The sequence below is a fragment of the Sceloporus occidentalis genome, unplaced genomic scaffold, assembly GCF_023333645.1.
Source record: "Sceloporus occidentalis isolate IW3139 unplaced genomic scaffold, rSceOcc1.0.p SCAF_16, whole genome shotgun sequence".
Lineage (NCBI taxonomy): Eukaryota > Metazoa > Chordata > Lepidosauria > Squamata > Phrynosomatidae > Sceloporus > Sceloporus occidentalis.
In genome coordinates, this window is record NW_028316996.1 from 15785425 (window position 1) to 15857513 (window position 72089).

The window sequence follows — 72089 nt, forward strand, 5'->3', positions numbered from 1 at the left end:
TTGTTTATAAGTGCTAGTGAAATATTTTTTTTATGGTTTTCTTATGGTTTACTGTAATATTTTTTATTGGCTTCTGGAATTAGATACCAAAGTTCCTGGTGAAACAGTAAGACTGTCTGTCTGTGTATATACCAAAAGGTTACAACGTTCAAAGTAAATGTACAGTTCAAATTGAGAAACGGTTTTAAAATACCAGCGCTTCTTTACTGAATTACCTCTTGACCTTAAAAGCAAATTTCTTGTTTTTTTCAGGCATCAATTTCTCAGTCAGAGGCGGACAATGGAGGTAATTAAAATAACAAAGAAAAAAAAGTTTACAATTTCTGTAACGATTTTGGGGTTTTCTGCTTATGTTGATGTAATCCAGAGTAACTTTAATGTAACTTACTGACCACCCTCGATATCTTCCTATCTACATTTCATATTTGGTCATTTGTAGATCATAAACTTTTAAGCGTGCAGAAGTGTTTTGGAAAAAATATATCCTGATCACAATTTGAACTTGTATAGTGATCATTTTCTTATTTTTTGCGGTTTGTTTTTAGGCACCTGGTCTGACAGTTTTCTTATTAGTACTACACAATTATTGATAAACATAAAAAATGATCACTTTAATCAACAGGAATGTCCCCAGTTTCTGATCATGGTATGAAGGACCATCTAATTTCTGTCACCGAGAGTGACGTAAAATCAGGCTGTGAAATTCAGTCGGACCGTAGCCATCGAGTGTTTCCCACTGACGGAGAAGCAAATGGATCCACGATACTCAGGTGATTAGCATCACTTTACCTTCTGGAACATACTGTCTATATCAGGTGTGTCCACCCTACAATGCTGGTTTTCAGAAAAAAAATGGATTGGTGTCCAATTTTGTGTGGATGTGGAATTTTTACATATAAATTTGTTTAATTAACTCATCTGAGATTCACAAAAGCCACTACATACATGCATCTGCAAACAGTCTAACTTCCTTCGGTATAATATGTTAAATGGTTGAAAATACAATCCCCTATATCATTAAGTTATAATACATATCATAATATGAAATCATCAGTGGTTTTATTTTTTGCGATCATGTTTTTATCTTAAAAAAAAAAAACAAACAAAAAAAAAAAACCTTATCAGTACTCCTTAAGTTTAAGAAATATATAAATTATACTTGTTTTTGGTTCAGTGTAGTATCAGAAAAAACCCATTTAGATCCAAAACAGAAAATACACATGAGAAGACCACAATACATGTTGTGTAGGGATCCACAGGATTTTGTGTTGAGCCCCTGTAGTCATACTGTAGGGACCAGTATATTATTTGTAAGTATGCGTGTGTTGAATTGCCCTAATTTAGTTATCTTATTCATTTTTAAGTTCTATACCCTGCTCAGTGGATCCGTCAGAAGACAGTGTTTCTATACCCGAGGGTCTAAGTGTATTTGAAGCAACCCAGGAGGATTTTGGTCAGGTGTCCTCTGTTTCTAAACCAGGTGAGCATTGATTAACTTAAATGTGATGAAATGGTGACATTGTCATTTTTGTTGTGACCAAATTAATGTAGTTTATGTTTTACACTTTCATTATCTTGTTGACTTTGGAAGGGTTATTTAAAATCTTCTTTGTGGCCACATTTATAAGACATAAACTGTTCTAGTTGGGAAAATGTCATTCCTGGCTTAAAAATTGTCACCTGTCCCATTACAACTAGAAAAGTATAAAAATGAAAATGAGTCCCTTTGTGTGTCTAGCATTTCTTACAAGGGAAAAGGTTACCATAGACATCCTCAAGTTACATTATAGCCTGAAAGAAGGAGTCATGCAACGTTTTCCTTTTACATTGAAATATAAATTCTGGATTCCCGTGTGATACTTAAGATGCCACTAGGAGTTGTAATGTCTGTGTTTTGCTCTTGACAGACTTTAAAGTAGAAAATGTGTCTCCTGCTGAGGAAACCACCTTTATTTTGACACTGGTGGAAATACCGATAAACCCTGAATACCCATATTCATGCGAAACAAGTCCTACTGAGTCTCTTCCAGCTCCTGTGGTGATCAGCACAGGACCTTCACAATCCACCCCACCACTGAAAAGTGAAAGGTGAGAGGGATGCACTACACTTCAGCTTGATGTACACGGCCATTCTGCAATCTGGCAATATTCAATATTCAAAACGAATAATCAAAGCAAATGTTAAAGCACTTGGTTGTCCAAGTGAAGGAACAATCTGAGTATAATACACTGATCTCATTTTTGTAGGATGTACCATGCAGTTTAGTTATGCGATCCATTGCTTGTGAGAGCAACAATTGGGAAGTCCATAATATGTGTTCTGCTGAGGTGTGTGTGTGCATGTATAATATTCATTATACACCCATAACCTCGTCTGTTTTGTGTACAATTCACAGCATAGAGGTTCCTGTGTCTTCAGTTCCTGTGTCATGTGACCCATGTTTCACCCCAGATGTTGAGAATCCAGAGTTCCTCCAAGGTCAGACTTCAAGGAAAAGAACCACAAGTAACTCGATTGGAAATGAGGTGGCACCTCCTGCAAAGAAACCTCTGCTGAAGGAGAGTGTCCAGGTAAGAAGCAATTAAATGCTATTTTTGTTGATCTCTTGCCTCCTTTCACACCACATCCACTTACGTTACGTTGTACATTATAACTTTAGACCATGGGCTAGCCTTTGTTCATTTAGTAGTGAGACTACTTTCTAATGTTGTTTTTTTTTTTACTTGTAGAATGAAAAGAAACTGAAATTTAAAGAAACTGCAGGTAAGTTATGTTCTAGTATGTCCTGAATGTTGTCTGGCCAATTGTCCACATTTAGTGTTGTCATTAGCCATTGGAACCAGTTAAAGTAGATCTTTACTGATGAAGGGCAGCTTTTCCTCCAGTGTCTGTGTGCAAAAAAAATAAATAAAAAGCAACCATATCTATTTATTTATTACCAGAATCCTCTGGAGAAGGCAAAATAAAATCGCTCGTGGACTCTCCTCCGAGACGAGGAGGGGAAACACTGCCTGATGCACAGCAATCCGATGTGCCTGTTGCCTTCACAGCCCAACAACACAGTGGAACCCTGGCTCCTAGAACATCTTTAAAGAGGTAATTTAATAATCCACTCAGGAAACAATGATTTAAATCTAACTGCAGCACTGTGTCAGTATTTAGGAGCTCATCATAGCGATCATACCCCCCCTCCAAAAAACCCCCCCCCCACTATGTTATAAACCCACTTTGATTACTTCAAGGCTAAAGTTGTCATCTTGTTCTCAAAGACATGCTCTCCTAGCTTACATTTGCATATAAGATAATCAACAAAAGTGCATTTAGCCCTGAGCGCATAGAGTTATAAGAGTTACCATAAAAATCAGTGATGTTTCCTCCTTGTCTGCAGATTATCTGATCCTACATAATGTTTTGTTATGGTGTCACCAACGAAACTCTAGAGAGAACACAATTCGAAATATTTGCAACTCAAAAGGAAGACTAGTAATGGTTTAACATTTGAGGCTTCAGGTCTATGAGGCCAATAATAATATATTATGCATTCAGTAACCTTAAATGCTGGAATCGAGAAGCAGTATGTCCAATGTAACTGCCTACCAAGTGTAGTAACACATCGTTATCTGTTTGGTTAAATGGTGGAGTAGTTCTCTGTTTGTTATTGGCAGCTTTCAATTTTGTGCGACTTCTTTTGGTGACAACAGCTGCAGAACTATGTGTTAAATACATATGTTGACCCTTCTTTAGATGGTTTACTGGAAACAACAGTAATACCTTGATGTTATGTTTCTCTAGTGCTTGTGTGATAGGTGCTAACACCTTTCATCTTTGTTGGAAAAGTGTTGGAAAAGAAAGGTCATTAAAAATAAAATTGCATTTCTCTTGTATTGTTTTCTTCCTAACATTGGGACATCCTTGAAACAGCCCCTGAGTGTACTCCTTGGGGATTAAACAAATCCTGACTATTTTTTCAAGCCTGAGGGTCCATCATTTTAGCTTTTAAAACTTCCAACTCTTTTTGGATCTCCTCTTGGTGATCAGCCAATGAATTCCGTGCTGTATGAATGCCATTTGCACTCCGGATGTGATGTGCATGTACCTAGGTCATGCAGATCTCTAGTTATTGTAGATATTTCCTGAATATCAAGAAATCCACGTTGACCGCTGTGAAGTTAGTAGTGAGTCTTCTTGACTCTTATAGGGCTGTGTTATCTAAATTGGGGCTTCTTTTTCTGATTCATCATAATCTCAGTCTTCCTCCTCTACTTATTCTGGCGCCATGGCTTGGCGGACATGAACTTGGCTTCATTAAGCTGGAAGATCTATTTTTGCAGTCAGATAATGCAATTAACAGAGCTCTCCACAGAAGCAGCCATTTCGCTCTGCGTGCAGAACATACCCCACAAGGGTGATATTTGCAAGGGTATTTATATGTAGTTAATGGTAATTTTATTTTTCCAGACCTGGAAGAAGACCATTGGGGTTTTTAGGTTTGGTTTGTACAGAAAAGCAGAAAACTGCTGTTAAGAACAAGAAGAAAATCCTGCCCAAACCACCAAGTAAAAAGCCATCCACACGTGCAGAGAAATCTCAGACACCAGCACCTGTTCCAAGCCAGGACAGTGCCACAGATAACAAAGTGCCTTCAATTGCTACTAGCCCTGTGACTACTGTTAGTGTGGCTCCCAAGTGTGAAGAGGACAGCATGCAGATTTCTCAAGTAAGTGGTGAAAGCTCAGTTTAAAAATCAATCGAGTAAGTGTGTGAGCTTAAGCCTTTAGGAGCCTCTTGAGGGAGTATTAAAATATGGGGTTAGAATCCTCTAGCCATGCTTTGGAATGTGGTTACCCACCAGTCAAGACAAGACTTATTTACACTTTAAAGCTTTGTCATTTTATGTATAATCAGCATTTTATACCCTTCCATGTTTCTATCATTTAGGACGACGAGCAACAACCAGTATTGTCCACTTCCCATGACGTGGTTTTTGAAGAAGAGGCATCAACAGTGTCTGAATATTTCTTCGATGATATCTTTATGCCAGTTGACGATGAATGAAGTCCAGAAAGAATAGAACAAATCACAAGGAATGACTTTCCTTACTTTGCTATGAGATTAGAAAAAAAAAATCTTTAAAACAAAATGTTGCCTTGGTACCCTCTTCTAGAGTGCTTGCGGTTTCTGTGCCTTGTCCTAAAGTGTATATTTTTTCCATAATGAGGCATGCTTTGTATATGCTTTATAAATAGATTTATTTAGAGCCTACCTTATATCCGTTGTGTACAGTCAACTAATACAGATTGGTATATTTATTTATTTAAAGTTAATTTATTGGCTCCTGCAGAACAGGACAGGAAGGCAGCTGCGTTATTACTGTGCACTTTAAAGTAGAAACCTGACCGGTACTGTATTAAGATAGCATTTCATAACTCAATGATGGATCTGTATTTTTTTTTTTTCTTTCCAACACGTTCCTCTAAATCAGACTGTTGTTTCTTTAATGAATTTTATTTTCTTCAGAAATGTGACATTTGATCATATTCTAACATTACCAGTTGGGAAAATAAGATCGCAGAATGAAAATACGATGAACTGTTAAAAAAAAAAAATAAAAAAAATGTTTTTTTTCTTTTCTTCATGTGACTATAAGATTTAGCGCTGTAGGATGGCGTTCCATTTTTTTTTTTTTTTTTAATTATGAGGTAGAATATTTTTTATAGGCTGCCAAGCCTTTTCTAGATCTTAACCTGGATGGGTCTATAGATAAACCCTTAGTATGTCACATGTTGGTACAATATTTTGTACCCTAGCTAATATACTAGGGATGAATTTTAAAGAATCAGGAGAAAACGGTACGATAGAAAAATTGTGAAATTCAGTCTAATCCTCTTAAAACTATATATAGAATGCAATTTGAAAGACTTAAATAAGCGTTAAATATATATTTAAACAGATGGACAGGAACATACTTTTAACAGATAGAAAAATAGTAGAGGGAAGAAACCAGAATTCAGAAGTTACCAGATGACCAGTATGGAACCAATTCAAACAGATGCTCTACCAAATAGATATTTCAATACCTAGATCCGGATGTAACCACTCTCCTCCGCTTTCATGTCATCCCCTCCTTTTCCTTTATATACCACTTTCTTCTTCTGTGTGTGTTCATGTTTTCCCCTGTCTTTTTCCTAAATCCACAGGTATTTCAGTATTCATATTAGGACCTTAAGCTTATCTGCATCTTGTTATCTTTTGTGTATATATAAAAAATAGTTGAGGGAAGGTTAGAGGCAATTTCCTTTGAATTTGTAATTTATTTTGTGTGATTTATATATGTAAAAATAAAAGGTTTTTTTTTGTCATTTAACATACATATCCTTTATTACAACAATAAATGTAACAATAGGGTGGTTTTAAATATTACCGATGAGTGTCACGTGTCCTCCTTCCAGGTAAATCCTCCTTCTCTCTTGCAATTTCCAATTGTTTCTTAGTTTGTTCTTAGTATGACCTCCACCCATTTGGAGGCTGGCAGAGAGGTTAATTTGGCAATAAGTTGTTTCAATTTTACGTGCTCGTTTAACTTGGGGTCAGATTTGAGATGCCCGGGTGTTTTAAGGCCAATGGCGATAAAGAGATTCTTCCATGATTGTTTGGACCAGCTGGTCCTCACCAACGCTAGCCAGATACCACCTGAGGATTGAGTGTTTATCTTTCCTAATCTGTGGACTCCGTTTGCTATGTTGGTGGGGTTCCTGATGGAGAGGCAGTGGATGATGGACTTGTTGATCATGGATTTAGTTATGGGTATTGTCTTCTTTACATTGAATCCTGGGGTGAATAGAGATAAAGGAGCTTGGTGAATAAGCAACAGCAGTCACAGTAAAGATGATTCAGAGAAGCACCTGTTTCCCCAGCTTGTAACATGTTAGTGACAAAATAAAAAATATGTAATTTTACATGGCAATACCAACATTGCAGAATGAAATAACATTTCCTTACTTGCCCTAATATAAGCACGTGCTTTCTCCCCATTCTCATTAAAACTCTCCTTTTTTCTTAATCTATCCCTCTCTATCTTATGCCCCCTCTTTCTCCTCATCTCTCCACATTCTCACTATTATCTCTCTCCTTTTTCCTTTTTTAATCCTGTGGTGGTAGTGCAAGTTCTGTTTCTTCAGACTTCTGCTTCAGTGCTTCCTTCTGGTGAGCGTGGCTTCAGTGCTGAGTGCCCAGATATGATGCCGTGTCTCAGCACTCAGTGCGATGGAGCACTGCGTGCAGAGGCCTCTAGGGACAGACCTGGTGCTCCCTTAAGTTTTGGCCGGCTAGAGGGAGTTCCGTGATCTCCCCAACCAGGCCTGCACCTTGGCCAGTGGGCACCATCTTAGTTAAGGCACACTAGTTGTGCTCTGTTTGTTCCCGCAATAATTTGGTTAGTGCGTCAAAAGGTAAATTGTCCACTCAGTATGCCTATCCACATGTGTACAGGGTGTGACATTCATGTAGGATTGGTGGTGGAAGGGAGGTATGTTTCTCCTAGATTCCTTTCCTATGTGAAGTAACACCTGAGTCTTCCACCTGCTAGGTGATTAATGTAGGTGAATGAGAGGATGGATATAAAAGGGAAGCCAGGAGGGCAGGTAGCTCTCTGGCTGAGGACACAGAAAGCCTGTCTGTGGGAGAGACATGTGAGTAAAGTGAGTAAAGGTTGCTGGACGTATTGTGTAAGTTGGCAGAGAGAAGCTCTCCAGCTGGTAGTGAGGGACATCCCTTGTATAGTAAGTGCCGGACAGGCAAGGTATTTCTTTTGTTGCTGTGTTGTTATATTTCTTTTGTCTTTGCAACCTTTCCAATAAACCTGACCCTGTGTCAGATTGCACGAACTTACTGCTGTTTGCCTGGTGTGAATGAAGACGGGCACTTGTCCCTCGACCTCAGCGAGGGGCGATCCCAGACCTATCTCACAAGGGTTAGAATAAATGTGTGTGGGGACAACAGTGTACATTATCTGTTAGACTGTGTGTCAGCATATAGAGGGAAGAGCAATTATGTTATATTCTTCACTGTTCCATCTTGCTAGGCTTTAGAAATATTGCCACCTATGTAAAAGAAGGGCGGTTCTTGCCTGGGGTGCCACTTGTGTTTGGAATTGTTATTGCAAGTGTTTGAGTGTGTGCATGTTAGTGTGTTTGGGTATGTAGGTGTTGGTATGTGTGAGTGTGTTAGTGATTGGATATGGGTGTGTGTGGTAGTGTGAGTGCTCCTTCCCCAGTCAGGCTCTGGATCTGTCCATGTCTGCGTCACATAATGTCTTGTGACTGCAAGCTTGGCGTGTCAGGCGTCTTAGACGGTGCATTCGATACCTTGTAGTAGTATCTGTAGTTCCTCTGTGTCTGTAAGCTGATGTTGCTGATGGAATTATTTAAGTTACTTATTTTTTTCTTTAGGATAGAGCCATTTTTTTTTATTTAATGTATTACTTTAATTTGTGATGTGCTGGGATTTAATGTTCTGGTTATGCCCCAGGTAATTCTAGGTTATTGTTTGGAAATGCCCTTTATATGGTTCATTTATTGTCATTTATGTTTCTTTTCTAGCTTATCAGAAACCATTTTTAGTGTATTGTGTTAATATAGGTATTGGGTATATAAGGAAGAGAGCTAGCCGAGGAAAATGAATCTATTTAAACATTTCCTATGGAGTGCCTTGAAGCGACAGTCGGTCACAAAATATCCCCGGAATGCTGTATTCCTGGAGATGTTCAACAGCTTAAGGGAAGAAGCTGAGTTTCTGAATATGTTTACATCAAAGAAGGGCATGAGTAAAGGGAAATGGTTTGCTTCCCTCAGAGAACAGTTTGGATTACTCCCCCTTTAATATGATCTGAATCAATCTCCGTCATCAACCCATTTCAAACCATCCCAATACAAATAAATGATTTCTACCTTATTAATTTCTGGGGCAAATCACATGTTTCTCCAGTCCATGCCATCCTTATATGTGGTTATGTCTTACACAGATCTGGGGCCCCTCTACTCTCTCCTCTTTCTTTCCATTTCCATCCTCCATCTTTGATCTGTCCTTTTATCTTTAAGCATTGCAATCCCATAATGATAATGATATTTCTACAATCAGCAATGGGCACATCAGGGTGTGGGGCACAGTCTGTGTAACACTTTTGTGTCCCCTGTCACCATGATTTCATGTACAGGAGGACCAGGTGTGACTGCTCCTATCCTATCTGCCCACACGCCGCATACAATGTGACTGCTCCTATTCTATATGACCACACAGTATACAGTGTGACTGCTCCTATTCTATATGACCACACAGTATACAGTGTGACTGCTCCTATTCTATATGACCACATCCAGTATACAGTGTGACTGCTCCTATTCTATATGACCACATCCAGTATACAATGTGACTGCTCTCATTCTATATGACCACACACAGTATACAGTGTGACGGCTCATATTCTATCTGCCCACATCCAGTATACAATGTGACTGCTCCTATTCTATCTGCCCACATCCAGTATACAGTGTGACTGCTCCTATTCTATCTGCCCACATCCAGTATACAGTGTGACTGCTCCTATTCTATCTGCCCACATCCAGTATACAGTGTGACTGCTCCTATTCTATCTGCCCACATCCAGTATACAGTGTGACTGCTCCTATTCTATCTGCCCACATCCAGTATACAGTGTAACGGCGCCTATTCTATCTGCCCACATCCAGTATACAGTGTAACGGCGCCTATTCTATGTGCCCACAAAGAGTATACAGTGTGACTGCTCCTCATTCTAGTCGGGCTACTCTCACAGTGTATTTGTATCCAACTGGAGTGTAACTCTGTGTACTCAAACATTGATAGAATAACATGGCATGATGGGAGTTGTAGTTCACAGTAGCTGTCATTGGTATACAGCACTGCTGATGCCAGATCCTTTCTGGATGCTGTGGTTGGTGCCGGTGGCAGGTGTGTCTCTTCCAATCCAGCCAATTATAGGTCAACCATGTGACAGGGAAGGCGTGTCCTGTTGAGCCACCCTCCGTGCTGTTCGTCCTCCTGGTGACTTGCCCGGTCAGGGACAGGAGGGGTGCAGCTGTGTATTGTGTGACCCCTGTATAACACACATGCTGCACACAATGTGGCCTCGGTGGGCTCTTCTGAGAGGCGCTTCCGTGGGGTCTCTCCGGCGCCTCTACCACGGAGACAAAGTGGCCACTATCGGATCCACTCCTGATAACTCCCCTGTGTATCAGGTAGGCCTGGCTGCTGCTGGCAGGGTCAGCCTGTATCGTTACCGGTGTATGTGTATTCTGTATGAGTATGCAGGGGCATTTACATGTATGTAACACTACACAGTGCGCAGGGCCGAGGGCCTGGCTGCCTCCTCCTGCATTTAGTGGATCTATGGGAAAGCTTGGATGTTGTTTCCCAGATCACACACCTCCTAATCCTTGGCACAATAAAATGCACACACAGCATCATCTAAGCATGATGGGAATTATAGTCCCCAACACTCTGCATTCAGAATGTTACCCTATATAAGTGTAGTTTATCCGGTTGCCGGTTAGATACTTTATTATTTTGGGTCACTGACATATTAACGTGGCAATCATTTAATGCGTAGGCAAAAGCATTGATTGCAATTAATTTAGGGTATTTTGATGATAATGATGGCTGTGCACAGCTCCCTGTATGCGGACGATTGAGTGAGGCATCACCTTGCCTGTGGTCACCTTGTAATAGTTACCATCAGGCAGCAAGAACTAGTTTTCAGTATTAAAGCGTCTGTTCCATCTACTCTGCTGAACCCAACAATTTTATAGCTAAAGGCAGGTGTACAAATGTCTACAAAGTCATTTTTTTCAGGGACTGTCACCTGAAACAAAAGCAGGCAACTTGTTGCTAAAGAAATAGAAAGCACTTCTTAAACATTTTATGTGATTAGCTCTTGCTAAGGGTTCTAATGTTAAAGGGACAGTCCATCCATCATGTACACTTGAATGCAAATGATAGCTGAGTTGCCCTTCAAATGTCCATTTAGCCCCATTTTCAATTGCATGGAGGGATTCTATAGTCACCCCACGTGCATTATTCCCCCCTCCCCCCCAGCTCGTAAGCACGCAGAAGATGTGTTTGGCCCAAACTCATTGTTGTTGTGCAAGAGTTCCATCGGTTCCAAAATTAAATTAACCCCGTATCACATCTTACCGGAAATTTAAAATAGTTCCTTATAACTCAAATATCTATTAAAAGGACCGATCGCAAGTTCCCCTTCTCCCCCATTATACTTTAGTACTCCTGTTACTGTAGTGTGACCTCATTCTCCCTCTGTATTAACCTAATCTGTTTTTTCTCTCCTCTTCTTGCCCCTTTTGCCCTCCCTTATAAAGCTGATCTCCCATACTGCATGGATTTAAAAAGTGTCTTTTTATGAGCTGACTCTGTATTTAAACATTTTTTCAATAGGAGAGTTATGAGAAAATGAAAGAGCTAGTAACAGAGCTCAAGGAGAGAGCGGAGAGAATCCGTCTGGGTAAGTGCTACAGAGACCATATACATGTACTATTTGGATAGGAATGTAACGGGGTTCCTAAAGCAAATTTCACCGGAGAACGGCGAGAATCGGTCGGTTATATAGAATTTCTGATAGAATTCACAGTCGTGAGAACTGATCGATTATTAGATCTTCAAACATAAGAAGGAGCTGCTCATTATATGTACGAGTGACTGATAAATTAATTTATTAGTTTTCATGGAGATAATAAAAGGGACAGCCTAATGTCCCTGATACCTTAGAATAATGCATATTAAAGTAACCCTGACATCTCCGGCCGCTGATTGGCTGCTTCAAGTAGCCAATCAATGGCAAGAAAGTGCTCCCACTGAAATCCCTGGGAGGACTTTATACATGCGCACTGGTGACTTCTGCAAAAGTTGTCAATATCATTCTTAGCAGGTTTTAAATTGCATAAAAAGAATTAGGATTAAGTTTTGTTTGAATGATCATCACCTACCCCCTAATACATAGATGACACGGAATTATAAAAACTTATTTTTTAATGTTTTGAGTCAAATGGTTAATAACATGTAGTCTAGTGTTAATGATGATCCATGTAACAGTCTTATAATCGGTAGCCGGCGGAGTAGTTTAATCCCGTTCTTCTCGCATAAAATAAACATCTACTGCCGAATCAACGACGCTAAGAAATGATATTGTAATTGCGTCTCGTTGCAGCCCAGTAAAAGTATGCAGGGGGATACAGGACTCGGCTATGCATTCAGTAACTGGGTTTGTTTCTTGAGTCACTGTTGATTTCCAAAAAGAATATAACCCAAAAGCGCCAGTAAAAAGCAAGGCGAAAGCACACGAGCATCCACTCCAACACTGAAATCAATCAGAAAAGGGAACACCGGCACTCCATGAAGACAGAAGTAATCAAATAGTATAAAAAATATGATGTAGAAAAAATATATATCCAAAATTATACAAAAATTAAACAAAAAAACCCACAATGAATATCATACCGGCTGCAGCAAAAGAGAGACCGCTTGATACGTTTCGCACCTCGTGTTTTATCAAAAGCATCTCTTTTTCTGCAGCTGGTATATTTTTTTATATTATACGCTTATTTTATTACTTCTGTCTTCATGGAGTTCCTTTTTCTGATTGATTTCCAAAGAGAGGCAACTTTCTTCACAGAGGCCCTTCTCTCTACGACTGCGGTGTTTCCATTGAATTCTGCATCGCTTTGTGACGGTCATCCACGTTGAAGTTGAATGTAACTTAGTTAATGCCCGGTATTGTCTTTTTGAATAGACCCCGTAGTCTTCTGTTTTCAGAAAACATCTATTTATTCTGCATCCAAATGTTGTTTTTTTTTTTTAAACATTTAGAATTTTTCTAACATAAAACCTCCTGCTCCATTTCTTTCAGTTTAGCATTTCATTTGGAGGAGTGAAACAACTTGTGTTACTTTTACAGGTGGAGGAGAGAAAGCCAGAACACTCCATATTTCCAGGGGGAAGCTTTTACCAAGAGAACGAATTGACAGACTCATAGACCCGGGGTATGAATAGTTAATATGAATAATAACATTAAAACTGGTAACATACAAAACAAACCTTAACATTAAATCTGACAACATACCCAACAAACAATAATATGTATGATTATTATTATTTATTGTTTTATATAGCGCCATCAAATTCCGTAGCGCTGTACAATGGGTAGACAGGACATAACAAGTAGTATGTAACATAACAGATTGACTTACAGAGACAACAGGTGAGGAGGGCCCTGCTCAAAAGAGCTCACAATCTATATGCTCATGCACCAACTATAGGGGTGTGGCCTATAATGGGGACAATACGGCATCCAGGCATTTTATTTAACTTTAGTGCATGTGATTTGGGTATATGGGTATATTATTTACTCGCAGTATCTCCCATTTCATGAGATTTAATGTTAACATTTGGAGGTAACGGCTATTGTGTGCTTTTCAGATCTGCGTTCCTGGAGTTTTCTCAGTTTGCCGGGTACCAGTTATATGGTAATGAAGAGGTACCGGCGGGGGGCATCATCTCAGGCATTGGCCGCGTCTCTGGGTAAGTAATACTGGCGCAGATTTGCAGTTACGTGTTCTATATTTATGAATTACTGTTCTGCCTCCTTTGCTGAATTTATATCTTTTATAACCAAATGTAGCATTTTAGAAATGTCATCCCTCTTGCCACACATTTTTTTTAAACGTGTAAAATAAGCCTCATCGATACTTGTCTGCTAGGAACGCTTATCACGCGACACATCAAGGACTGCCATTGAATTTTGCGTGCTCATACCCCCAAACATTTCAGGTGTCCAAATTGTGGCACCTGTGTTGGTGTTGTGGTGCGGGGGGGGGGGGGAATTAGTGGGCAGAGTAAAAGGCATGGCTGCCCTCTGGCCTCACCCAATTAGCCACCAAGTAGGCTATCTGGGAGCTGCAAAGTAGGTCTGCAGAATTTACCTTCCTGGTCTAATCAGTGGAGATCAGATGATCTCTCCAACCGGCCCATTCTCCCCACTGTCTCAAAAAGTGAGAGTATGGCTACCAGAGAATTGAGACTGTCCAGCAAAACCCTGGGCTGTTGGAAGGTATGCATGCTACAGGGTTTATATAATGTTTCATGAAACAGTGTCTTTAACATGATGTCACCTGCTGTCATGTAATGCTTTAAATATGCAGAGTAAGGAAGTCTCATCAATGTGATTTAAATGCAGACAGAAGGGTCAAGGAAACAATGAGTTTCTTACTCTGTGCCTGGACCCTTTTTATATGTCACCGCTGGATGAGCTGGGAACAGGCGTAGCTAATCCACAACAACCCAGGTGATATACAACCCCCAGCATCCTAAACCAAGTGTTGTTTCTTTTCACGTAATCGTTTTGTATTTCCCTTATAGGACAGAATGCCTGATAGTAGCTAATGACGCCACCGTCAAAGGTGGAACGTATTACCCCATCACTGTGAAGAAGCACCTCAGAGCACAAGAAATTGCAATGGAGAATTATTTACCCTGTGTGTACTTAGGTGAGACTATTATTCACATATTCATGTATTAATATTCACTGCAACATATTTAATATACTATAATGTAATAATCAGTGATGGGTGCGGGAGTCTAGGGCTTTTGGACATGATCTCTTATGTTAGAACTGGGTATGTATCATGACATTTCCACTGTTAAAGAAAAATATTTTATGGATCTGTACTGTAAAGGGACCGTTACGAGGGTAGTGGGTTGTTCCCAAACAGCCTTTTGAGTGTTGGTCCTCCAGGGGCCCCCGGATACCTGTAGCCACAGGCCTAACCCAGAATATGCTGCTGGCAGTAATGCATGGAAAACCTTTTAACTGAGCAGGTATGAGCCTATTAAGATTAGTCACTGTTTACAAAGAGGTTTGCTCCGAGGGAGCTTGCTGGAGAGTCTCGCATCTCAGCTCCCCGGTATCTCCAAGCATCATCAAACGCGAACTCCAGTGGGTTTCTCCTGCAGGCAGAACTGAGCTGCTCCTTCATGGAGTCACTGTCTCTCTAAGGGCTAGACCCCATACAATGAGGGGTAGTTCTCAAAACTTCAGAGGTGCCCTTCTTTAGCTGTAATGACTAAATAAAGAACGAGGAGGCTAATGATACATGACGCTTGATTAGAAAGGACAGTCTATGCCTTGGACTGGTGGACTGCTTGTTCAACCATGTTACGAAATCTAAGCCCACCAGCACTGTTGTCCGTTTGGGGAAATTGGATAATTAATGCAGAAACACAAATGGATAACCAGGTTAATGCTGTGCCCTACACATTGCAATATTTGGTAGCCTAGTCTATAGTATAATGATTAATATCATCATCATCATTTTAATAGTAGCAATGTTCTGCATAGTGGCTTATTGCTGGTGAACGTGTAAAATATGTGAAAATACCCTCTTGATTTTTACAGTGGATTCTGGAGGAGCAAATTTGCCTCGTCAGAGCGATGTATTTCCAGATAGGGATCACTTTGGTCGCATTTTCTATAACCAGGCAAGGATGTCTTCTCGGGGAATTTCTCAGGTATGTTATAGTTTTTTTCCGGTTTATTGCCCAATTTTATTCTATATTTTTTTTTTTTTTTTTTTTTTTTTACAATTAATTAATTGCGAGCTATCCTATACTTAATTTTGTTGAAATCTAGTTTTATTAATTGCACTTTATGACAATTAGCATTGCCATTAACAGCCAAGTTAGTGTAATTAGTAATTAGTGTTTTAGCAAGGAAAGTTGCCCAAAATACCAAAATAACTGCCTACAATGGCAGCCTCCTAATCTGCAGATAAAGCAGGTTTATTGGAACCAAACAAAATACCGTATTTGCTCGATTATAAGACGACCCTGATTATAAGACAACCCCCCAAAATCTGAATATTAACTTAGGAAAAAAGAAAAAGCCTGAATATAAGACGACCCTAAAGGAAAAAAATTTTACCAGTAAATGTTAATTCATGTAAACTATTTTTTTTAATAAAAGCTATGATTGAGAAAAATATTTTTTTTGTTTTTATTTCTTGTATTTTCCAGCCTGTCCCCCAGTTACGCACATCTGCCCCCAGGCTTGCCACACCAATATGGCACTGTGGCCCATGATATGCCTTTTAACCCTCTATATGCCACTGTGCCCCATGGTATGCCTTTTGACCCCCTATATGCCACTCTGCCTCCAGAAATGCCTTATACCCCTATATCCCATTCTGGCATTTAGGGGGTTAAAATGCATATTATGGGGCAGAGTGGCATATAGGGAGGTATAAGGCATTTCAGGAGGCAGAGTGGCATTAAGGGAGTTAAAAGGCATTGTATAGAGCACTCTGCCTCCAGAAATGCCTTATACCCCTATATGCCACTCTGGCATTTAGGGGGTTAAAAGGCATATTATGGGGCAGAGTGGCATATAGGGAGGTATAAGGCATTTCAGGAGGCAGAGTGCTCTATTAAATGCCCCCTTAACGCCACTCCAGAAATGCCCTATGCCCCCATTTAACTAACACACACACACACACTCTCTCCCCCCCCCCCCCCCCTCTCCTCTCTCCTCTCTCCCATCTCTCCCCTCTCAGCCCTCTCTTACCGGTGCTTCCAGCCGGGGCAGCGGGTTGACGTCGCCTTCTGCTGCAGCCGGAAGGAGGTGGAGTTGGCAGCGGGGGTTTGTATGCGTCCGTCCCGTATACTTTCCCCGGCTGTCAGAGATCAGAGATCTCTGACAGTCGGGGAAGGTCTACGCGATGGACGCAGACAACCCCCGCTGCTAGCCACACCTCCTTCCGGCTGCAGCGGACGTTGTCTACGCGGATCGCGTAGACGTCAACCCGCTGCCCCGGCAATACAGCAGGAAGCACCGGTAAGTGTGTATGATGGGGGGGGGGGGGGTGAGACAGGAGGATCCAGGTCCCCTGCAGCGGTGCGGGGGATCTGGATCTTAGTCTCCTAATCAGACTCTATTTGAGGTCTGATTAGAAGACGACCCCGATTAGAAGACGAGGGGTATTTTTCAGAGCATTTGCTCTGAAAAAAACCTCGTCTTATAATCGAGCAAATACGGTAATTAATAAAACGTAAATGTAAGGGAATGCATAATAAATCATTTTGTGTATATAGTAGAACTTATACACAGCACAGTACTGCTTGGTAGTAATGGTCCCGAAAATGTACTATGTGTAGTGGTGAGTGATTTATTATACCACAATAATCACTTGTCCCAGCAAGCGAGGATAGTCCCGGGAGCCAATCTGTACATATAATTGATAGGGATGTATCTGATCCAAGGTGAGCAAACTCTATAGTTACATAGATTGGCTCAGACACAGAAGTCACAGGACTGCTTCCTTAACCCTTAACACACTGCTTTATAGATCAAACCTATATCCATGTCACAATATTTATAAGAGTACTGGCCAGTTTATTTCCCTATTCATGGAATCTAAATATATTAATCGTACTCTTCAACCTCCTTTGTTGTTTACATTCTGATTTGCCCATGTTCCATGTTTTATGTGGGATGAATGCCAAGATCATTGAGAGAGAGCATTATGAGCGTAGATCAGCTATCCGTAATGTTGTGGGCACTGAGAAGGAAAAAGGTTAATGCTATGGCTACTCTTTATAAGGTTGCAGGCCATAGTTCCCCTGTCTCATTATATTTCTATGGATTAGAATCTCTACCTGTCCAGCCAAGAGGAAAGGATAGGGTTACGCCATGAGATGTTCTGGAAATAACCCGGAGGGTCTTAATAGGGAGAAAAACGGGTCAGTAATCTTAATAAATATTGTGACGTGTATGTATATTTTGAGAAGTGTTTCAACTACAGTGTGTTAAGGAAGCAGTCACGTGACTTCTTTGTCTGAGCCGTTCTATAAATCACCCATGTAACTATTATGTTTATTCACCTTGAAAATGGCGCTGGTACGCTGAAACCGGTTGGTGTTTGGTGGTTATTTTACTTAAACCAATAATGACTGTTCCACTGTGAAGATCTTGGTGGCGGTTTGACATCCTTTGCGGTTATGGTGAGTTGATTACAGCTTCACACGTTTGATGGTTGAATGTCCATGCATTGGTGTCCTGCTCACTTCACTAAAAGTTGGATTAGAAACATTTGTATCAATGATATATATATATATACATATATACATATTGGCTCCGGGGACTGTCCTCGCTTGCGGTGAGAACTGTGCTATAATAAATATATAATACTCATGTTGTAATGTCATATTACCTTTCCCTTCTGTAACACTTATAAGTATCTGTTGTATATTTACAGTCCATGCGTAGATATTGTTCTGTGGTGTGTAAGCGTTGGTGTATTTTGGGAGATGTCCCCTGGTGCCCAAGCTGAATGTATTAACCTGCATATTCTCATACCCTTTCATTGCAACTGGTTTCCCTGTAGATTGCCGTTGTGATGGGTTCCTGCACTGCTGGGGGAGCGTACATCCCATCCATAGCTGACGAGAGTATCATTGTTAAGAAACAAGGAACCATCTTCCTGGGAGGGCCTCCGCTGGTAAGTAGTGAGCTGGCTTATAGATTTTACCAATGGACTTATCATAGTTACAGAAAACCACTTTGTGTGCGATATATATATATATATATATATATATATATATATAAAAATCTCTAATAAAGAATTAAACATATTTGCCTATCCGCACATTTGATCATAGTCTTTATATTAACACTCGATTGTACATGTTTTATAATTCTGTTCTTGTTTAATGTAAATGTGTGTTGGTAGATATATAGTGATTATAATTTTGGGGCAAATTGTGAGCAGATTCTGCTTTACATCTTAAAAGATGCGGCTACAAAGTGACAAATGGGTCGTTTACAATGGACGTCTTTAAGTAACAATGTCACTAATCTTTTAACGTGTGTTGTGCAGCTTTAGTATATTAGGTACTTGTAACTCTAACTGAGAATCTGTGTCTAATGTGCCCTTCTTTCTGTTTTAAACATCCAGCGTTCCTAACAGGAGATCTCTCTTCACAGAAAATATAGAACTTGCAGGAATAATCCATAGCTGTCTGTTGAATGATAAATGTGTCAGAATCGCATTGATTGTTTGTCTTAATTTTTTTCAAGTGTTAATTAAGCTGTATTTTTTGTTCTTCCTTCTGTGTCCTTTTCCAAAGGACAATGCTCTGGGGATGCTAGCAAGTCATTAGGCCATCTGTATATTGATTTCCACATTTTGGTTCAATTAAGTGTGATGAAAAGAGATTGTCAATGTGGAGAGCGCTAATGACACCTCAAGGAAATTGTTTCTAGCCTGCTTCTATTGTCATCAATAACGTTCCATTAGAGTGTATGCAGTTTTGGAGTTTTTGTGTCCCAAGTGCTTAACTCTAGGCTTTTCTAGTTACTATAAATCATTGCTCATTTGGTTAACAAACCCTGTATCATTGCCTCTGGCATCTAAAGCATGCGTTTCAACTAAATTATTTGGTACAATTCTGATCTTTGAGGAACACCGCTAACAACAAGTCTTTCCAGTGAAATGTTACTGTGCGTTGTTGCGTGTGATCTTTATCTGTTGTAGAATTCAGTGTCCATTCCAACCATCGTTAATTGTTTTAGGCTTATCTGACGTTCTTATCGGGCAAAGTAGGAAAATTGTGGATTTCACCCACTTCTGTAATAAGTCACTTGCTGGTGACGCCTTTTAGGCTGGAACTAAGAATGGAGTCATGAGAATGAAAAATGGTGGCCTCTGAATAGACCATTTGTGTTTCAGGTGAAGGCGGCCACCGGAGAAGAAGTGTCAGCGGAAGAGTTGGGTGGAGCAGATCTGCACTGCAGGTGAAGGAATCCTTGTATAATTTCTATACTAGCTTGTAATATCTTGTTCTGGCTCCTATACGCTTGTCAAGTCCGTCATTGTAACAAATTCTTTCTGTAATACAGTTGGTTGTAAAGGAAGATTATCCGTTGGGTTATGTGGACTGCTAGTCAGTTGGCATCACTAGCAGATTAAATCCTTGACATCAGAGCAAACTTTTTTTTTCTCCATTGTATCGGTGTTAAGGGTCCTGTAGAACCTGGTTATTAAAGCACACATTTTCAATAACATTTTCCATGCCTATAGATGCTCGGATACATACTTGGCACTTAACACGTCTCCAGGTAAAAATCATGGCCCTGCAAAATATGCTATTCACATCTCTTATTATTTGCAGAGGTAGCCATATACGCTCAGTGCTACATTTTATACGTTAAATAATGTCATAAATTTGTCTGAAGGTAAACGTTATTCTAATCTATAGATTTCAAAATATGTAAATTGACAAAATGTGATACTTTTCCTTTTTGTGTCCACGTCTGATAAGGTAAAGCTGATCTTTATGTTACAAAAATACAAATATTTATTCTATTAGCTCAAGAGGCTAGGAAGGTCTTTAACTTTTTTTATTGGGCCGACATAGAAGAAGGAAAAAAAAAAAGATTCAAAGTTACTAAAGTTTCATTTGTGATCCTTTTGGAAGCTTGTGAAGCACATATTAGCAAACCCAAGTAATGAAATAGAAAAGTAACTTTATCATCTAAAATTTGGTAATACTGATTTGTCATTTACCGTATTTGCTCGATTATAAGACGACCCTGATTATAAGACGACCCCCCAAAATCTGAATATTAACTTAGGAAAAAAAGAAAAAGCCTGAATATAAGACGACCCTAAAGGAAAAAAGTTTTACCAGTAAATGCTAATTCATGTAAACTATTTTTTTTAATAAAAGCTATGATTGAGAAAAATATTTTTTTTGTTTTTATTTCTTGTATTTTCCAACCTGTCCCCCAGTTACGCACATCTGCCCCCAGGCTTGCCACTCCAATATGGCACTGTGGCCCATGATATGCCTTTTAACCCTCTATATGCCACTGTGCCCCATGGTATGCCTTTTGACCCCCTATGTGCCACTCTGCCTCCAGAAATGCCTTATACCCCTATATGCCACTCTGCCTCCAGAAATGCCTTATACCCCTATATCCCATTCTGGCATTTAGGGGGTTAAAATGCATATTATGGGGCAGAGTGGCATATAGGGAGGTATAAGGCATTTCAGGAGGCAGAGTGGCATTAAGGGAGTTAAAAGGCATTGTATAGAGCACTCTGCCTCCAGAAATGCCTTATACCCCTATATGCCACTCTGGCATTTAGGGGGTTAAAATGCATATTATGGGGCAGAGTGGCATATAGGTGTATAAGGCATTTCAGGAGGCAGAGTGCTCTATTAAATGCCCCCTTAACGCCACTCCAGAAATGCCCTATGCCCCCATTTAACACACACACACCCTATACCCCCATTTAACTAACACACACACACTCTCCCCTCCCCTCCCCTCTCAGCCCTCTCTTACCGGTGCTTCCAGCCGGGGCAGCGGGTTGACGTCGCCTTCTGCTGCAGCCGGAAGGAGGTGGAGTTGGCAGCGGGGGTTTGTCTGCGTCCGTCGCGTATACTTTCCCCGGCTGTCAGAGATCAGAGTTCCCCGCACCGGTGCGGGGAACTCTGATCTCTGACAGTCGGGGAAGGTTTGCGCGACGGACGCAGACAACCCCCGCTGCTAGCCACACCTCCTTCCGGCTGCAGCGGACGTTGTCTACGCGGATCGCGTAGACGTCAACCCGCTGCCCCGGCAATACAGCAGGAAGCACCGGTAAGTGTGTGTATGATGGGGGGGGGGGGTGAGACAGGAGGATCCAGGTCCCCTGCAGCGGTGCGGGGGATCTGGATCTTAGTCTCCTAATCAGACTCTATTTGAGGTCTGATTAGAAGACGACCCCGATTAGAAGACGAGGGGTATTTTTCAGAGCATTTGCTCTGAAAAAAACCTCGTCTTATAATCGAGCAAATACGGTACTTAAGATTAAGTTAAAGTTTATTAAGACATTTGTCATAAGACTTATTAATTGCTTTATATTAGTTTTCATAAAATGGTTATTTTAATAACCAAACAACCCCAGGAAACCTGGTATTTATGAAATACAAACATTTTCAGTTTCCGCTGTGTTTCGCATTTGGCATTAATTCTTGTTCAGAAAGGCTTAAAAGACATGTTCTATTAGTTGCTATGGTATCTGCACTAGAATTGCTTTTTACACATAACCCTCATTGCTTCCTATGTTTGTATAATACTGGGTTGAAATTAGGGCAGCACGTGTTCTAGTTATCTGTTTTCTATTTCTTTTTTTTTTCTTTTTTTAACTTTTTTATGTAATGGTGTTTCTGGTTTTATATTTTAATCAGGAAGTCTGGTGTAACCGATCACTATGCTTTAGACGACAGTCATGCACTCCATCTAGCTCGGAAAGCCGTGAGAAACTTAAACTACAAGAAGAAATTAGATGTAAGTAGTTTGTGCCTCTAGTATTGTCTTGTTTCCCATTTTAGCTTTTCCGTTTATTGTCTTTACATTAACACAACACTCGAATGTACATGTTTTATAATTCTGTTATTGTTAAATGTAAACCTGTAAATGTGTGTTGGTAGATATATAGTAATTATTATAATTTTGGGGCAATAGTATGAGCAAATTTTGCTTTACATCTCAAAAGATGTGGATACAAAGTGACAAATGGGTCCTTAACGATGGACATCTTTAAGTAACAATGTCACTAATCTTTTAACGTGTATTTTGCAGCTTTAGTATATTAGGTACTTGTAACTCTAACTGAGAATCTGTGTCTAATGTGCACTCCTTTCTTTATGTGCTACTTTCTGTTTTAAAGTGGATAACTATTTAAACAAAGATCTTTTAATATCTTTAAATGCGTTTGCTCTCTGAATTATTTTACTGACCTGTATACAAAAGGTTGTCATTAGAAGAATATTTCATTGGTCAACCAGTAACTTTATTGTTTGCTGCATTTTTGTAGGTGACTATAGAAGAGCCTGAAGATCCTCTTTTTCCCGCTGATGAATTATATGGAATAGTTGGTGCCAACTTAAAAAAATCCTTTGATGTCCGAGAAGTAAGTGGGTGTTTCATGTAATTTCCTCTGTTGACCCATAAACATTTAACAAGAAAAACAAAAACTAGATTATTAAAAAAACATCTGCGCTTAGACCAGTTTGAGAATTAGCATTTTGCTGCCTCTTTTCATTTTGATGGGCACAGTTAAAGTTTTATAAAGTTGGCTCCACTGTGAGTGAAGATAGGTTGTCATACCGGGTTGTGACCAGGTTATGGGCTGCTCCCCGGAACCCTTTATTGTGAGACCATTGTGTCGTATGAATACAGTCATGCATCTGAATATAGTAAATATAGTCCATTCTTCACAACACACATTAGTCCATTAGTTTTTGCCAATGCCCATTTTAGGCCCAGTAGGCAAGCATTGCTGACTGAGAACTGGATTCCCGTCCTGCTTGTATTACATCAACACATCCAGAGGTCTTTCTACAACAGCGATGGGTAATCCCAGGCAAGCAACTCTGATCTACACTTAATATAAACATAGAATCTGATGGCAGATAAGAACTATTTGGCCCATCTAGTCTGCCCGTTTTTTCTTCTGTAAAGAAGTAAACCTAAATTGTAACCTTAATCTGATTTAATTATATTAAGGATTTATTTTTCTTATATTTTAGGTTATTGCTCGGATTGTTGATGGAAGCAAGTTTGATGAATTCAGAGCATTATATGGAGATACGTTAGTAACAGGTAAAAAATAATAAAATACCAATTTACACACTAGTTTACATTGTAGGAGTTAAAGTAGTATGAAACCTATAGTAGGCATCGCAATCTGTGAGTGCTGGTACTACTATTAAGATCGGTCTATATTATTTTATTTTTTTGTTGAAGTAACAGTGAAACAAACTGTATGTTAATCCAGTGATAGGTAAGGATAGAACTGATGTAAGACATGTTATGAATAATACAGACACAGAAAGGTAACTTTAGATAATAGTTGGTGTCGGCATGGAACAAGATTTAATCCGAAAGATCACACAGTGTTAACCATTTTATATCATGGTTAACAATTCTTGAATAAACCCTTTAGTACCCTTAGTATTGAAGGCATTCAATGTCTTCATTTATTGGTCATCATACTCATTAAAGCGTGTTTTAGGAGTCCTGAAGACTCCTGGCATTCTTGGAGAATTTGATCTAAGATTCTGTGATTATACTTATGTCCATGTGATGGTGAATAACTTTCCTCCAAAGCTGAGCGGTTGGTTAATACTCCTTCCTCATAATCATTGTACTCTTGTGAGGGACAAATGCCACAGCTGATGAGTTTTAAGTTCCCTGGATCAAGGCCACCTATTCCCAATCCATTCTTATGTCTAGATATTGTTTTGATGCCCTTGTTGCACCAAATATCTTTAAGTGATGATATGATCAACCAAATAGTATTTCAGAGCCTTCCTACTATTGCGGTTCATCTTGGTACTACACTTATTGTAGGCACCTGAGAAATTAGAAACATATCTGAAGAATGTCTTGAATTTACTTTTATATGTTTGTTGTGAGGGTTAGTTGCATTAGAATAGGTATATACATGAAAGAACGCTACTTGGCTTCCCTTACAATTTGTATAAAATTATTTCTGTACTACCAATAATGTGTTTTAATTATAGCAGTCCTTTACTTGTGTCCCAACTTATTTTTTTTTCATTTCTTAAGGATTTTCACGAATATTTGGAATTCCTGTAGGAATAATTGGGAACAATGGTGTTCTTTTCTCAGAATCTGCAAAAAAGGTAAACCTCCCTCAATACATTGTGTGCTTTAGAACAAGCTAAAGGTTTACGTGATGAATCTGCAGCACTATCTTTCAAGATACTAACCACTACCTCATCAGTCAGTCGGGTTCTGTTTTTTAATTAAGCTTTTCTTGTCTATATTGAACTAAAACTTAATGAAGATCTTTTAATTAATGATTTTTTTCTGCATTTCCGATCTATGAAATGTATGACTGCATCCTTAATTGTAACAATATAGTATAAAGAATTGTAATGTAACTGAAGAGTAGCCTTTTTTGGATTATGTTGTAATATAAACTTTTGATGTATCCTCAACTGTGCTAGACACATTTTGATCTTGTCTTATATTTAGGATAGCCTTATTCTTATCCCCAGGCGTGTTTACTTACTGCATTAAATAACACACAACACAAATAACACTGACTGATATAGACCTTATGGAGATTTAAGGTGTATATTTATGAATTTCCGTTGCTTTGGGTTGGGGGGTCCTTCCTGTTGCCATGGCACATTTAAGCTGTACAGAGACCCTTGAGACATTGCAATTTGTCAAAATGGATTCTTAGAGGAAAAGTAGATTGTGACAAAAAAAACAACACTAAATGCATTATTGACTAGAGCGCGCCGCTATCCTCTTACTGTGGCACTCCACGCAGCGTCTGTAATGACCAGCTGCACCCTTTATTCAGCCGCGGACTTTGGAATAGCCATTTTATCTTTTGCTGTATATTCTGCGTTACCCCATTTTTCTAAAATTGAAATTCTTCTTACCACTTTCATTTATTACACACTTGGCCTTTAAAAAGTGAAAGCCTTGAAGAGCTTGCTAGAGCAGCGGACCAGACCGGACCTGAAATGAATCCAAACAAGTCTGCGGAAGGAATCATCAAGTGAAGAGTCATGTAAGCTTCCATGAACTCAAATATCCTGTCTTCAGATGCAACGGCAAACTCGGGAGCAAAGAATTATTTTCTATTCGCATCTGATATATCCAAGCACCCTCAGTTTACATTACATCTGAAGAATGAATCTTTTGATGTCTTGGAATCTTATGCTGTGACTGTAGAACCTTCCAGATACTGATGTTCCTGACAATATCCAACTAGTCTTAAGGTTACTAACAAATTTAGTAATTTGCATCTTGCCCCAGTTACCAATATAACATGGTAGCTAAACAGCTAAGTATTTGCAGCAGTATAACTCTCAAGAGTGTGAGATTAGTTAGACTTTTCTTTATAATGTGGAGAGGAGACCACAACTCCTATATAATGCCCGGGATTTCATGTGTTGACGATTGAATGTTTCTTATTGCTCTACATCTCTACTATATACGCTACCATCCAAAGTTAGGGATTAATCTAGCCTTGCTGCAGTATTAATCTAAATTTTATTAAAGACAGGAGGCGAGTATTTTGCATTAACCTTCTTTACTGTTAACCTCCAGCAGCAAAACAGTTAACAGAAATAACAAAAACAACCAATAGGAACACAGCAACAAGTCTATAAAAGTCTGCACATCTTGGCACTCCTCCTCTTTCTTTGTGCAGAAGCTGAACCGACAGTCAGAAACAGCCCAGAAGAACTCAGGAACTCAAGAACCACTCTGAAATGGACCACAACAGCGTCAACACCTCAGACGACCGGAGGACATCCTGGAAAGACAAAGAACCGTGACAGTACCATGCAACCATACGCCTAAGCAGGACAGAAGGAAAACAGCAGGTACAGGAATGAGAAACAATAACCCAGCAACAATCCCCCCACAACAAAACCCCCAATAAAGAAGGGAGGGAAAATACTCGCCTCCTGTCTTTAATAAAATTTAGCACCAAGGCTAGATTAATCCCTAATTTTATAGCAAGACAGGAGGCTTCGTATTTTGCAGTTTTAAAGCCCCGAAACCAACGCCAAAGCAGCGTGAGCCGGGGTCCGAAAATAAAAAGTTCGAAAAGTAGATTCCCTGGACCAATCCGCCGCTGATAAGAGGTCCGTCAGGGAACAGCCCGCGGAGAAAGCCGCGGACCGAGTGCACTCCAAAGGAACCATCAATACCGGCTGAAAGGAGAATCCAACGAATCCACCTGGAGAGAGTGGGAACAGAGACAGGCCGAAAAGGACGCACGTAGGAGATGAAAAGTGGCCCAGAGGAGGAAGACCGAAACGGAGCTGATCTGGCCAAATAAGCCTGAACACAGCGAGCCACGGTCGGGAAAATAAGGATAACAGACAGAAGTAGAACCGGATTTAGTCCTACGAAAAACAGAGACCGAGACCCCCTCAGGAGAAAAAGTAAACGAGGATACATCAAAAGCACGCACGTCAGACACCCGACGGAAAGAGACCAGGCACAACAGAAGAACAGTCTTGGCGGAAAGCTGGCGAAAGGACAAACTGTCGTTGTCCGGCCAACCCTCCAAAAAAAAAAAGCACCCGGGAGACATCCCAAAAGGACTCATAACGAGGTCTAGGGGGTCTAGAAAGACGAACACCTCGGAGCAGACGACAGACCGCCGGATCCTTACTGACACCCAAGCCCTGAACCGGAACGTGAGCCGCCGAGATGGCCGAACGAAACAAGTTAATAGTGCGGTAAGACCGACCCAGGGAGAAAAGGTGGGCCAAAAAATTAAGAACCGCCGTCACAGGAGCCGTAAGGGGATCAAGGTGTCGAACCAGACACCAGCGACTCCAGGCATGCCAAGCCTGGAGGTAGGACCGTCTGGTGCCCGGAGCCCAGGATCCCCAGAGCAGATCTCTAGCCGACTCCGATAAGCCCGGCACATGCCAGGATCCCCGGAAACCAACCAGGCCACGAGAATCAACCGATCCTGGAGGATGAGAGGGTGAGGGTTCCCCTCCGGATCCCGAAGCAGATCCCAGGTCGTGGAAAGGATCAGGGGATCCGCGCACGACAACTCCAGAAGCAGAGGGAACCACGGCTGAGTCCTCCAGAGGGGCGCTATCAGGAGGATAGAAACGCCCTGACGACTGACAGAGTGGAGAGTCCGAAGAATCATGTTGAACGGGGGAAAAGCGTAAGCTCCCCGGTGTGGCCACGGCTGGAGAAAGGCATCCACCGCCGAGGATAACGGATCCGGGAGCCAACTGAAGAACGCGTCCGTCTGACGATTCGCCCTGGACGCGAACAGATCCAGATGTAGAGGGCCGCGACAAAGGTGGAGAGCGCGGAATACACTCGGTAAGAGGTGCCAGTCGCTGGCGTCTCTCCAATGCCGGGAAAACCAGTTGGCCACGAGGTTCTCCTTGCCCGGCAGATACTCCGCGCAAATGGACAAGTGGCTGTCCAGGCAGAACTGGTAAAGCTCCTTGGTGAGCTCTGTGAGAAGCCTGGATCTCGAGCCCCCCAACCTGTTGATGTAGCGGACGGCCGAGACGTTGTCGATGCGCAGCACCAAGGAACAGTGAGTGACATCCTTCAGGAAACTGCGAACCGCGAAAGAGCCAGCGATGAGCTCCAAGCAATTGATGTGAAGGTCGCGTTCTTCCGAAGTCCACGGACCCCCGGTAGCCACGTCGCTGCAAACAGCCCCCCAACCAGAAAGGCTTGCGTCCGATTCCAGGGCTTGACCCGAAAATGGCACGGCCGTTCCACGCATCCATGTGGACCAACCACCAGTGGAGCTCCAATCGAGCCTCGTCTGACAGAGAGATCATCGCATCTTAGGAAGCCGATTCGTGAAGATGTCGCGTCTTCAGTCGCTGGAGGGCCCTGTAATGAAGCGGGCCCGGGAAGATGGCCTGAATCGAAGCCGAGAGGAGGCCGATCACCCTGGCGAGATTTCGAAGCGAAACCAGACCGGCACGCAGGAGCTTGCGAATCTCCTTCTTTATGCCCAGGACCTTGTCGCGAGGGAGCCTGAGGACCGCCGCCACGGAGTCTAACGAGAAACCGAGAAACTGAACGGTCTGAGTTGGCGTCAAGACCGACTTGGGCTCATTGATAACGAAACCCAAGTCCTGAAGCAGGAGAACCGCAAGGTAAGTATCGCGACGAAGGGACTCGACGTCCTGAGCCATTAGGAGGATGTCGTCTAAGTAAATTATAGAGCGAATCCCGCGGGCCCGAAGGAACTCCATGACTGGCTTCAGAAGTTTGGTGAAGCACCAAGGAGCGGAGCTGAGACCGAACGGGAGGCAGGTGAACTGCCACAGGAGGCCCCGCCAGCTAAACTGAAGAAACCTCCGATCGTCGGGATGGACCGGGACCGAAAGGTAAGCATCTTTGAGGTCGAGACGGGAGAACCAATCGTTCTCCCTGAGCAGAGCGCAGGAGATGTATACCCTCCATTTTGAAGTGGCGATACACCACATACCTGTTGAGGGACCGAAGGTTGATGACAGGGCGGAACTCCCCCGACTTCTTGTGCACCAAGAAGATATTGCTGAGAAAACACAGAGGGGAGTGCGCCCTTTCTATAGCACCCTTTGCCAGTAGGGAAGAGAGTTCCGAGTGGACTAGGGCGGCGGCGGCGCGAGACAACCTGGGGAGTGGAGGTGGAAAATCCTGACGAGGAGAGGAGAGGAACTCCAGGCGAAAACCGTCTACAGTTTGAAGGACCCAGGGATCGGACGTAAGGCGAGACCAGGCATGGAAAAAATGGGCGATACGACCCCCGACAGGAATATGAGGAAGAATAGGAATCAGTCTTACCTGAAGCTGATCTCCCTCTGGTGGACGTGTAGCCTCTGCCTCTGGAGCCGCCTCTGGAGAAGGGGATCCGAAACTGGGAACAGTAAGCGGTGGAGGCGTCTGGGAAACGGGGTCTAGAGCCGAAGGAGGCTGTTCTGCTGGCGGCACGACCCCTCTGCCGACCAGCTCTGGAGGAAAAACGACTCTCCGTACGAAAGACGCGTCTGATGTTGGTCTGGGCTTTAGTGAGCGACGTAAACAGGTTAACATGCTGGCTGAGGTCTTTGATGAACCTCTCGCCGAAGAGCAAACCCTTGGCGTCCGCGCCCAGTTCCTTGGGGCCCAGTTCGGCCAGTTTGGCGTCTAACTTAAATAAGGCCGCCTTGCATCGTTCAGACCATATCGCACAGTTGGCGTTACCCAACAAACACAGAGCTCTCTGAGTCCAGTCACGGACCAGCTGGGGATCCAGGGGGGAACCGTCAGCGATGGCTTCATCCGCCATCTGAAACACCTGCGTCAAGGGGCCCGAGACGTCCAGCAGTTTATCCTGAGCTGAGCGCAAGCCCAACTCAATGCCCTTGCGAGGGTCCTTGCCATTCTTGGTCAAGAAAGTCACAAAAGTTGGGTCAAACTCGGGTGTGTTCAGCACTTTGTCCCGGACTGTGGGCCGAGGACATTCCGACCGGAGCCGTTGGGGCACCTCTTTGTCCAGAGGGCGACGCATCCAAAATCGTAAGAACTCCGCAATGTGGGTCGACGGAGTCCACTCCGAACAGCGAGGGTGGCGCAGAGCCCTGGGGTCGAAGAGCGGCGTTCCCAGGTCATCCGTGACCTCAAAAGGTTGATCAGGAGCGTTAGACGGAATGAGAGGGAGCTTAGGAAGATCAGGAGTGAAGTCCTGGTGCCGCATGGGAGAGGCAGGACCCGAGGAGCCAGCGCAATATTCGTCAATAACCTCGTAGTCAGTGAGGTCTTCGGTAGGGGAAACCAGCGGAAGGGCTGCACTGCGGGCCTTCTTAAGCGGAGCTTTCCCCTTCCCAGATGTGGAGGGCACTTCGTCCCAGGTGCGCTTCTGGGAGGCTGCCGTGGCCGCAGGAGATGAGAAGCCGCCAGCTTCGGAATCCACCACCCCAGTAGGGGAAGTAAGAGGCGGAGAAGGGCGAGTAGAATGGAATTCCTCGAGAGCAGCTTGGAGAGACGCAGCCAGGGCAGAGCGGAGCCAAGCCTGAACGGCAGCAGGCATCTGATTTTGAGATTCTACGGCCATAGCACTCCAATGTGTCTATAGGAACACAAAGAACAACAGGAGTGAGTACATGCAAGGTCCCGAGACCGGTAGCAGAGCGGGGTTCACCCAATAGGGCAGTAGGCGTTGAAACAGGGGGTCACCCTTATAGGTGGAGAAAAGAGGCAATATGCTCTGTAAGAAAATCGGGGGTCACCCCTAGAGTAGGTGTATAACACTCCGTGATTTATCCAAAGTGTGGGGTTCACCACAGCCAATAACCGCAGGGGTTTACCCTAATAGAAGAGCGGTGGGGTCACCTAAGGCCGAGGGGTTACACACGGCAATTATAAGGCGCAAAGGAAGCCCAGGCAGAAGGGGGGTTACCCCTAGTACGAGTAATATCGCCAACCTACACAAAAAACACAACCTGCAAGGTAAAAATGGAAAAGAAAACGAAAAACGTGCGCACCATGCGGCCGATAAGGCCCAAACATAAAAAATGAAGGACGCGCAGCGTGGTGAGGGCCGCTAGGGGGCACCCGAGCCGACACCACGCCGCGGGACGAGGAACGAAGGCTGCGTTCCAGGGAAGTCAGGGAGCCGCGCGGCAGAGCGGAAGGCCGCGGAACGGCAACGAAAGAACGAGAACGACCGCGGCGGTAAGGAAGAAAGGGAGACGCAGAGGAGAAAAAAGGACGGCAAGCGGCAAGGGTAAGTAAGGAGTCGCTGTACGGGAGGTAAGGGACCAAAGAGACCTGAAGTAGCGAATCGCCGCACGGTAACGCGGTAGAAACGCCGCCCGCAAGAGGCAGAACAACCGCCTCAAGGGGCAAGATAAACCGCCGAACAGGCGGTAGGGGAGAGCACCAACCCGCGGGCAGATACACCCCGGGTGAAGGGGAGCCCTTACCACGTGGCCGGCAATACAGGCCGAAGCCCGAGGCCAGGGCGGCAAAACCCGCGCAATGAGCAGCGCAGGCAAAATAAACAGGTCAGAGAGAAACAAACCAGATAAATAACGATATATATCACTGAATATAATATATATAAGAAATAAGAAATATACTGGAATGTTCTCACCTGGAGGTTAAGCAGCAAAGAAAGAGGAGAAGTGCCAAGATGTGCAGACTTTTATAGACTTGTTGCTGTGTTCCTATTGGTTGTTTTTGTTATTTCTGTTAACTGTTTTGCTGCTGGAGGTTAACAGTAAAGAAGGTTAATGCAAAATACGAAGCCTCCTGTCTTGCTATAAAATTTGGGGTCACTTTACTGTTGTCATAGGAAACAAGGATATTTCTAGCTGTAACATAATTGCAGAAGGGTTTTTTAATGATCGTTAACCCTTTAAACTTGGGTTAGGGAACACAATGTACCATTGGAACATAGAAGTGATGGGAATGATAAAGTACCTATGAAGATATTCCATTACAAATCAGCCATTTTTCAGCTACAATAGTCATTTACGACATTAACACCGTCTGCGCTGTATTTCTGCTCCATTTAATGTTATTTTAATGACGCTATATAAAACAATAAATAATAAAAATGAACAAAATTTACTTTTCTTTCTAAAACAAGTACATTTGACTCCAAACCTTTAAGTGTATGTGTTATCGAGTCTATTTTCTCTGTTCCTAGGGGACTCATTTTATTCAGTTGTGTTGTCAAAGGAATATTCCTCTACTTTTCTTGCAAAATATTACAGGTAAGGCCTTTTTCCAGTCTCATTTAAACACTGTTCATAGAGGATTTTGGACAAAAAAAAGTATAAAGCAACACAATTTAGGGAGCAAAACCTTTGGTTTACAACTCCCATGGCCATCGTGTTTCCGTCTGACTGTCACGAGAGCTGCAGTCCGCAAAAGCGTTTTATGAACTGGAGGGGAGTCACCTGCAACGTCATCATGTTGATCCCTAAATATTAACAGGAATCGGACTGTTTCGCTTGATTGCTGGCAAGCGGTTCTAACAATTGATCAGCTGCCATCATGCAGGCACTTTAACTCCATATTGTCAAGCAGCCATACGGGATCGGATCTTTTTTCCCCATTTAGAGTGAAGTTGTATATATGGTAGTCCTCTATCTTTTCTCATTGGAGCCCTGTGTTTAAACGTACACATTATATACTTATGTTATTGTCCCATAGTTGTAATGGATGTATATGTAATATTTATCTGAAAAAGCATTTATTTCACCCGGGCTCTTATGCCTTTTGTGAAGCTAGTGCTGGGGAATTGGATACCTCTTGGAGTCCAGGAAGTGACACCACTTGCCGGCCCCTCACGTATCTAAAATTCTGATAAATCAACAATCCATTTGCGTTTATCATACTAAATCGTAAAATGTTCATCTTTTCCCCTCTCGTCTCTGGGGTGATTACTCACTGACAAGCACTTGAAACGTTTTATTCTAATTATTATAAATGGAAAGTTGTATGTTTGTTCTTTTTTCATGGGCAAAGAGTTTACTATGGGACAGATGGAAACAAGCTGTATTAATTTATTTCAACAGTACTACTCTTCCTTTATTATCTTTATTATCACAAAAGATGCATGTTATTAGGATTACAAAAAGAAGATTGATGCTATAAAATCCTTACTACTTTATTTTTTCTTTTAAAAACTGAAAAATTATGAACCAATGTTTTGGTTTCAGGCTTTATGGTTGGCAGAGAATATGAAGCAGGAGGAATAGCAAAAGATGGCGCAAAGATGGTGACGGCAGTGGCATGTGCCAATGTGCCCAAAATTACCGTGATCATTGGAGGGTCTTATGGGGCTGGGAATTATGGAATGTGCGGGAGACCCTACAGGTAATTCTCTATCATCAGTAAAGAAGACAACAATTCATTGTGGTGAAGACTTTCTTATTAAAATATAAAAAACAACCTCTTTAAGCAAGGATTGGCATAATTGCATATTTATCGGCTCGATTATAGGCCGCACCCTTAAAGTTTGGTGCTATTTTAAAGAAAAAAATATTTTAGAGAAAAAAAACAAACAAGTGGAATGGTAAAGCAGTATTTTACCTAATGAACAGTAATGTATTTTATCATTTTTGGTATCTGTTATGCAGTTAGTCAGCATAGGTTATATACAATCAGAAATTTGGGAAACCAATAGCCATTTTAAGGCCCCCCCCCTCGTTAATTCATAATGCACCTTACCTATAGATACACCACCCTGCCCCTCAGCTTTATAACCGCTGATATGCCACTCTGCCCCCCAGATGTGCCACTCTGCCCCCTTATATGCTTTATAACCGCTGATATGCCGCTCTGCCCCCCTCCCCCAGACTGACCAATGCATCCCCACACTCCATGGTGTCTAGCGGTGTCAGCCAGTGGACGTCTGCGTGACGTCTTCGAATGCCGTTTTTAATCATTATTCCAATTAACTCTTTCATGTCTTTATTTATCCTCTATACCCCCCCTCCCATTTTTTTTAGCCCACGTTTCCTTTACATGTGGCCTAATGCTCGAATCTCGGTGATGGGTGGTGAACAAGCAGCTACAGTGTTGGCAACAATAGCCAAAGACCAAAGGGCAAGAGAAGGAAAGCAGGTAAGGCTAGTGTGTGTGTGTGTGTGTGTGTTAGGTGTGTTCAGTTTATATACTGAATGTGAGAGTGTATGTAAATGGTTAAAAGGAAAATGGATATATCCATGTTGGCCCAAGAGCAAATGGAGTGGAGAGGACATACACAACATGAAGACGGTGTTTAAGAACAATATCATAAAGCGATAATCCTTTGGAAGTGTGTATCCATAAAGCAGATGGGACCGTGGGATATAATTATAAGAGGATGTATTTACAGAAGTTTATAGTCTGACATTAAACAATAATCTTGGTGTAATCAAACTCTCCTGGAGTTGAAAATCCGGACAGATTATCAAGTTTTTACAGTCAAACATGTTAACAATGTTGCCTGAGTTGGCCAACAATTGTTCTCCTATCCATGTTGTGTCTATGGTGGTGAAGACTTTTTTTTTTTTTTTTGCTTTGGGTGCTGGTTAGACTGGTGCATTCAGATTTGTATTCCATTTGTACAAGTCTATATATTTTAAGTTGCAGCATTATTTGCATTGTATGATATATACCTTGTTCCAAACATGAATATAGGGCTGAAGTGGACCTGTAAGAAACAATTCTCATAATTGTAGCCTGCTTTTATTCTGTCTATTGAAAGGAAAACAAACCACTTACAGCATTTGTTGATTAGTTTTGCACCCAAGTTCCCTTTGGCAAAAGCAATATTTTCCCAGCTGGCAATGCAGCTGCCCTTCCTCTCAGGAATGCCAGTATACTCCGTACCCCTTTATTTGAACTCAAATTTCAAAAATATTGTATGAGCGTTTATGTCAATAGCTGAATATGAATAACGCACTTGGAACCACCTGCCCACTGCTTAATTGCTTTATTTTTACCATGTAAAGAACATTCGCTCAAACTGTATAAAAAAAATATGTAAAGAGGAGTTTTTTTATGTGTTTTGTACTAGCACTTGGCAAAGGGCATTTTCGTGTTACAGTGAATCCTACGCATTAGTTTTTAGGTATGATGAGACATTAGGGATTTAGATCATGCTAGTAGTATATTAATCAGTAAGAGGCTGCGCATGGGCTTCTGGGACTCATACTGCCTTGCACACTAGTGCGATGATATACGTTAAGCTTAAAGATGAGTAGCAGTGGAAGCTTCTGAACGTCGCTAAAATATACAGTTACTGTAAAACTTCTTCTTTCTCGTTTTCCTTTCATCCTGGTTTATTTTATTCACCGCTGGCTCTTCCCCATTTCCTTCTCTCCTCTTCTCTCTTTTGCTCTCTCTATCTCTTTCTTGTCTCTATATTCCATTTATTTCCTTTACGTCACTCGATTTTCCATATTCTCATTAGTTTTCTCTTGTGTGCATAAGACTTTATTACAGCTGTTTCTTTCTTATGAATCATTCTCTTCTTTCCCCCACTTCTGAAAACAAACTGTTTCTTTGGCTCAGTTTTTCTACCTTTTCTCTGGTAATAAACAGAAAATAATTTATTTATTTTTTTATGGTTGTGCAACAATTTTCCCGGTCTATATAATGGCCATTAAATACAGTTTATTTTAAGGGATTTTATTTCTTGTTGCATATTACAGGTACCAGATTATTTTTTTTGGGTGGAGGTACATGATTGTGATACCATCCATATAAAAAGTTGTACATATATCTTGATTTCTAACCCATCCAAATATAGTTGAGCTGGTCCTTTAAACCCCATTTAACAAGTTACCTCCACGTCGGTCATAGCGTTACAGAATAGCATGGGACCTGTACTTATATCACGCATGCCACATATCTGTGCTGACAGTTCTAGCCCAATTGCAGGACCACAAATATTACGGAGACATGGAGATAGAATTCTCCGAATCCCTTGTTATTGCGCAGCCACAGCTGACGCCACTACGTGTGTAACAGTGTTACTCCAAAATGCAATGAAATAGAGCTTTGGTTATTCAGGCAGGGGTTAATTAAATTATAAAATGTATAGCCTTTTAAATTGATCAGTTATGTCCAGATGGCATTTTCTTCCCTCTTGTTTGATTAAGTTGAAATAAATGTAATTCTTGTCTGCAGATTTCCTAGCTTATTAAAATGTGTTGTTGTGTTTCCCCCGCGGTCATAACTGTTCATCTACATTTATCTTTATCTTTGCACAGATTTTTGTTGATTTACACTTAAATCATATTTAGAAATATTTTCATAATTTTATATAATAATTTATCATAATTTTATAACTTGACATCGTTGACATTTTGAGGTTTAGCAAGATAAAATCTATCTATAAATACAGCATATGTGCGTGTATATATATATATATATATATATTAGATATATAATAAATTAATGTATTGCGGCCATTTGGAGAATTTCACCTCTGTTCATTTTCTGAACAGTTTTATCTGTTTCCACATATATTTACATTTTTTCTTTTTTTTTATCCAGTTCACTGAAAAAGAAGAAGCTGCGTTGAAGGAGCCAATAATAAAACGATTTGAAGAAGAAGGAAATCCGTACTATGCCAGTGCAAGGTGAGATGGTTAGCAGAGTTATAAGGCAACTAACTAATGTTGGCAGATGGCCTTTATTACAATCACACATAATTATATTTGTGATTAAACACAGCCTTGAGCAGTGCAACAAAATCTTCAATTACTTATAGATGTCAGTTTGCATAAAACGCTGTTTTATGTTTTTTTATATTTTAAAGCTTGTGTATGTTTGTAATTCTCATCTCGTCGCTCAGATGTACGTCCAACCAAAAAAACAAAATTGGCCAATGGAAGCTGAATATATTAAGCATGTAGTTAGATTCTGCTTTAGCTGCACAAAAGAGAAAAGAAAGAAGAAGACAATGTGCTCCAAGGCAGGGTCATCCCTTGATCAAACCCTCTGTTACCCCCGCACACACACAGAATGCCAATATAGGCAGAGACCTACCGTGTGCACTGCTACGTTATGAAGAGATCTACTGCCGCAAGTTAAGGACTTTCTCTGGGGTGAGAGCTAGCGCCCCAGTCAGAGATTTATTGAGTCCTAAAACTACAGCTTTGTTTCATTCTATTAAAATTGTGTACATGTCACACTATTAATTGCCATATTGATGCAACGTTGCCACCTAAAAATGCAAAAGTAGCATGTTTGTGATTCACGTATGTATTCAAAACCGCAAATTATCACCTGAATTAAAAAAAAAAATCTTCAGGTGTGAATACCAGTTTACAGAAATATATTCTTAGCAAGCCTTATGCCTTATGGCTTTTTCCTGTATCATCCTATCCTAATTCACACCATCACTATTATCATTCATACCCTCCCCTGAAACCTTTACATTACGTTTATTTATATAGCGCCAGCAGATTCTGTAGCGCTGTTACATTCAGTGGAATAATTTCACTGAATAACAAACAATAAAAAAACTGGTACAAAAGGAGAAGATGACCCTGCTCTTGTAAGCTTACAATCTAGTCGTTACCTTTACTACGTTACCTCTGTTCCTGCCTGTATAACAATTCAGTCCATTCCTTCTGTCAGTATTTTTTTAAATTATTTCATAGCATAAGCATATTTCCTCAAATACCATTATATACCGTATTAGCTCGATTATAAGACAAGGTTTTTTCCAGAGCAAATGCTCTGAAAAATACCCCTCGTCTTATAATCGAGGTCGTCTTCTAATCAGACCTCCGCTGGGGCCAGGCTGCTTACCGGTGCTTTGGTCGCGAGCAGCTTCTCTTCTACCAGCGGCAGGAGAACAGGAAGCTAGAAGAGTGTCACATAACTCTGCCTCCCCCCCTCCTTCCTCTGGGGGCGGGGCCAGAGAAGTTGCTCGCACAGCCGGGCCCCTGCAGAAGTCTTGGAGTGAGAGATCTGCAGTTCAGGTAAGGGGGTGGGGGAGGGTTTTTGAGCAAGTATGTGTGATAAATGGAATGAATGAGTATTTAAATGTTTGTGAATGAGTGTGTGATAGCATGGATGTGTAAGGGGGGTGGTGGTAGCATGGCATAGGGAGGCTGTACTCACACTCCTATCATCCCCAGGTTCCAGCATGTACTGGCTGCCTTGGCTTGATAGGAGTGTGATTGCTGTTAGCAGTTATATATATATATATACCTCCAGAAATGCCTTTTAACCCCTATTTGCCACTCTGCCCCATGATATGCCTTTTAACCCCCTATATGCCACTCTGGCATATAAGGGGTTAAAAGGCATATCATGGGGCAGAGTGGCATATAGGAGGGTATAAGACATTTCTGGAGGCAGAGTGGCATATAGAGGGTTAAAAGGCACATCATGGGGCAGACTGGCAAATAGGGGGTATAAGGCATTTCTGGGGGCAGAGTGGCAACCCTGGGGGCAGATGTGCATAACTGGGGGGGCAGGTTGGCAAATAAAAGGAAATAAAAAAATATATATTTTTCTCAATCATAGCTTTTATTAAATATGAAAAAATTGTTTACATGAATTAATATTTACTAGTAAAACTTTTTTTCCTATAGGGTAGTCTTATATTCAGGCTTTTTGTTTTTTTCTTAATTAATATTTAGATTTTGGGGGGTCGTCTTATAATCGAGCAAATACGGTAATTCTTTCTTATTATATTGAGAGAAAACAATCCGAAGGCATTTTGGAGTGATTTATAGCAATTGCTCCATAATTGCTATAGAAGAATGTTCTATGTCGGTTGATATCGCTCCTTGGCATTGCTTCGTTTTACAATAGAGTTGTCCAGTCATCAGCTCCTGGCTGTGAGAGTAATACATTGTAGCCTCCTCGGTTTGTGTCTCCAGTTGGCGCATGCTTGAAACCGCATGAATTATAGAATACGATGAGGCCAATTTATAGATCAGAGTGTTTGGTCGTTTACATCGTACTGGCCAACAGGTAGGTATGAGAGCATTGAGTCTGGAACGCATATCAAACTTACTAACTAAACTGTGGGTTTCAGCAACAAGAAACACTTCATCTTCCTAAGTTAACTGTGCATTAGGCAAGGTCCATCTAACCGTTTTCATTCTCTCCTCGTCTTTAGCCCCCGGGATCCATACCTTACTAATGTCCACACAAAGAATTTTCATTTTTTAGTTTTTTTTTTTTTTTATGTTGTCGCAATTTCATGGCTTCACCTCTACAAACCTGCCCATTCTAGAAAACCAGAATAAATAAATATGTTGCTATATTATATTATAGTGATTATATTGTGTATAATGCTTTGCACATTGTATGTTGCTTCTGCTCAGTCAACGCCTTGTTTAGATCTCCCTGTTTGCACACCTTTTAATTTAAAATCGGGCTCCTAAATGACATTCATTGAACACTTTGTATTTATGAGAGTCATTAAGGGGAACCTGTTCTAATAATGTTTATTAGTCAGCCTAGTTAATCAATGATATCAACAGGTTCCTTTTAAGCTGGTTTGTATGATGAATATTTTAAGGTTCACAATACAACAATGTATGAAATACTTCAAGGGTTTTCCCCACAGACACAACACAAAAGTACTAGATCAATTAAAGTATATGATTGCATTTCAAAGTACTAGACCACTGAGAATATATTAAATACTAAATGCACGTTACAGACAAAATCGTAAAGGTCACCGAAAAAAAATCTTTGTTGAGAAATCTTCCACTCAAGACCATAAAGATTAGACTAGTTTATAATGCGTATCATAGAAATCATGGTTCCCTAGCGTAATGCGGTTCTGAATTTGGCATTTATTCATTCGGTATTGAAAGGAAGCAGTAATGTGTTGGGGTGCAGTAGCTGCTTAACGCTTCATCATCTTACCTGTCGCTCCTCAGTGTCGGTGTTCATGTGATTATTATTTGCAGATATCATGCAAGTCTTGTTAAACTCTTTCCTATTTGTTAGTCCTGCTGGTGGAATAAAACCCAGGCATCATGTTGCTTGAAGCAATAAAATAAACATTATGGTAGATGCTGGGACACAATCTTGTCGTGAAGTCCTGCTTTTCGTTTGTATGGGACAAATTCCCCAAGACTGGGACTGAAACACTTTCATTTAAATGTATAATCGCACAGCACACCTTCTAGTCTTCATCTGTTCAGCATTTTTCATCACCAAAAGTCTTGGAATCTGTGACTTGACCAGTTTGCCAATCTTTATATCCCAAAGGAGCGGTGTTTATTTTATTTCAATATTTTTGGTGTTTATTTTATCTAAATATTTATTTATATATTTGTATCCATTTTACTGTTTTTCAGGTTGTGGGATGATGGAATCATTGATCCAGCGGATACGAGAATGGTTATAGGATTAAGTCTTAGCGCAGCTTTAAATGCACCATCAGAGAAGACACAATTTGGGGTATTTCGAATGTGATCCTTTCTGATAACTGGACTAAGAATGGCACCAAGATTTCGTTATGTAAAATAAAAAAATTTTATACAACATTTTCAATCTATTCCCATTTTTTTTGTTTTTACTATTTTAAGTATTACAACAGTACATTTTTCCACTGATATTGAATAATAAATTAAATTAAGTAAAAAAAATAAAAAATCAGTGTATGTATCTATATCTGTGTAATATATATATTATATAAACTGTTATGTTTAAAATGGAAGTCCCAACAGCACAATATTTTAGTACTACTAATATATACTAGTAATAAATAAATAAATTAATTTCTCATTAAAAATGGGAACGAAACAAGAAGCTGCAAAGTGTGTGCCTCTTAATCTGGGATCTTAAAAAAAAAAAAAATATGAACAACAAGCCACACAGAAATTGTGCTTAATATTAAGATTAAAGGTTACCATAAAGTAAATTGGCCAATCTAGTCCAGGTATGACGGTAGGATTATAATACATTGTATTGGGTATAGCCATGGGAAATAATATTTTGGGAAGTACATGGCCTCAAATGAAACTGGAGTGAAAGAACAACATTTAAGATCTAATTCCATGACTTTTTGCATATAACCTAGTCTTTCTCACATAAGGAACTATCTCGTTCTGCAGTTTGGGTTAAAAATATAAAGTGGTAAAAAGTGATTTAGCAAAATTAAGATCAGATCAAAAAATTAAAAAGTGATTAAGGGGTGAGTCCTGATTACGGTGTGTGTTCTGTGTTAGCGGATCTGCTCTCTTACTCTTTATACACACTGCTTTAAAATAAACACACAAATGCGTGGTAATTTGTAAACGGAACCCATAGAAACAAAGGATTTGACAGCACATAAGAACCTAATCTTCCAGATGTAGAGTTCCAGACTTTAATCAGTCTGTGGTCTTTTCTTAGATTCAGGGTCTGTCCAATGCATGTTGAACTTCCCCCAATACTGGCATCTACCATTTCTGATGGGAGGCTGTCCCATTAATCTACCCCCATCTTCGTAAAATAAAACTTCATTTGTGACATATTTGCTTTTAGATATAATGCACGATATTAAACTTCCTTAATGTTTTTATGTAATTAAACCTTAACAGGAAGGAATGAGATAACAGACTTTTACACCTCCTATTCCAGAAATGGCCTATTTGTTGTCTTCATGGAAGATGGTTATGGACTTTTTGCAGACTGGGATTTTGTGGTTTGATGGCATACTGATCTTTTTTGAGGGTAAATAAAATCACTTCAAGGCTTGGATGCCTGAGGGTTGGCTATATTTCTACAAACCTTCACTATTGACTTCTAAAGTAGTAGTTAAGAAGAGCAATGGCTGTTGATGCCATAGACCTACCATGACAAAGTGGTCTTGCTTCTTCTTTGATCTTCCACGTCTGCTCCACCTTACCAGAAAACTTATTATGGAGGTCCACAGTATAAATGGGCCGTTTCAAGAGGGATCTCAGATCTCGTCACCTAGCCCATTGAGAAATGGGGTCACTAGTGAGGCTAATCATCCAATAGGCTATGTGCCCCTAGTCAAGTAGTTTACGTACTAATCCCTCCCCGGAAACACACATAGAATGGACTGGATTTTTTTTTAAATCTTTACATTGCAGTTTATGGGGGGATTGCTATTTAATTACATGTGCTACATTTATTTATATAGTTTAAATCCAGCCAGAATTTCTCATGTATCACTAACAATACGGGTTTTATAAGGGTTTTTTTTTAGCCCTAAGTAGTTGATTTTTTTTTGTTAATTATTGGATTACTAATGTTTTATTCAGTTTCCAAATAATACACCAATTTTATTTATGGTCAAAATCTAATTTATGTGTAGATCATATTTTGAACTGACTGACCAGGGCACCTCTGGCTGTGTATATACTATCTTCTGTGCTCTTTGTCATTTAATATTATGGATTATTCTTTTGGCTGACAATCCTTTGAATAAGGTTTCAGTTGAAGCTATATCCCCTGAGGCTCTAATCATGTTCCAAATACCCCGTTTCTGTGAAATCATTTACTGTAGGTGGTGGGGAAGTCCCAAGACATTTGGTAATTATCACTTGTGTGCTCCAGTTGACTAGTGGGTAGCATTCTTGCAGAACGTGGAAATTGACAGGTCAGTGATTGCTTTAGGCAATGCAAATTCCCACTGACAAACACAGCGATACATAGAATTCCTCTAACACTATAGAAATGTTCTCATAGAAAGACTTGCAGCAAACCCGGCCAGATGACTGCCGAATCCCTCGGGGATAGCAGCTCCATGAATCACGCATGAGATGACGCATCGGTATCCAATATGTTATTACACTGATATATCTGCGTACGGATTAAATAACGAATATTCAACAAACCACTGAGAGTGAGGCATTTATTTAGCCGTCATATAATATCTCACAAAAGGCTAAGTTTTCATCGGTAATCACAATATTTTCTATCAAGAGGAAATATCGTTTCCTAATGGGAACATTTTGTCCCTGGGGAATTTGGTTTGTGTTCTGATTAGGCTTCCCGTTATGATTCTTTAACAAGGTAAGAGAAATAGACATTTGTCAATGTTTTGTAAGCATTGCTTTCAGATTGTTCTGCACGATTATCAGTGGTGTCACCCCCATGGACCCCCTCCTGTACCAGACCACATACACACAATCGGGCAAACACACAGTTACTGTTCATACACACAATCTCATGTACACAGCTACACACGCACAATCTCATGTACTCCCACTGTCCTATACATGCATGCACAGTTATATAGACACACAGTCAGGCGCTGCTCCATGTGGGGGAAAACCAAAATAAAAACACCAGAAGATGGCACCTCTGTCATCCCCGCTGATGGTGTCATGTTAACTTCCTTTTCTCAGGATCTGCATGATCATTCTTCAGAATTACGTTAGCTTTGTTGATTGGGTCAGGCAGCCTTTGTTAATGGGGCAGTTTACTATCCTGACAGCTCTCTGAGCGCTTTAACATGCATTCTTAAAACAAAATAAATAAAGCACTTTCCTGCAGTAGAAGCTGCAGCACTGTAGATGCAACAGCGACTTCTCCTCTGTGGTCTTTCAATTCTCGATTCTTGAAACTGCCAGTCAGCTGCAGTGAAGAACTCCAGCTAAAATCTCTCATAGTGCCATCTGTGCATGGGTTCTGAAAAGTACCCTGCAGCGTCCACCAAGACAGGGTGGGAGCTGACTGGTGGTAATCTTTTCATGAGCAGGAAGATGTATTTGGCCGAATGCATCTCCTGCGCAGAAAACACCTGGTGGGTCGGGACAAATGCATATGAGAACACTACAAAAATGAAAGTGCATATAATGGCTGGAACATCCCTTTTTTTGGTGAGGTGAGGAGATGGGAGAGAACTTTAGGAAAGAAAATGTATCAGAAGATACTGACTCTGCCATAAGCTGCTGCCTATCTAATGTTCGGAGAGGAGAACCTTTCAACTAAACACCCCCCAAAAAATAATGCCGATTGACAAATGAGAACAAACTTTATGTAGTTTCACTATAAGCATACTTACATATGCTAAAAGCTACGATAATGACAATCTCCCTCTACTCTGCCCTGATATTGCGCTCTATCAGAATTCTCGCTAAATTATATACAGCCCATCTGATATCTACCATGCACTCCATGCTTTCTGAATAGAAGCAATCATTATCAGTAGCTCAAGCTTCACTAGGATAGTCCATGACTTGTTAGTGTATCAACAAGTTGTATTTATTCCTAATGACATGTTTTTCTTAGGCTTCCAATTATTCTTATCTATGAACTATACCAACAAATAACAAATAGCTGGAAATGTAATATTCTGCACATATAACATAAGATGTAACAGATCTCAGATACATTGGATCATCTGCAGGACTTTGTCCTTCTTGGATTGAATCATTAATACCTCTGTGGTTTTTCCTTAATTTTTGCCTTAAAGCCAAGTAATCTCGTTGACCATGTTCTAGCATTTAGCCAATTAAAGTTAATATTATATGAATTTGTATCCAGTATGAAGAAGAGAAAAGAAAAAGTTGGTGTGCTAAGCTAGTTCCAGACTCAAACCATTCCTTCTTTCTTTTTTCCCCTTGCACATTTTCATTTTCCTTCCCCCCAAGTTCATATGGATAACATTTCTTCATGTTTTACTTGGGGAAAAAAATTATTTTCTGTTACGAAATATTGAAAATCTTAATAAAATCTAAATTAAAAAAAAATATATAATACAAATGTGTAAAATGAGGCCTACCAAACAGGTGTGAGCCTGCTGCAAATACAGTGTATGCAAAAAACAAAAACTGCACTTCCCACCCAAATAAAGTTGGCAACAAATATATAAATATAATATAAATGAGAGGTTTTGGTTATATGAATTGGCCAAAGCATAATTAAGCTCACCCGCCACGTCAAGGCACACTCTCAATAGGGTGAGAACCTACTCTCACCTCCTACATAGTGGGCACACAAAGCAGTTTATACGGCTACCAAAACCATTTAACCCCTGGACAGAAAGCTGCAACCAGACTGATGAGGAGCCAACAACCTCAAATATGTGCAAACAAGGAAAATAAAAAATGTTGGTGCGCTAAATTATGATGTCCTTATATGTAAAACCATAGAATTCAAAGAAAGAGGACTTTTTCACCCAACTGCATATATACACACATATATATATACATATGTATATATGCTGATGCTGATACTTCATTAAATACATCTGCCAAAAGAATGCACAAATATTGCAATGCATGCTAAGGCCAATCAGGTATAAATCACTGCACCTGAATCCTCATGTATAGGTAGAAATATACCATATCACAGGACTGTCATATTTAATGTACAATATACAGTTGTTTTTAGGGTTAGTGGTATTTGTATTTGTAACATAGAAGGAATCAGTCCTTGGTCTTGTCTTTCACTGAGGTTAGCCACATGCCTAAATCTTTCAATAACTTATGTATATTGTGTATGACTGCACTCTAAGCTAAGTAAGTACAGCCATTAGGAATAATGTATGTGGGACTCCAACCAAATGATCCCTGCTCATGGACCTATAGTTGCTACATTATTTCTCTTTCTTTGAACATTATGTATTTTAATTTTGATTTAGTGTAATTAATTTTGTATTATATCTATATCTTTGAGGTAGTATGAGTGTTCCCATAGCCTCAGGTGGTATTCAGGATGCATGGTGTAGTTTAATCATGCAGGTCCTGATGTCGTGTCATCATCAGGAGGTAGATGGGGCTGTGATGTCAGGCCAGGGTGGACCCCATCCCCTATATATAGGGCAGGGCTGCGGCAGGCAACACACAGAGATCCAGCACCATGGAGAGCTCCAGGATGCACCTCCTCAGCCTGCTGAGTTCCACCTTCCTGGTCCTACTGCTTGGAGCAAAAGGAGAGGAATCTGATTACCTGGAGACCAGAGCCCTGGACTTCTATTCTCCTCTAGAGAACACCATCCAGGAGAAGGAGCTGGTATGTAATAATAAGCCCACTTCATGCTATAGAATAACAGATTACTGATTGTTCTAATATGACAAAACGTATACTTAATAATTATTTTTAAAGCCTGCATTTATTGTTATTAAAGTGAAATTTAGTTTATTTGTTTTCTTGCTCATATTGTGAGGGTTTGTTGAAAATTATAACATATGGTTGTTAGAAACATTTTTCAAAGTAAATTACATAACTATATGGATGGGGGCTTCATTTGACAAAGGTATGCAGAATTAATATAATATATATTAATATATAATTAGAAACATCCTATATGTTAAGCTTTACGTACTCATTTGGTGCAGGGTAAATTTCTCCAAAACAGCTTTTATGCAGCATCTTGATGGATGTAAAGATATTTTCCCATCAAACCAATACTATTTTTAGGTAGTATTTTTTAATAATTTGAAAATCCCAGTCTCCCATGAGCTGTTTAAAGAACACTTGCCATTAATTTTAGAGAATGTTCCAGTGCTGGGTAACTCCTATGGGTTTTTGCATTATAGCCCCAGTGTGCTTGATGGGAGTTGCAGTCCAGTACAAGTAAAGTGATGCCTCTATACAATCCCCCCCGGTGCTCGGAGATGATAATTTCTCAAGTAACAGGAGATCCAGATGATTTTCCCAAAATTTACGATATGGTTCATCTTGTTTTACAGATTGATGCATTGCAAGAAGTACTGGAAAAACTAAAAAGTAAAAGGCTTCCCTCCTATGAGAAAAAATATGGCCAGGTACCCATGGTGAGTGCTCCTTGTCATTGCAGAATGATCAGAGGACCCTTATGTCGGTAAAGATGCTAATCCAATAATTCTGGTGCCAAGTAGAAAAAGTGCAGAAATCCCAAATCAGAGTGATCACTCTTATTAATTGCTGTAGAGAAGGCAGCACTCTTGCGTCTCTTTGCACTCTGTAGCGGAATTGCTTATAATAACCCTCTATTAGAACCAAATAAAAAGCAGCGGATTGCTTGTAAGAGGTTACAGAAATTATTCAATAATGTGGAAAAGAGGCTGATAAAAAATAAACTGTCATATAGTAAAGGAGTAGCCATATTAAAAAATGCTAGATTAAACTAATTATGTTTGATCTATTTGGTTTATTAAGGTTTAGATCAAAAGTACGCTTTCATTTTTTTTACCATAGATTAAGGCAAATGATAGGCGATGTATGTATATTATATCATGTTTTCAATAACAGGGTTGTATGTAACGTAAAAAAAAATATACTAGAAAAGCCTCATTAAATGAATATTTGCAGTTTTGGCAAATACATGCCACATTCTTCTCATAACTACCCCCAGCATTTGTTTTCAATGTAGGGATGTTGGGGGAGTAAAAAATTTGGGGATTGTGGAGGTCCAGAGCCTGAGCTCCATATAACTGTATTCAATGCAATAAACACAAACTGTGGCAAGCACTGACCCGCTAGTGCCTCACTACCAGAAAAAAACATCAAAATACAAAATTTTGAGAAAGCACCTCATAGGCGGCTTATATCAACTCTCCAAATACAAACAAAAATTAGACAACAGGCAGGAAATTAGTATTATACCAAAATGTATTGAAACAATAATAAAAAACCTCTTCCACTAAAAGTAAAGAGCAGAAGATCACCGATGGATCCATAATCAGGTTGCCTCACCTCTGTATAAGAACTGTCAATAGAAACCAACAGTCCCCGGATTCAGTTTGCATTTTTTATGTTTCTCACTAGCTCATATCTATACTAGATTTATAGCTTTTATTGTGTTTTCTTTTCATGCTCTTTGTCTCCCTGAATTATATAAAATGCACTGATTTATGTACTACTCATATGTTGGTGTGTATATGTTAGCACACAATTTTTATTTGATTTAATTATTTACCCTTTGATGGTGACCGTGTGTCTAGTAGCAATCAGTAAATCTAGCCCACTACATGGTGTTTCTGTTGCAGTGTGATGCTGGAGAACAATGCGCTGTCAGGAAAGGATCCAGAATCGGAAAACTCTGTGACTGTCCTCGACGAACATCCTGCAACACATTCCTGTTGAAATGCTTATAAGCAGAAGAATGAAAAAGGACCAAAATGGATTTTAGTTTGATTTTGATCATGAAAGAAAATATTTTTCCTCAAAGGTTTTTTCCCCCCCATTGATTGTATTATTCTTGTGTTTGCCATGGCTAGGTAACTGCTATCGTGTTGGTCTTCAAGAGTCCTAACTCTGAGCCAGTTAATGGTTGGCCTGAGGGTGATAGGAGTTGTAATCCGACAGACGTTCAAGGCATTGAAGTTGTCATTCTCTGTTTGTTTTTTTCTTCATTGCTTGGCTATGTAGACTTGTAGACTGAACAAGGAAACAGATATCATACTGGGTGTTATTGCACTACAACTCCAACACCCTTGACCTGTAAGCAAACCTCAAAGCAGAGTCGTAACTAGAAACCACCAAGCCCTCATACAAAAATTCACCCCTGGGCCCCCAAACTTCAACAGTGAGTCTGTGCCTTCTTTTCCCCCTCCTCGTTCCAACACAAAACATATGTAAACACACAAATTACACGCTTACTCATACTAACACACACTCCATCTCACCCCACTTACACATCCATGCTCACACACACAAAAGTACACAGCCATGCTCACACATGCGCACAAGTACACATCCATACATACATATATATATGTATATATATACACATAAACACATATGCATACATCCCACCCACCTCCCTCCCTCGTGTGACCCCCGAGACGCTCTTGTCTCCCCGTGCTGATTCAAAATAGTTTAGAAAGGGCCCTTTTGACCTGGGTCGGTGTGGTCCAGGAAGAAGGGGTCGCACCAGGCCCCCTTGATGGACAGCCCCTGTAGTTACACCAGTGCCTCAAAGAGTGATGTACTTTGTCGTCCAACAACAGTTGAAGACCTACAGAGAGGCATAACTTGGCTTGTATATTGGAAGTACTAACACGATCCACATATCTGTCTTAATGTTTCTATGTGTTCTGTGCTTTTATACATTCCAGTAAAATGAAAATATATAAAGCATTAAAATGTTTCGTGTAATAAAGAGTTTTTATTATAATGATCTCCTAATCTGTTATTCTAAGGGATAATCCAGCTGCTCCTCTACCCCTTTCCTGACATCAGTACATCATCTGGAAACGTAATGGGAAACTGTTTGCAGAAAAACAAAGGGCAGACCAAGTAACATCTTACCCATCAATGAATTAACCCAGGGCTTGACAAATTTGTTTTAAATCTAGGAGCCAGCTAAAAAAGTTAGGAGCCAGGACTTTTTTGGGCCCTACACTCACACTTTGCCCCAGCACTTACACTTTGCCCAGCACTCACACTTTGCCCTGCACCCACACTTTGCCCCAGCACTCAATCTCGAGTTATTGATTGTTGACACCAATCACAGTCCTGCCCAGACATACCCAGGTTCCAGCATGTACTGGCTGACTTGGCATGATAGGAGTACATGCTGAAACCTGTCTTGCTGCCCCCCCTTGTGTATTGATACTGCACATCACTTAGAGCACCATGTGCAATGCTCCTCCCCCCACTTACACAACCATGCTATCACACACACTCATTCATATACTCATTCATACACCCTCCTTCACAAGAGACGCTGCTTGCACATTAAGAGCAACACACAGTTAAGCAGTGCGGCCCCTGCGGGGATTATTTTCGTCGGTTTTTTGGGGGGGGGGCATTTTGCCGAAGATGTGTTTCGGCCACCGGTTTGGCTCACAAACACCTAGGCGCCAGGAGAAAATTATCAGTCGCCATGGCGACCTGGTGCCTGGGATTTGTCGAGCCCTGAATTAACCATGCCTTGGGAAAAAAATACAATGTTTCAGACTGCTAGCCCCTTCACAAGGCTGTCCTAAATATTGTTATTATTCTATTCTGAAGCGCCAACAATGTACACAGCGCTTCCGCCAGTACATGCATCCAAAGGGTACGACAAAAGTACCCTTTGATAGACAGAGAGTGTCCTGCTCGTAAGTTTACAATCTAGAGGATGCACAATGATTTGAAGATGTTGCAATAAAATATTATATGAGATCCTCATTTTGTCCTTAAATGCAGGTTTTTATAACCCCCCAAAGCAACAAAGACACATTTCTCCCAAGTCCTTTGGAAATATGTTTCTTGATTATTTTGATTATTTATGTCAATATATATATAAAACTATTAATTTGTCATTTTTATGGCATTTCCCACTCAAACTATAGATGATTTCTTGACATAAATATACATGGCTCGGGTGACTTAGTTATAGCCATAAAACAAAAAGAGCAATATGGCAAAGAGGCCGGCTACCTGAAATATAACAGACTGTACATTTCTTTTAAGCATATTATTATGATATTATAATACGCCTGAAGAAGAGACCTAGATACGCTCTAGATAGAATGTATAATTTTTATGCATTATAGTAAAATGAAAATATATAAAGCATTCAAGTGTGTAACTAAAACAAATTACTATATATATGCATTTTATCCAGAAAAAGAAGAATGATGAAAGTTTTTGTGAATCCACAATTTTCTTCTGATCATTACAGCCAATGCATAAAGGGATATATTCAAAAAATATAGTGATCTCAGCTGCCAACTCGACCTCAAAGTCAACTTAACTGCAAACTCAGTGATTTTGCTAAATCAAAAGAATATCAACTGATGTATTAACAGAAATTTGGAAAAGGTCCCCAAAACAACTCATCGGGCTGAAGAAAGGAGACAAAGAACCCCAAAGGACCAAGAGATGAAAGGACCAGCGAGGCTGTCAACGGGATATCAGGCTGGACTTCATAACTGAAAATAAAAATACAACACAATATTATTCTTGTAAATTACCGTATATTCCGGCGTATAAGACGACCCCCAACTTTTCCACTTCAAATATAGAGTTTGGGCTATACACGCTGTATAAGACTACCCCTCAACCCAGCATACAACAACCAGCCAATCACGGCAAGCGATGTACCTTACCGGTGATTGGCTGGTTGTTATACAGACATATACATACATACACTGCCCTTACACACACACATATATATATCTACACATACGCCTGTCCATACATACACATTTATACACTGCCCTCACCACACACCCCTGCCTTTACACACACACACACATATATATATATACACATATATATATATATATATATATATATATATATACACACACACCAGCTTACAAACACACACCTGACCATACACATACACTGACCATCTCACACCAACATACATACACTGCACTCACAGTCTCTTACCTTTCTCATCTTCTTTCTTCCATCCAGTCGTGGGAGCGCGAGGTCTGTCATTTCAGACCTCTGTTTACTGCTTCCTCATCACTACGCGCCAGCAATTGATGCCGAGCGCCCGGACATGACATCATCACCGCGCTCGGCATCAATAGCCGGCGCGTAGTGATTAGTGAGCAGGGAAGCCGAGGTCTGAAGTGCCAGACCTCGAGCTCCCTAATGTCGGGCTAGTTAGAGGGAGGTCGTGATCTCCCCAACCAGCCCTGCTGATCAGGGCTAGTTGGGGAGATCACGATCTTGCACCTACCTTGGCGTGGCCCTGAAGACCGGCCCAGGGGAGGCGGCTTCTCTGCTTGCCCCTCCCCTAGAGATTTGTGGCTTCGTGGAATTCTCCGGCTCGGTAAGTACCCGGTACTCGGTTAGTACCCGGCGTATAAGACGACCCCCGACTTTTGAGAAGATTTTCTGGGGTTAAAAAGTCGTCTTATACGCCGGAATATACGGTAAGTAGAAATGTCAATAGCATAGTGAATAAACACTGGAAAACAAACTCACAAGAAAAGACAAATTACAGGTCCATATATATCCTAAAAAAATTATACCTGAAACAGAATGATGCCTTTAAGTCCATTAGGGTAGTCATCCTGGCTGGGTCCATGTCAGGTGCCATTAGTCACATATAAAAACATTGGAGAGGACCTCTCAAGTAGTCCTGGTATACCCTACATCTTTTTAAGGTTAATACTGGATTTCAAGGAAAGGTCTTAAAAGATCAGTTTTACTTTTACAGAATACCATCACGCAAGGGGGACAACACAAAGATTTAAAGGGACAGATATCATATGGTTCTTATCTGCCGTCACTTTCTATGTTTCTATGTTAATACAGTAAAGTGCATGTGGTGGCAGGAGTTTCCCTTTAATATACACTGGTTTGAAACAATAGCTGACTGTTCCTACTAAAAAAATAAATAAAATCTGATTCCCTTAATGGCTATAAGGTGTTTTTGGGACTGAACAAAAAGTAATGATTTTAACAATATAATAGCACACAGATTGTTTACACTCAGATGTGTCTGACGTTATGCATCTCAGGCATATTGGGCTAGATTATTAACGCAAATCTGAATTTTTGCAGTATGGCATAACAAACATGGCATATTCTGGCATAGAGTATTTTTAAACAGCTATCTTAGTAGATAGACTAACAAGTGCAATTCGTCTCCAAGACAGCAGGGGGCACTAAAGGCAGTATAGCATCTCTGCATATTGCTTTCAAGAAAGAATATTTCTATAATATAGTAATATTATACCATATTGTTATATATACTCAGTGTTATGTTAATAAATCAAGGGTCCGCTCAGTAAATAATATGCCTAATAGACAGGAGATAAGGGCTCACTTTGGTGCCAAGAACCCTTGCAGGGGTCCTAAAACTTGTGGGGATTGCAGTGGCCTCCTGATAAGAACTAAAAACCGCAGTACCTAACCATTGGGAGCGTCGGGAGTGTGCTAAGAGGTAGGAAGGGAAGGGATAGACCTAGAAGTGGATGTGGCCATCCACACTTTAGATGATTAGACACCTCCCCATGCTAGTCATGAAGTGGTCATGTGGGAGCTACAATGGAGGTCTGTGCTAAAACAACCCAGCCCTCCATTGATTGTACCACTCCCTGGGACCTCCCTAACTGGGCTGTGAGCCCCTCTGCCCACAAAGAGCATGATCGTGGGGCAGCCACCTGGGATAGTGCACAAAATTTGGGACTGTCCCTTAAAATCTGAGCCTTTTTCAGCCACAAGGTTCATTATGGAGCTAAAGCTTGCTGTAAGAACTCAGTTTCAAGGACAGAAATACAACTGCCTCCCAACCTGCCAATGTGAGATGGAAAGCAAGCTGTGTGTGGTCCGCATCTTCTCCAGGACTGATAGCTTTGTGAGATTACTAGCTACCTCTATAAATGTGACATGACAAAGATGATGCGTGAAAGTTTAATTTTACATTTCTTTAGATTAGACTGGTATGTTTACAGAGCTTAAATTCTGTACCTTGGCTCCTGGGTTGCAAAGTTTGTGTTCAGAGTTAATGTCACTGTCACACCCGCCGTCGCCTCTTACCTCTGGGTATCTGAGGAAGCGCATGCAGCCTACCTGCATGGAATGGAACATGCTGGCCTCTGTGCTGCTGTTTGGGTGGTCTCACAGGGTTAACAATGTTTTCAATGAGAGCCTGCTCCTGCTTAGGTGATCCACTACCTCATTTTTTTTGTGCTGGCAGTAACATTTCCATCTAGAAGAAGAGGGCAGAACAAGGAGGTGCAGGGGCATTATTGCAGTCTGGAGGTTCAAGCACTTCCCTCGCCTTGTGGGGCATGGGGCAAATGCCTCTCTTACACTGTGCATGCTACAGTCTTGACCTTTTATCTGAAAAGCCCTGCATGATGTCAAAACATACAATTCAGAGGTTGCAATTCCTCTAACTTCCACTAAGAGGCAGTATTGTACCAAACGACATTAATCCAAATTCTAAGGCTTTTCTTTTTCTCTGCAGGCCGAGATACAGGCAACAATTAGACTGGGAATAAATATCAGTGTTGGGATATTTAATCTTTTTAGCATTTTATTTTGCAGACTAAAACGGTTGGGTTTCTCATGGTGGCATATTTCTGCCATCCCCTACTTTAATGTTTCTTCAATGAGGACTTTAGTTTGCAAAATAACCCATTTATTGGACTATCCTTCCATTCTTTTTATCCTAGCATTTTACAGAAGCCACAAGATATTTTTTCGTCTAATGAGCATGTTCTGCAATGTATTGAGTGATTAATATGTAGTAGATCCACATACTCCACACACATTTACACCATGCTCAAACAAGTACACATCTATGCTCACACATACACACAAGTACACATCCATGTTTACATATATATATATATATATATATATATATATATATATACTTATATAACACATATACATACCTACCGCCCCCGCTTATCTCTCACCGTTCCTGCAGCTCGCAATCGGGCTGTTCAGTTTTACCGCGGTGTCACGTGACGTCACGTGGCCTCGAAACGCTCCTGTCTCCCCGTGCCGGCTCAAAATAGTTTATAAAGGGCACTCCCTATCTAGATCGGTGCGATCCAGGTCGGAAGGGCCCTTTCTAAACTATTTTAAAGCGGTATGAGGAGACAGGAAGAAGGGGTCACGTGGGTCGCACCGGCCCCCTAGAAGCACGGGGCCCTGCCGCTGCGACTCCTGTAGTTACGCCGGTGCATGGTAAAGTCATTTTTTGTACCTGTAGGTATAGTGAGTAAGACCAAGTTCTCTGTATTTTTGTTTTTCTTGTAAACCGTAAATCTGGATACAATTATGGAAGATGAATTAAAATGTTTTTCTAATGTCCAAAGAATTATAGTGTATCAGACAACACAGAAAATTCAAGAAAAACAACTCACATCTTATTCGTACGATATTGAACATAATAGGATTATTTCACTAACGTGAAGGTTGACTAAATTAACTCTTAAGGTGCAACTTTTTTATGCAAGTTCAATTAATTTGCTCGAATTTATTCATATATTTTTAAGACCCCACAAATTCACGGAGCCTGATATATACATATATATATATATAGCCACATACACCTCTCTCTCTCTCTCTCTATATATATATATATATATATATACACACATATATATATATATACATATATATACACACACACATATATATACACTCATTAACCCTTATGCCAGCTGCATATACTTCTTAGTGGATGCAACCAAACCAATGTTAACTGAAGATAAGCAGAACACATTGAAGAGACGGTTGACCATTACAATGCTTTGTTTTGAATATTGCACATTATATAATATATGTACAGCATAACAGCTGTGCCATTTATTTGATTTACAGAATAGATTGTGGTTAAATGACTATGACTTTTCTCTGGAAACAAAGCTATGCTTCCTCTGATAGCAGGAGCAGAAAGAGACAATGCCAAAAAAAGTAATTCATACTACAAAATGACCAAACTTTTCCCACAAAACATATGCAATAATAAAATGTATTAAACTTTCGGAGGGAAGAATGAAATGGCAGGTGTACTTGGGTTTATTTGCTGCTGTAACATATTGCACATTGCACATAGTACATTGCTACTCCTTAGGCTAATATATTATGGTAATATTTATCAAATAATAATTTTTGACTAGCTGCAGTTTTTCTACATAGTGCTGACATGTTTAACAACTGAAAATATTTTTGCTTTTGTGTCGATCCTATGTTGGTTTATTGTTCACATTTAATCGAAATTAAATAGGCTCACCTCATGTTCTTTCAGCACCATATTACAATACTTCTATTTTACTGTTTGAACCACAGTAATTCGATTTGATTTTATTTCTTCATGATTGAGGAAAGCTCAGTGATAATGTCACAGAAGAAAATATAATAATTACACAAAGCATAAAAGATTTTAACTTATGGTTAAATATTAGTAACTTATTTTTATATATTAATAATATATATAGCCTGTCCCAAACGCCAGTGCTAGGCATCATTCTTAGATAGAGCAGTCAGTGATGTCATAGACACTGTGATAACACAATAGATGCTGCCTGTAAAACTGCTTCCTCCACACTCAGTAGTTGCAGCTGCCTTTGGATAGAGATATTGTGGTTGTTGGCTACCTGTGTGCCGGGGTTATAATTGGGATATCTGAAGACTGCTGGCTACCTGGGATATCTGAAGACTGCTGGCTACCTGGGATATCTGAAGGTTGTTATTGCAGATTAAGGTATAGGTAACCTGCAAAATGTAGGGATTTCAATAATTTTTTTTTAATTCAACAGGGACTTTACCAAATTGCAACCAATAAGATTGAATTTTTATGTCTAATACTCACGTTATTGCTTTTAAGACCACATTGCTGGGACTTGAGACTCAGCATTGAGTGTAAACAGCAGATAACAAAAACAAACTGTCCCTTTTTGTTATTTTAAATGTGAGGTGGTGGGATGAAGGCAGATTTGCATGACATACTATGGCTTTGAAAATGGTGCTGGTAGATTTGATGTCAGAGTAAAGATCAGTCAACATTTCTTAGAATTAAATATAATAATTACACACGGCATATAATATTTTCAGTTATGGTTTAATGTTAGTAAGTTATTTCTGTATATCAATAATATATATAGCCTGTCCCAAACACCAGTGCTAGGCATCATTCTTAGATAGAGCAGTCAGTGATGTCATAGACACTGTGATGTCCCAATAGATGCTGCCTGTAAAACTGCTTCCTCCACACACAGTAGTTGCAGCTGCCTTTAGATAGAGATATCAATGTTGTTGGTTACCTGTGTGTCGGGGTTATAATTGGGATATCTGAAGACTGCTGGCTACCAGGGATATCTGAAGGTTGCTGTTATTGCAGAATAAGGTATAGATAACCTGCAAAATGTTGGGATTTCCTTTTCTTAATTCAACAGGGACTTTATTTTTAAAGGCAAAATAACAATGGAGACCCACTTACATGCATCCATGATTGACATTTTAGATAAATAGCACATTACGTAGTAAATAACGTAGTATAGAGTAGCTCAGTCTAACAGAGAAAAATGTATTTAGGATTTAGTTTTATATAATGACCTGTATTTTTCTGTAGCGTTTGGAACTTTTTAGGTTGCACATTTTCTTCCCATGTTCTCCCCGCCTAAAGCAAATCAGCAGGGACCCTGATATATAACTATGTTTTAGAGGGATGGCTTTAGTGAATTTACAGTAGCAGTAGTGCAGTACAGTGTAGAGATGCTCAGTCTGAAAAGTTTGCTTTGCTTTTTAGTGCAATATGATGACCCATTTTCTTCTAGCAGTTTTAAGCTGCGCATCGTTTCCTCTCCAGATTTTCTCTCAACCACAGGAAAACAGCAGCGATCCTGCAAGGTAGGGGACGGCATCTTAGTAAACCCACATAAATCCTTAATGTTTAGGGGCTGATATCTGTGGAAATATTTATCAAATTGTCATTTTTCACTAGCTGCATTGGTGACATGTTTAACAAAACTGAAGATATATTTGCTTTAGTTTGTTTTGCGCTCATGTTGGTTAATTGCTCAAAATTAACTAGGGTCACCTCATGTTTTTTCAGCACCATATAACAATATTTCTAATGTACTGTATGTAAGTCGATTTGATTTTAGTTATTCATAATTGAGGATAATGCAAAAAAAATGTAATGTTTTTTTATTGGAAGTGGTTCAAGTAGACATAGCATTACACTTGGTTATGCTTTACAAATTCAAAAAATGTCACCATAATATGTCATATGAAGTCAATTTAAACGTTGAACCATTGATTCTCATAATAACTATTATTACTTCTGATTCATTTACCAAATTTGGATATTTTTTGTGAAACGTATAATGACTCTGAATGTGGACCCACATCTACTCACATTCACTCACACTATTACATACTCTTACACTCTTATTCTACTCATTCTCCCTCTCACTGTCTAAATGTTTCCTCACTTTCTCTGCTCGCCACTGAAATCTGATTGGTGAACACATCACTAAAAGTGCCCCCATGTTGCCCTAACGTCACCTTAGCGCAAAATGATGGCACTTTCAGGATTGTCCTCTACCCTGGGGCATTGTATGAAGGTAGTAAAGATGTGCTCTAAACAATCAATACCCACAACTACCAAACCTACTTACCCCAATAACCACAGACACACTGCTTAGATGTAAAAGGCCACAGCTTAATTAACTATATCCAAAACTGTACTGTGTCAGCCTAAGATAAACACAAACTTTCATAAGAATAAACATTAACATACATAAAAATGACATAAACAACTTAACCTTGCCCAATACAGTACAGGAACCAAACAAACTTCTTTGCCGGGCTACCTTCCCCCTTGTCTAAAAACAGCAACATCTCCATGTACTGCAACACACCAGTGCTAACCACCATCTGTAAATAAGTTCAATGTGCATGACCAAAGTCATTGACCTTACCACACAAGAGGTTAGGGGAGTACTAAGACCCAAGTTGCCATTCTAGAAACCAAACGCCGTCACCCTCATTTACACTCCCTGACCAGCAAGGAAATGTTACCCACTACAATCAACCTGTTTAAAACCTTAAATCAAAGGGGCAACCCAACAAAAAATTCCACTGGATCCCCAGGTTAAAGAGATTCAGTACTATTTAATTTAAATAGACCCCGCCGCTGCGGAACAGGTTAACCACATTTAATTCCAAAATCCGTTGCTACACCGGAATACCGTTGACCTTTGCCACAAACTTGGACACCAGTTTATTGAGTTTTATCCTGATAAACCCAGCCTTGAAGCCTCTGTTGCAGCTCCAATCCTAAATGAGTGGCCCTCGAAGACCCCACTTGGAAAGCCCAAAACCTCCAAGGCTTTTTTGAAGACTTCTGCAAACTGAATATGGGACAAGGAGTACAACTTGCGGTGAATAAGCAAAGGGTCCATCCCTTCTTTGCGGACTCAAGAAAAATGCATAAGAGCTGCTAGCAGACAAATCACTGAATCCCTGATCGCTCCAAACTCCACCGACAGGCTTCTACCAAAAACATCCACCTTCAGCAGCCGTATCATAAAGCGCAAAACTCTATCTTTCAACACTACACCCTCACACTTGATTCCCCTATGCATCTTCTTATTGGGGCTAACTAATTCCCCAATACTCCCACTGGCTAAACCTTAAATCAAAGGGGGACAGCCCAACAAAAAATCCATGGCCAGCTACACTGCCACCTGGACCCCCAGGTTAAAGAGATCCAGGACTACTTCATTGAAATCCGTTGCTGCACCGGAATACCAGTGACCTTTGCCATAAACTTGCACAGAGGTTTATTGAGTTTTATCCTGGACTGTTTGGCCTTGTACCATAATTTCTACGAACAACCTCAGACCACACCAATATGACATCTAGGAACAAAAACAACAATTGAGCCAAGTTGCATTTGATCATATGCCCCAAAGATTTTATTTGAACAATACTCAGATCACCCCCTTGATTAATCCACCACCAGTGGACCCAATTGCCTTGACAGCTGCACTAGCTAGGAGAGAATCTGAATCTACCCCATGCCCTTCTCGCCAAACTAGTGCACCTTCGCTGCCAGTAAAGAAAACCCCAACCTCTTAATTCCGATAAGCAACTGTCCACTACCTGTGCGGGTAGACATATGAATGTCCCATGATCAAACCTGTTGGGAAACAGGACCTGGAAAGCGATGGAGATCCTCAATAACTAACATCTAGTTACATACAAGAAGCATACTGTAACGATTGGATGAGGAGGATCCCGGATGGCGGAGTGAGCCAGGCAAACAGGAACCAGGAGTAGCCAGGAGAGCTGGAACCGAGAATCAGGTCTGGTAACCAATAAAGCAGGAAGCCGAATCAAATCCAGAAGAGTAGTCAAAGAAGCCGAGTTAATACCAAAGATCAGAGAACAGGAGCCAAATCAGAAAACAGGAGCGAAGTCAGCAAGCCGGGTCAAACGAAGAAATAGTCACAGGAAAACAGCAGAATACACCAACCAAGGATGACCCAGAAGAGGAAGTCCAGGTTTAAATAGGGAAAGGTGGAGGTGTGTTACAGATGTAATGTGTAATATTATGTTATGTTATGCTGTGCTACCTGTTTGAAGACGCTGACCGGGTAGAAGAAGCGTCGCAGGACCGGCCATGGAGCGGGAACGGAGAGGCAGGTAAGTCCTTACAGTACCCCCCCCCTCGAGAACCGCCCAAAGGGCGACCAGGGCCCCTGCCAGGCCTCCTGGTGTATTTGGAATGGAAGAGGCCAACCAGCCGAGACTTCAGAGGCGGGCACCCAAGATCTTTCTTCAGGTCCATAACCCTTCCAGTAAACCAGATATTGCAGAGCACCCCGGAAGATGTGGTAATCGAGGATGGAACGGATCTCGTAGTTCTCCGAGGAGGTGACAGAAACGGGACCAGGGCTGGCTAGAGGACGGGTAAAACGGGAGAACAACACTGGCTTCATGAGGGAGACATGAAACGTGCAAGGAATACGAAGGTTACGTGGCAGTTTCAGTTCATATGTGACAGGGTTAATACCTGCGGAGGATGGAGTATGGTCCAATATAGCACAGTGCCAGTTTTTGCGAAGGAGAGCAAAGGTGTATGTGATGGGTAGAGAGCCACACCTTGTCTCCAGGCATATAGGAAGGGGCAGATAACCTTTTACGGTCATAATGCCTCTTTTGTGTCTGAGAAGCAGCTATGGACGCAGAGCGGACAGAGGACCAAACAGAAGACAGGTGTTTTAGGTGTGCGTCCAATACAGGTACCCCTACCTCGGGGGTGTCGGTAGGCAAAACAACAGGTGGAAACCGTAGACACAATAAAAGGGTGTGTGTTGGGCGGAGCCTTGCACGGAGTTATTGAGGGCGAACTCCGCAAGTGGGAGGAGGTCAGCCCAGTCATTCTGGTTGTCATTAACAAAAGCCCGTAGATATTGTTCAAGGCGCTGATTAGAGCTTTCCGCTGCCCCGTTGGTTTGGGGGTGATAAGCCGTGGAAAAGGACAGGGTGATGCCTGTGGCTTTACAGAAGGACCTCCAGAACCGGGAGATGAACTGGACTCCACGGTCAGATACAATGTCCTGGGGAATTCTGTGGAGTCTAACAACTTCCCTCATGAAGATGTCCACGAGTTCTCTGGCCGTGGGAAGTTTAACTAGCGGAACAAAATGAACCATCCTGGAAGAACGGTCCACGATAGTGAGTATGGTGGTGTAGCGACTGGACAGAGGAAGCTCCACTATGAAGTCCATGGCAATATGGGTCCAGGGACGACAAGGTACCGGAAGGGGCCGTAGGTGACCAGCTGGAGGAGTCCTGGGGGTTTTGGTAGTGGCACATATGCGGCAGGATCTGAGGTAATCAGCCACGTCTTGTCTCCAGGAGGGCCACCAAAAACAGCGGCCTAGGGCCTGGCTGGTGCGTCGAAGACCAAGGTGGCCTGAAAACTTTGTGGAATGGTGTACCTGAAGTATCTTTTCACGGTACACAGGAGGCACAGTTTGTCAGGTGGGGTATGGGCTGGAGCAGATGGTTGGCTGGCTTGAATGCGTTGCAGGAGGGGAGAAGCAACGACTAGAGATACAGCGGAGATAATACGGTTAGCAGGGACGATGGGTTCCGGGTCTGGTTTCTCCTCTGTGGCTGTGCAGAACATACGGGATAAAGCATCGGCCTTGGTATTTTTAGAACCCGGGCGATAGGAAATAACATAATTAAAACGGGATAAGAAGAGAGTCCATCGTGCTTGCCTGGGGGTTAAACGTTTGGCATCGGCAATATACTGGAGGTTCTTGTGGTCTGTGAGAATAGTAACAGGTATGCGGGAACCTTCTAGGAGATGACGCCACTCAGTAAGGGCGAGGATGACTGCCAGTAGTTCCCGGTTGCCGATGTCATAGTTCCTCTCCGCAGGAGAAAAGCATTTGGAAAAAAACCCACAAGGATGTAGTGGCCCTTCGTATGTTTTCCGTTGAGATAAGACCGATTCAGCGCCGATTTCTGAAGCTTCTACTTCAATAACAAAGGGTTGAGAGACATCAGGGTGAATGAGGACCGGAGCAGACAAACAGATTCTTCAATTTCTGGAAGGTCTGAACAGAGGAGGCAGGCCAATTATGACAGTCAGACCCCTTTTTAGTGAGCGCGGTCATGGGAGCCACAACCTTAGAAAAGTCTCAGATAAATAGTCGATAATAGTTAGCAAAGCCGAGGAACCTCTGGAGGGCTTTCAGTCCTTGTGGTTGAGGCCATTGCAGAATGGCATGCAGCTTGTCAGGATCCATCTCGAACCCTATACCGCTAATGACATAACCAAGGAAAGGGTACCCGGGAAACTTCAAATACGCATTTCTCCAGTTTAGCGTATAAATGGTTTTCACGAAGGCATGCCAGGACCTTTTTTACGTGTATCCGATGTGAAATCGGGTCCGGCGAGTGGATAAGTATGTCAATTGGTGAAGATAGTCCCGGAAACAGTCATTAACGAATTCCTGATATACCGCTGGGGTGTTACAGAGCCCAAATGACATTACTGTATACTCGTAATGGCCAGAGCGGGTATTAAAAGCTGTCTTCCACTCATCGTTCTGACGGATACAAATGAGGTTGTAAGCACCCCGTAAGTCCAATTTAGTGAACACCTTCGATCCCTTCAGGCGGTCGAACAACTCGGTAATGAGTGGCAAGGTGTCACGAACCGAGGACACAGGTTGATAAGGAGCCCAGGTGCAGGGGATACGAGGGGCTCTGTCTGTACCCCACGATGATTTATGGTCTGGGGTTGTTACAGACAGGCGCAGGAATAAACCACAGACAACAGATCTGGATCAAGAGTTGTATTGAATGAGGTGGTACAACAATATATATATAAAGAGTCACGCGACTTGGCAGGAAGCCCACTTGCGGGGCACACGGCAGATAAGCCCACTTGCGGGGCACACGGCAGATAAGCCCACTTGCGGGGCACACGGCAGATAAGCCCACTTGCGGGGCACACGGCAGATAAGCCCACTTGCGGGGCACACGGCAGATAAGCCCACTTGCGGGGCACACGACTTGAAGCCCTCTTCCGGGGCACACGGCAGGTTGCCCACTTGCAGGGCACACGGCAGGTTGCCCACTTGCAGGGCACTCAACCAGGGTAGTCCGCTAGTGGGCAGTCATCCTGGGAGTCGCGATGCAGGGCACTCCTCTTGGGAGTCCACTTAGTGGGGCGCAGGCCGCAACTCAGGAACACGGCAGGTACTGGAACAAGGCAGGTACTGGAACAAGGCACATGGCAGATAAGCCCACTTGCGGGGCACACGGCTTGTAGCCCTCTTCCAGGGCACACGGCAGGTTGCCCACTTGCAGGGCACACGGCAGGTTGCCCACTTGCAGGGCACTCAACCAGGGTAGTCCGCTAGTGGGCAGTCATCCTGGGAGTCGCGATGCAGGGCACTCCTATTGGGAGTCCACTTAGTGGGGCGCAGGCCGCAACTCAGGAACACGGCAGGTACTGGAACAAGGCAGGTACTGGAACAAGGCACATGGCAGATAAGCCCACTTGCGGGGCACACGGCTTGTAGCCCTCTTCCAGGGCACACGGCAGGTTGCCCACTTGCAGGGCACACGGCAGGTTGCCCACTTGCAGGGCACTCAACCAGGGTAGTCCGCTAGTGGGCAGTCATCCTGGGAGTCGCGATGCAGGGCACTCCTATTGGGAGTCCACTTAGTGGGGCGCAGGCCGCAACTCAGGAACACGGCAGGTACTGGAACAAGGCAGGTACTGGAACAAGGCACATGGCAGATAAGCCCACTTGCGGGGCACACGGCTTGTAGCCCTCTTCCAGGGCACACGGCAGGTTGCCCACTTGCAGGGCACACGGCAGGTTGCCCACTTGCAGGGCACTCAACCAGGGTAGTCCGCTAGTGGGCAGTCATCCTGGGAGTCGCGATGCAGGGCACTCCTATTGGGAGTCCACTTAGTGGGGCGCAGGCCGCAACTCAGGAACACGGCAGGTACTGGAACAAGGCAGGTACTGGAACAAGGCAGGTACTGACAGGTTCTGAAACAAGGCAGGTACAGGAACAAGGCAGGTACTGGAACAAGGCAGGTACTGGAACAAGGCAGGTACTGGAACAAGGCAGGTACTGGAACAAGGCAGGTACTGGAACAAGGCAGGAACTAAACAGGTAGTCCTTGAACAAGGCAGGTACAGGAACAAGGCAGGTACAGGAACAAGGCAGGTACAGGAACAAGGCAGGTACAGGAACAAGGCAGGTACAGGAACAAGGCAGGTACAGGAACAAGGCAGGTACAGGAACAAGGCAGGTACAGGAACAAATCAGGAACCAAACAGGTAGTCCTCCAACTTCAATGTCAAGGCCCAGACTGCAGGGCTGGGCAGGTTTATCAAGGCTGACTTGATCAGGTAAGCCACTGCAGCTGGACCTGATAATCAGTCTGAGATGTCCTGATTGGCTAGGGCGGCCACTAGTGGCAGGAAACGTGAAAATGGAAAAACAAGTTTGAACAAGTCCAGCTAGCGCATGGTGAAACGTGACACAAGGGGTATGTGTTTTTAAGGGTGATTCGATTGAGGCCCCGATAATCTATACACGGACGTAGACCGCCATCTTTTTTAGACACAAAAAAGAAGCCTGCACCTGCAGGAGAAGCTGAGCAGTGGATAAAGCCGTTTTGGAGGTTTTCTCGGACATAGGCCTCCATGGCCTCAGTCCATGGCCTCAGTCTCGGCCGGGGATAACAGATACAGCCTGGTACGGTGCCAGGAAGCAGGTCAATTGGGCAATCATAGGGACGGTGAGGAGGCAAGGAGTCAGCCTCCTTCTTATCAAACACGTCAACATATTCCTGGTATTGCAGAGGTAGGGTGGTGGTATCCAAGGATCCAATTTTACTATGCATGGTTGAGGGAACATGCAGGAGGAGCACCGCCAGGAAGTGATCTCACGGGTAGACCAATCGATGTCAGGGTTATACAGCTGCAGCCAAGGGTAGCCCAACACAATGGGGGCAACCGGAGAAGTTATCACATGGAGTGTTATAGTCTCTGTATGGGGTAGTATCGTGCAGGTTGAAGAGGTCGACCGTCAATGGCCTCCATGAAGATCGGGGAGATTTTCTCCTGCAAGGGTATATTGTGGAGCCTGCAGAAGTCATGGTCAATAAAGTTTCCTGCAGCTCCAGAGTCTATAAGGGCTGGAGCCAGAATGGTGCTCTCCTGGACAGTAAGAGTTGTAGGCACGAACATACGAGGCGCCCAGTCATGGGGAAAGGCAGCAGAAAGGCCTAGAGGAGGTACCCCAACCCTCCTTAGGCCTTGTAGTTTCCCGGCTTCACACGGCAGGAACGCACATAATGTCCTCGTTTGCCACAGTACAGAGGTCCTGTTGGCGCCGGAGGGATCTCTCCTCCTCGGAGAGATGTGTGGAGCCGATCTGCATGGGCTCCTCAGGCAGAAGAGAAGCAGAGTCAGAAGAAGCCGGATGTGGCACTGGAGCCCTCCTTTGGCGATCTCGTTGTACCTGGCGTTCCCGGAGGCGCAGATCAATGTGGCCAATTTAGGCGATGAGTTCTTCCAAGTCCGTGGGCAGGTCCCGGGCAGCCACCTCATCTTTTAGGCGGTCAGATAGGCCATTAGTGAAGGCAGCAACCAAGGCGTCGTTGTTCCATGCCACTTCTGCAGCCAGGGTACAGAATTCAATGGCATAGTCAGATAAACTGCGTGTACCCTGACGCAGTGAGAAGACTCTTGACGAGGCAATATGGCCGCGACCTGGCCTGTCAAACACTTGACGGAAAGTGGTTACAAAGTCATTATAATCGTTGACCACTGGAGAATTGCGTTCCCAAAGAGGAGTTGCCCAGGCCAGAGCCCTGTCAGTGAGTAGGGAGATGGCATACCCCACACGGGCTCTGTCAGAAGGAAACAAGTAGGGAGACATCTCGAAGTGAATGGAGCACTGATTGAGGAATCCACGACAGGTAGCAGGATCTCCTCCATATCTGGGAGGAGGTGGTAAACGGAGAGTATGAAGACCTGGGTCAGCAGGCGGTGGAACCGCAACAGGTGCAGCAGCAGGCACAGGAGGAGGACCACGTGCTGGATCAGTCCTTGCCAGGAGTGTTTGCAAAGCCTGAGCAAACTGCTCCATGCGAAGATCCAGACTTTCAATACGGGCTTCACAGGTAGACATCTTCTGGCCAATCTCCGCGGGGTCCATGGTGACCCTTGGTACTGTAACGATTGGATGAGGAGGACCCCGGATGGCGGAGTGAGCCAGGCAAACAGGAACCAGGAGTAGCCAGGAGAGCTGGAACCGAGAATCAGGTCTGGGAACCGAGAATCAGGTCTGGTAACCAATAAATCAGGAAGCCGAATCAAATCCAGAAGAGTAGTCAAACAAGCCGAGTCAATACTAACGATCAGAGAACAGGAGCCAAATCAGAAAACAGGAGCGAAGTCAGCAAGCCGGGTCAAACGAAGAAATAGTCACAGGAAAACAGCAGAATATACCAACCAAGGATGACCCAAAAGAGGAAATCCAGGTTTAAATAGGGAAAGGTGGAGGTGTGTCCTGCATTAAGGAGGTCACCCGAGGTTATAAGAACACTGGTACTCGCTGCCCGGGAAGCCGTTTGAGAAGGAAGCGTCGCGGGACCGGCCACGGAGCGGGACCGGAGAGGCAGGTAAGTCCTTACACATAGTTTATCAGCATAATACCAAAAAATCTTTATAAGAATAAACATAAACATGCATAACATTACATAATGTATTGTATTGTATTGGGGAATTAGTTAATATGATAAACAAGCTTCCTTGATGGGCCACCTTTTAGTTACCACCAGAGGTACTCACCTCCCCCCTCATCCACTAAAAGCAACATCTAAAAGCAACATTTCCATATGCTGCAACACACCAGTGCTAACCACCATAACACCAAAAAAAACTTTATAAGAATAAACCTTAAATCAAAGGGGGGCAACCCAACAAAAAATTCATGGCCTTCTACACTGCCACCTGGATCCCCAGGTTAAAAAGATTCAGTACTATTTCATTTAAATGGACCCCGCCGCTGCTTAACAGGTTAACCGCATTTAATTCCAAAATCTGTTAACCGGAATACTGTTGACCTTTGAAACAAACTTGGACACCAGTTTATTGAGTTTTATCCTGATAACCCCAGCCTTGAAGCCTCTGTTGCAGCTCCAATCCTAAATGAGTGGCCCTCGAAGACCCCACTTGGAAGGCCAAAAACCTCCAAGGCTTTTTTGAATACTTCTGCAAACTGAATATGGGACAGCGAGTACAACTTGTGGTGAATAAGAAAAGTGTCCATCCCTTTTTTGCGGACTCAAGAAAAATGCTTAACAGCTGCTAGCGGACAAATCACTGAATCCCTGATCGCTCCAAACTCCACCCACAGCTTCTACCAAAAACATCCACCATCAGCCGCCGTATCATAAAGCGCAAAGCTCTATCTTCCAACACTACACCCTCACACAGAATTCCCCTATGCATCTTCTTAACTAATTCCCCAATACTCCCACTGGCTAAACCTTAAATCAAAGGGGGGCAACCCAACAAAAAATTCATGGCCTGCTACACTGCCACCTGGATCCCCAGGTTAAAGAGATCCAGGACTACTTCATTGAAATGGACCCCGCCGCTGCGGAACAGGTTAACCGCATTTAATTCCAAAATCCGTTGCTGCACCGGAATACCGCTGACCTTTGCCACAAACTTGCACACCGATTTATTGAATTTTACCCTGGACCGTTTGGCCTTGCACCATAATTTCTACGAACGACCTCACACCACACCAATATGACATCTAGGAACAAAAACAACAATTGAGCCAAGTTGCATTTGATGATATGCCCCAAAGATTTTATTTGAACAATACTCAGGTCACCCCCCTTGATGAATCCACCACCAGTGGACCCAATTGCCTTGACAGCTGCACTAGCTAGGGGAGAATCTGAATCTACCCCATGCCCTTCTCACCAAACCAGTGCACCTTCGCTGCCAGTAAAGAAAACCCCAACCTTTTAATTCGGATGAACAACTGTCCACTACCTGTGCCGGTAGACATATGAATGTCCCATGATCAAACCTGTTAGGAAACAGGACCTGGAGAGCGATGGAGATCCTCAATAACTAACATCCAGTTACATACAAGAAGCATACTTTATCAGCATAATACCAAAAAATCTTTATAAGAATAAACATAAACATGCATAACATTACATAAACAACTTAACCTTACCCAATACAGTATAGGAACCAAACAAGCTTCCTTGATGGGCCACCTTTTAGTTACCGCCAGAGGTACTCACCTCCCCCCTCATCCACTAAAAGCAACATCTAAAAGCAGAATTTCCATATGCTGCAACACACCAGTGCTAACCACCATAACACCAAAAGACACTTTATAAGAATAAACATGCATAAGATTACATAAACAACTTAACCTTACCCAATACAGTATAGGAACCAAACAACCTTAGTCGATGGGCCACCTTTTGGCTACCACCAGAGGTACTGACCTCCCCCCTCATCCACTAACTGCACCATCTCCATATGCTGCAACACACCAGTGCTAACCACCATTCAAAAAAAAGTTTGATGTGCAAGACCAAGGCCATTGACCTTACCATGCAAGAGGTTAGGGGAGTACTGAGACCCAAGTTGCCATCCTAATAACCAACCTCCGTCACCGTCATTTACATTCCCTGACCAGCAAGGAAACACTACCTGCAACAATCATGCTTTTTAAAACCTTAAATCAAAGGGGCAACCCAAAAAAAAATCATGGCCTGCTACACTGCTACCTGGATCCCCAAGTTAAAGAGATTCAGTACTATTTCATTTAAATGGACCCCGCCGCTGCTTAACAGGTTAACCGCATTTAATTCCAAAATCTGTTGCTGCACCGGAATACCGTTGACCTTTGAAACAAACTTGGACACCAGTTTATTGAGTTTTATCCTGATAAACCCAGCCTTGAAGCCTCTGTTGCAGCTCCAATCCTAAATGAGTGGCCCTCGAAGACCCCACTTGGAAGGCCCAATACCTCGAAAGCTTTTTTGAAGACTTCTGAAAACTGAATATGGGACAGGGAGTACAACTTGCAGTGAATAAGGAAAGGGTCCATCCCTTCTTTGCGGACTCAAGAAAAATGCTTAAGAGCTGCTAGAGGACAAATCACTGAATCCCTGATCGCTCCAAACTCCACCCACAGGCTTCTACCAAAAACATCCACCTTCAGCCGCCGTATCATAAAGCGCAAAGCTCTATCTTCCAACACTACACCCTCACACAGGATTCCCCTATGCGTCTTCTTAACTAATTCCCCAATACTCCCACTGGCTAAACCTTAAATCAAAGGGGGCAACAACAAAAAATCCATGGCCTGCTACACTGCCACCTGGATCCCCAGGTTAAAGAGATCCAGGACTACTTCACTGAAATGGACCCCGCCGCTGCGGAACAGGTTAACCGCATTTAATTCCAAAATCCGTTGCTGTACCAGAATACCGCTGACCTTTGCTACAAACTTGCATACCGATTTATTGAATTTTATCCTGGACCGTTTGGCCTTGCACCATAATTTCTACGAACGACCTCAGACCACACCAATATGACATCTAGGAAAAAAAACAACAATTGAGCCAAGTTGCATTTGATGATATGCCCCAAAGATTTTATTTTAACAATACTCAGATCACCCCCCTTGATGAATCCACCACCAGTGGACCCAATTGCTTTGACAGCTGCACTAGCTAGGGGAGAATCTGAATCTACCCCATGCCCTTCTTACCAAACCAGTGCACCTTCGCTGCCAGTAAAGAAAACCCCAACCTCTTAATTCAGATTAACAACTGTCTGCTAACTGTGCCGGTAGACATATGAATGTCCCATGATCAAACCTGTTGGGAAACAGGACCTGGAGAGCGATGGAGATCCTCAATAACTAACATCCAGTTACATACAAGAAGCATACTTTATCAGCGTAATACCAAAAAATCTTTATAAGAATAAACATAAACATGCATAACATTACATAAATAACTTAACCTTACCCAATACAGTATAAGAACCAAACAAGCTTCCTTGATAAGCCACCTTTTAGTTACCACCAGAGGTACTCACCTCCCCCCTTATCCACTAAAAGCAACATCTAAAAGCAACATTTCCATATGCTGCAACACACCAGTGTTAACCACCAACCGAATGATCAGGCTGGTCATTCGTCCTTTATATTTCAATGCCGACCCCACATGGTTCTAGACACGGAGACTTGAATCTACCGCGTCAGTCGTCCAGCACAAGAGCCCACAACTCCTGTGGACATGGGATCCCTTCTTGGTCCACATGAGGTGCTACAGCTCGGATCTCCGCTAACTGAAATCGATAAAAAGCACCAGTGTTTATGTTACAAACATCCGAGAATATGTACAATCTTGCATGTCACATTTAGCCACAATCACTGCAGCACCAGGACCACAAGAGGGGATGATGCTGTCAGACAATTTATCGCCTGGACCACGGGGAGATTGTCGCGGTGAAACATCCCCCTCTGGTTCTAAATATGCTCACCCCACAAGACTTACGCTACAACAATCAGGAAAAGCTTAATGAATGATTGTTTCGCACTCACCCACACTTATATATGTGCCCTGTGCATAAATACCAGGGGCCTTGTATGAAGGTAGTGGGGATGTTCTCTAAATAACCAAAGCCCACCAAACACTAAACCTACTTACCCCAATAAACATGGACACACTGCTTGGATGTAAGATGTCACAGCTTTATTACTAAAGCATATTTTCTCAGCATAACACAAAAAAAAAACTTTATAAGAATAAACATGCATAAGATTACATAAACAACTTAACCTTACCCAATACAGTATAGGAGCCAAACAACCTTCCCCGATGGGCCACCTTTAGGTTACCACCAGAGGTACTGACCTCCCCCCCTCATCCACTCACAGCACCATCTCCATATACTGCAACACACCAGGGCTAACCATCATTCGAAACTAAGTTTGATGTGCAAGACCAAGGCCATTGACCTTACCATGCAAGAGGTTAGGGGAGTACTGAGACCCAAGTTGCCATCCTAATAACCAAACTCCGTCACCGTCATTTACATTCCCTGACCAGCAAGGAAACACTACCTGCAACAATCTCGCTTTTTAAAACCTTAAATCAAAGGGGCAACCCAAAAAAAAAATCATGGCCTGCTACACTGCTACCTGGATCCCCAGGTTAAAAAGATTCAGTACTATTTCATTTAAATGGACCCCGCCGCTGCTTAACAGGTTAACCGCATTTAATTCCAAAATCCGTTGCTGCACCGGAATACCGTTGACCTTTGAAACAAACTTGGACATCAGTTTATTGAGTTTTATCCTGATAAACTCAGCCTTGAAGCCTCTGTTGCAGCTTCAATCCTAAATCAGTGGCCCTTGAAGACCCAACTTGGAAGGCCAAAAACCTCCAAGGCTTTTTTTAAGACTTTTGCAAACTGAATATGGGACAGGGAGTACAACTGGTGGTGAATAAGGAAAGTGTCCATCCCTGTTTTGCGGACTCAAGAAAAATGCTTAACAGCTGCTAGCGGAAAAATCACTGAATCCCTGATGGCTCCAAGCTCCACCCACAGGCTTCTACCAAAAACATCCACCTTCAGCTGCCGTATCATAAAGCGCAAACCTCTTGTCACGACCACTAACACGATAGCACACACCGCAGGAGTTATTCTGCCCGGAACCCAATCACCAAAGGAAACCCTTAGTGACAGGGAGCTGGGGCTTAGATGATCCCAACAGTGAGGAGGCTAGGTGAAAGCGTATAATATTGGAATGAGTTGGGTGCAAGGGTATGAACAGCTGATACGGAAGAAGGAGCCAAAACAACAACGCCAGATAGGAACGGACGAGATAAACAGAGAAGCCGGGTCAGCAACGGAGCGTGTAGTCCAACAAGCCGGGTCAGCAACAGAGCGGGTAGTCCAACAAGCCGGGTCAGCAGCAGAGCGGGAAGTCCAACAAGCCGGGTCAGCAACGGAGCGGGTACGGTACAAAATCGGCAGGCAAAGGATGGTCAGGCAAGCAAAGGGTCAAAAATCCAGA

At 42.0% G+C, this 72089-nt stretch overlaps 2 protein-coding genes across 2 annotated transcripts; both read left to right on the forward strand.

The window, feature by feature from the left end:
• The first annotated feature begins 10143 nt into the window (after window positions 1–10143).
• Window positions 10144–40565, forward strand: LOC149303088 (methylcrotonoyl-CoA carboxylase beta chain, mitochondrial-like). The gene is made up of 17 exons (XM_089481861.1): window positions 10144–10272; window positions 11486–11552; window positions 13002–13086; window positions 13523–13624; window positions 14462–14589; window positions 15498–15610; window positions 18481–18594; window positions 19825–19889; window positions 22334–22433; window positions 22963–23058; window positions 23678–23750; window positions 24720–24796; window positions 32320–32386; window positions 33338–33494; window positions 34130–34244; window positions 36666–36751; window positions 40448–40565. The coding sequence occupies exons 1-17, from the start codon at window positions 10144–10146 to the stop codon at window positions 40563–40565; spliced, it is 1692 nt and encodes a 563-aa protein (XP_089337987.1).
• Window positions 40566–45911: 5346 nt separating this feature from the next.
• On the forward strand, window positions 45912–48130 carry LOC149303089 (cocaine- and amphetamine-regulated transcript protein-like). Its single transcript, XM_089481881.1, has 3 exons — window positions 45912–46064; window positions 46745–46828; window positions 48023–48130. The coding sequence occupies exons 1-3, from the start codon at window positions 45912–45914 to the stop codon at window positions 48128–48130; spliced, it is 345 nt and encodes a 114-aa protein (XP_089338007.1).
• Window positions 48131–72089: the final 23959 nt, after the last annotated feature.

What these genes read in the sequence shown, in the direction of transcription:
- LOC149303088 (XM_089481861.1), top strand. Translation starts at nt 10,144, where the DNA reads ATGCTGCACACAATGTGGCCTCGGTGGGCTCTTCTGAGAGGCGCTTCC. An exon ending in AGCGGAGAGAATCCGTCTGG is followed by an intron (nt 11,553 to 13,001) that starts GTAAGTGCTACA and finishes TTACTTTTACAG; the next exon opens with GTGGAGGAGAGAAAGCCAGA. An exon ending in GACAGACTCATAGACCCGGG is followed by an intron (nt 13,087 to 13,522) that starts GTATGAATAGTT and finishes TGTGCTTTTCAG; the next exon opens with ATCTGCGTTCCTGGAGTTTT.
- LOC149303089 (XM_089481881.1), top strand. Translation starts at nt 45,912, where the DNA reads ATGGAGAGCTCCAGGATGCACCTCCTCAGCCTGCTGAGTTCCACCTTC. An exon ending in CCATCCAGGAGAAGGAGCTG is followed by an intron (nt 46,065 to 46,744) that starts GTATGTAATAAT and finishes CTTGTTTTACAG; the next exon opens with ATTGATGCATTGCAAGAAGT. An exon ending in AATATGGCCAGGTACCCATG is followed by an intron (nt 46,829 to 48,022) that starts GTGAGTGCTCCT and finishes TTTCTGTTGCAG; the next exon opens with TGTGATGCTGGAGAACAATG.